Below are 72089 nucleotides of genomic sequence, written 5' to 3' on the forward strand. Positions count from 1 at the left end.
GGAGAAGGTAGATGGAAAGACACTACATCTTTTCTTTTTTGCTAACCCCTAATTGAAATTCAGCATTTTCTTCAATTATAAGGATAGGCAACAAATACAAACCACAATAATATTAACAGTACCAATGACTTTGTCACTGATGGAAATCACAAATATTTTTGTATCACATTACAGTGGTTTCAGGTATCTCAAAATATCACGTATAGTCATTACTACTTAGAAATGTCAGCAGTTTGTAGTCCTACTGCTAGATCATGCATTAATGCGTTAGTAAAGAAGCACATATATATTACCTATTTGTCATTTCCGTATTTTGATAGCTATATTTTACTACTACTAGTTTTCCTTTATAACCCTATTTCTTTTATTTTATGCATTTAGAAATATTATTCTGAGTTCATAAGCTTCGCTGGCATGCCAAAGGAATCTGTGGCACACAAAAGGTTAAGAGGCCTTGCTGTAATACCTGTGGGCATGGTGACCACAACTCCCCAGTTGTGACACACAGTCTGAAAAAAATGAGACGATATTAAGGGGATGATGGGAAGGAATTTGTTATCAGGACATTCCTAAAAAATTCAGAGTCTATGTTCATAATAGGCATTTGGGTGAGGAGAGGAGAAAGGCACTGAGATTCCTTCTGAGGGACAAGGAGGGTATCTGAGGTTTCTTAGAGAAAGTTTGGTTTGAGCAAGGCCTTGACAGACTAATGGGTTTGTGAGCTTTGAGGATGGAGAATGTGGCAGGGTCAGAAGAACCCTTACTCCTTCCAGTCAGAAAAGATGGCACAAAATTCCTGAGGCCAGAGAGCACTTCTACCTCCGGTACCTGAGGGATGGCAACTCGTGGATGTTGGGTGGGGTTCAGGAGCAGGTATTGAAGAAAGTTTAAAAAAGTGGTGGAATTGCAATGAACTGTGAGCATGAACTTGAGAAACTACACTCTGAGACTGTTTTCCTTTGGTAACCCACTCAGAATCTAGGCCAACATCATATATCACAATAGGTCAACTGACTTGCTTACTGATATGTTTCCCTAATTTCAAATTCAAAGCACCTTTTTTTTTTAGAGAGAGAGAGACATATAGAGATAGGGTCTTGTTTTGTCATCCAGGCTGGAGTGCAGTGGTGTCGTCATAGCTCAGTGTAACCTCAAACTCCTGGGTTTAAGCAACCCTCACATCTTAACCTCCTTAGTAGTTAAGACTACAGGCATTCACCACCATGCCTGGCTAATTTTTTATTTTTGTAGCCGTGGTGTCTCGCTATGTTGCCCAGGCTGGTCTCAAACTCTGGCCTTCAAAGTACTTTTTCGTTCACTGGTTTCCTGCAGAGACTGAGCTCTCTACTATCCAACAACTTTCACATTAGACACCATTTCTAGCCACCTAGTGGTACTGGAAGGACCCTGCCAGCACTCTGCCTAAGGGGTATCTTATCTAGACTTACACCTTGCTCTTCTTGAGCCAGGTGTGAGGGACATTTTGGAGCCATTGAGGAGGTGAGGAAGAAGAGGTGAAGTCTTGAGTTCTTTCTCCTCACTCATAGGGTGGCTGGTCTGAAAAAGCTGAGAACCTCTGGCCCAAGTGAGAAGGTGCTGCTTCTGCTGCTGCTGACCTTGTTGGAGCAGATGATGCCCTCTAGCCTGCAGACTTGGGACTGCACCACTCCTAGGTGAGAAGGGCCCCGGTTAGGAAGCCACCCAGAGCCCTGGCCAGCCGAGGAGTTGAGTGGAGACATTAATCTTCAGGCTTCAGGATGTGAAGTTAAGGACCATAGGACAATAATCAGGGGTGAAAGAGAAATGAAAGGCAAGAAGGACAGACAGAAAATTGACTCCTTTGCCATGGAGCTAGAAACAAAGGACGTGGAACAGAGGTAGAGGATCCAAGTGGAGGATAAAAGGAAGGCTGAGAGGTTCTAAAACCAACGACAAAGTCACAGGCTTCCTTTAAGTGGGCTCCACCTTTGCTTCATGAATGCATTCATTCATTCAATGAACATTTATATACTGAGTGCAGCCATTTACAAAGTAGCTGTGCCCTCAGAAGCTCAGAATCTGGAGATAGGAAATGGATACTGAGATATCTCTGACTTGTCAAGAACTGGAAAACCATTCCGGGTCCCAAGGAACACAACTAGGAGTGGAGGTAGAGAGGAAGGAGCAAGAGGAAGATTGCTTTCTGCCCTGGGGGAAGGGCTGCAGTTCTTGGGAAGTTAAGCCTGTGATGGGGGTAGAGTTAAGATGCACTAGAAGGTGACCACAGGCTCTTTTGTTGTTTGTTTGTAGCACTTACTGTGTGCCAGGCACTATGTACTTCATGAAATACTAGTTCCTTTAATTCTCATGCAACCCCATGAAGTATATGTGCTTATTCTCTTCATTTTCCAAATAAGGAAATTGAGGCACAGAGTGCTGTTAGAACGTCTAGGGAAGTGATCAGCAGAGGCGTCCAGACCAGAGTGTGCTGAGTCATACTTATCTCCTGATATGAAAGCTAGATTCTGAACCCACTCTCACTCCCTAGTGCTGGATCCAGCCTCATTTACAGCACTTGAATCTTCACTGAAGGTGGTTCTGTGGCAGAGCTCTGAAACTGAACTAATTGAATATCTTTCAGTAACAGAATGTGAAGTATATAGACGTCTGTAGAATGCTCTAGAGCAGGGGTCCCCAACTCCCAGGCCATGGACCAGTACTGGTTGGTGGTCTGTTAGGAATGATGCCATAGTAGAAGGTGAGCTGCAGGCCAGCGAGCATTACCACCTGAGCTATGCCTCCTGTCACATCAGTGATGGCATTAGATTCTGATAGGAATGTGAACCCCAGTGAACTGTGCATGTGAGGGATCTAGGTTGCACTCCTTATGAGAGTCTAACTAATGCCTGATGATCTGAGGTGGAACAGTTTCATCCCAAAACCATCCGCCCTCCCCACCCTTGACCTGGTGGAAAAATTGTCTTCCACAAAACCAGTCGCTGGTGCCAAAAAGATTGGAGACTGCTGCTCTAGAGAATGCTCTATCTCGGCCCGAGTGCTGTGGCTCACACCTGTAATCCCAGCACTCTGAGGGGCCAAGGCAGGGAGATCACCTGAGGTCAGGAGTTCAAGACCAGCCTGGCCAACATGGTGAAACCCCGTCTCTACTAAAAATATACAAAAATTAGCCAGGTATGGTGGCACACACCTGTAATCCCAGCTACTCGGGAGGCTAAGGCAGGAGAATCACTTGAACCTGGGAGGTGGAGCTTGCAGTGAGCCAAGATCACACCACTGCACTCCAGGCTGGTAGAGAGAGTGAGAATCCATTCCAAAAAAAAAAACAAAACAAAAAGAACGCTCTATCTCTGGAATGCCTTGTCTCGCTACTTAAGAAACAAAAACAAAAAAACCCATGCAACTTGAGCTCATAGCAACTTTTAAAGAATTTATCCTCTCCCAATGGCCTTGGCCAAATGTGATATGCTGACCCCTACTGTGGACCTACATCCAGGAATAATTGCTTTGCCCTGCTACCCACAGTCAGGCATTGCTCATGGCTGCATGGGAGGTATTGAGTGCATCTTATGTGCCAAGGGTTATTCTAGGCATGATAATCAGTGCTGAACAAAGCAGGGATCCGTATAGAGTCAAGGGAAGAGTCCTACACTGATGAGTACTGTGACAGAGGAAGAACAGAGCACTGGGTCAGCCTGCAGAAGGGGTACCTGAGTAGCAGGGAGAACCAGGAAGGCTACCTGGAGCCTGGCTGGCCATGCAGAAACTGCAAGAGCCATTGCCAGGATGCGGCAGAGAGCCATCTGGAGATGCAGACCTCGAGGAAAGTACAGCTGCCCTGGGCCAGAGTCTCTTGCCTTCATACTTGCTAGTTATAAATAAATAAATAAGTAAATAAATGTACAAGTAAAACTCTCCTAAAACAACATTATTATGTGGGAAATAAAATCGTAAAGTTGGGAATCATTAAACACGAAAATCATCTTTTATTAAAATGTTTTTTGTGAGTACACAGCAGGTGTATATATTTATGGGGCACATGAGATGCCGTGATACAGGCATACAATGTGTGACACCCATATCATAAAAAATGGGGCATCCATCCCCTCAAGCACTTATCTCCCATGTTACAAACAGTCTAGTTATACTCTTCTAGTTATTCTAAAATGCACAGACAAATTACTATTAACTATAGTCACCTTGTTGTGCCATCAAACACCAGGTCCCACTCATTCCATTTTTTTTGTTGTTTTTACCAATTAACCATCCACCCCTCCCCCTAGACCCCCTACTACTCTTCTCAGCCTCCGGTAACCATGCTCCTACTCTCTATCTCCATGGGTTCAATTGTTTTGATTTTTTAGTCACACAAATAAGTGACAACATGTGATATTTGTCTTTCTGTGTCTGACTTATTTCACTTAACATAATAACCTCCAGTTGCATTCAGGTTGTTGTAAATGACTGAACCTCATTCTTTTTTATGGCTGAATAGTACTCCACTGTGTATATGTACCACATTTTCTTTATCCATTCATCTGTTCACAGACACTTAGGTTATTTTCCAAATCTTGGCTATTGTGAACAGAGCTACAGCAAACATGGGAGTGCAGATATCTCTTCAATATAATGTTTCCATTCTTTTGAGTACATACCCAGCAGTGGGATTGCTGAATTGTATGGCAGCTCTATTTTTAGTTTTGTGAGGAACCTCCAAACTGTTCTCCATAGTGGTTACTAATTTACATTCCCACCAACAATGTACGAGGGTTCACTTTTCTCCATATCGTTGCCAGCATTTATTATTGCCTGTCTTTTGGACATAAGGCATTTTCACTGGGTGACATGATATCTCATTGTAGTTTTGATTTGCATTTCTCTGATGATCAGTGATGTTCAGCACCTTTTCATATGCTTGTTTGTCATTTGTATGCCTTCTTTAGAGAAATGTCTATTCAAATTTTTTGCCCATGTTTTGATTGGGTTATTAGATGTTTTCCTAGAGAGTTATTTGAGTTCCTTATATATTCTGGTTATTAATCCCTTGTCATATGGGTAGTTTTAAAATATTTTCTCTCATTCTGTGAATTGCCTTTTCATATTGTTGATTGTATTCTTTGCTGTGCACAAAAACTTGATGTGATCCCATTTGTTCATGTTTGCTTTGGTTACCTGGGCTTCTGAAATATTGCTCAAGAAATTTTTGCCCAGGCCAATGTCCTGGAGAGTTTCCCTAATGTTTCCTTGTAGTAGTTTCACGGTTTGGGGTCTTAGATTTAAGTCTTTAATCCATTTTTATTTGAACTTTGTATATGGTGAGAGATAGGGGTCTCATTTCATTCTTCTGCATATGGATATCCAGTTTTCCAAGCACCACTTATTGAAGAGACTGTCTTTTTCCCAGTGTATGTTCTTGGCACCTTTGGCAAAAATGAGTTCACTGTAAGTGTGTGGATTTGTTTATGGGGTCTCTATTCTGTTCCATTGGTCTAGATGTCTGTTTTTATGCCAGTATCATGCTGTTTTGGTTACTACAGCTCTGAAATATAATTTAAAGTCAGATAATATGATTTCTCCAGTTTTGTTCTTTTTGCTTAGGATAGCTTTGACTATTCAGGGTCTTTTGTGGTTCCATATAAATTTTAGAATCGTTTTTCTGTTTCTATGAAGAATGTTTATATTTTAATAGGGATTCCATTGGATCTGTAGATTGCTTTGGGTAGGAAGGACATTTTAACAATATTGGTTCTTCCAATCCATGAACATGGAATATCTTTCCATTTTTTGGTGTCCTCATCAATTTCTTTTAGCAGTGTTTTATCATCATCATTATAGAGAACTTTCACCTCTTTTGTTAATCCCTAGGTATTTAATTTTATTTGTGGCTAGTGTAAATGAGATTACTTTCTTGATGTCTTTTTCAGATTGTTCACTATTGGCACAGAGAAATGCTACTGATTTCTGTATGCTGATTTTGTATCCTGCCACTTTACTGAATGTGTTTATCAGTTCTAATAATTTTTGGTTGAGCCTTTAGGTTTTTACAAGTATAAGATTATGTCATCTGTAAACAAGAATAATTTGACTTTTTATTTTCTAATTTGGATATTCTTTATTTCTTTCTCTTGCCTGATTGCTCTAGCTAGGACTTCAAGTACTACATTTAATGACAGTGGTGAAAGTGGACATCCTCATGGTGTTCCAGATCTTAGGGGAAACGCTTTCAGTTTTTCCTCATTCAGTATGATACTCGCTGTGAGTATGTCCTATATGGCTTTTATTATGCTGAAGTGTTTTCCTTGTATACCCAGTTTTTTGGGGATTTTTATGAAGGGATGTTAAATTTTACCAAATGCTTTTTCAGCATCAATTGAAATAATCATATGGTTTTTATCCTTCATTCTGTTGATATGATGTATCACATGGATTCATTTGCATATGTTGAAACATCCTTGCCTGCCAGGCATAAACCCCACTTGGTCATGATGAATGATCTTAATGTATTATGAAATTCGGTTGCCAGTATTTTGTTGAGGATTTTTTCATCAATAGTTATCAGAGGTATTGGCCTGTAGTTTTCCTTTTTTGAGGGGTCTTTGTCTGGTTTTGTCTTTAGCGGTCCATAGTAGCCACTAACTGATCCTTTGAATTTCTGTGTTTCAGGAGTGTATTGTTTAATTTCCATGTGTCTATATAATTTCCAAAATTCCTCTTGCTATTAGTTTCTAGTTTTATTCCATTGTGGTCAGAGAAGATGCTTGATATTTTCTTTCTTTCTTTTTTTTTTTAATGTTTTGACTGGTTTTGTGACCTAACATTATGGTCTATCCTTGAGAATGAGCCAAGGATAATACTGGCCTCATAGAATGAGTTTGGAAATATTACCTCCTCCTCTATTTTTCAGAATAGTTTGAGTAGGGTTGGTACTAGTTCTTCTTTAAATGCTTGTAGAATTCAGCAGTGAAGCCATTGGGTCCTGGGCTTTTTTTTTTCCACTGGAGACTTTTTATTACAGCTTTAATCATGTTACTCGTTATTGGTCTGTTCAGGTTTTAGATTTCTTCAAAAGCTTGATAGTTAGTATGTGTCTAGAAATCTTTTCATTTTTTCATTTCTTCTAGATTTTCCAATTTGTTGGCGTATAATTGCTCATAGTAACTCACTAATGATCCTTTGAATTTCTGTGGTATCAGTTGTAATGTCTCCTTTTTCATCTCCAATTTTATTTATTTGAATCTTTTTTCCTAGTTAGTCTGGCTAAAGGTTTGTCCATTTTGTTTAACTTTTCAAAAAACCGACTTTTTGTTTCATTGATCTTTTGTATTGTTTTCTTCATTTCAATTTCATGTATTCCTGCTCTGATTTTATTATTTCTTTTCTTCTACTAATTTTGGATTCGGTTTGCTCTTACTTCTCAAGTTCTTTAAAATGCATTGTTCGGTTATTTAGTTGACATTTCTCTTCTTTTTTCATGTAGGCATTTATAGCTATAAACTTACCTCTTAGTACTGTTTTTGCTGTATCCCATAGGTTTTGGCATCTTGTGTTTCTGTGATCATTTGCTTCAAGAAATTTTTCAATTTCCTTCTTCATTTACCCGCTGGTTATTAAGGAGCATATTGTTTAATTTCCATGTATTTGTATAATTTCCAAAATTCCTCTTGCTATTAGTTTCTAGTTTTATTCCATTGTGGTCAGAGAAGATGCTTGGTATCTCAATTTTTTTAAATGTTTTGACTTGTTTTGTGACCTAACATATGGTCTATCCTTGAGAATGAGCCATGTGCTGGGAAAAGAATGTGTGTTCTGCAGCAGTTGGATGAAATATTCTGTAAATATCTATTAGATTCTTTTGGTCTATAGTGCAGATTAAGTTTTTTTGTGGATTTTCTGTCTGGAAGATCTTTTCAATGCCGAAAATGGGATGTTGAAGTCTCCAGCTTTTATTGTATCAGGGTCTATCTCTCTTTTGTTCTAATATTTGCTTTTTATATCTGGGTGCTCCAGTATCAAGTGCATACGTATTTAAAATTGTTATATCCTGTTGCTGAATTGACCCATTTTCATTATGTAGTGACTTTCTTTGTCTCTTCTTATAGTTTTTGTCTTGAAATCTATTTTGTCTGATTTAAGTGTAGGTTTCCATTTGTGTGGAATATGTTTTTCCATCCCTTTATTTTCACTCTGTGTGTCTTAATAAACGAAGTACATTTCTTGTAAGCAGTAGATCATTGGGTCTTTTTTAAAAAATCCATTCAGCCTCTCTATGTATTTTGATGGGATCATTTAGTCCATTTACATTCAATGTTATTATTGATAAGTAAGGACTTACTTCTGCCATTTTGTGATTTGTTTTCTGGCTGGTTTGTGATCTTCCCTTTCTTCTTTCTTTCCTTCCTGTCTACCTTTTAGTGAAAGTGATTTTCTCTGGTGATATAATTTAGTTTCTTGTTTTTTATTTTTGTGTATGTTTGTGTATCCATTGTATGTTTTTTGGTTTGAGGTTACCATGAGGATTGCAAATATGATTTTATAATCCATTGATTTAACTTGATAACAACTTAACACTGCTTGCATAAACAAGAAAACAAAAATCAAGCAAGAAAAAAAAAAAAAACTAATGAAGATTCTAAGCCTTAACTTTGTCCCCAAACTTTTTAACTTTTTGTTGTTACTCTTTATATCGTATTACACTGTCTGTGTCTCTAACACTTGCTGTCTTGAAAACTTGTTCCACTCCTCAAGTGGAAGTTATTATTTTTCATAATTTTTCATTTTAAGATAAAAGTAGTTTATACACCACAGTTACAGTGTTATAATATTCTATATTTTTCTATGCACTTACTGTTATCAGTGAGTTTTGTACTTTCAAATGATTCCTTACTGCTCATTAATATCCTTTTCTTTCTGATTAAAGCACTCCCTTGAACATTACTTACAGGACAGGTCTGGTGGTGATGACCTGAAGGACAGGTCAGCTTTTGATCGTCTTGGAAAGTCTTTCTTTCTTTTTCATGTTTGAAGGCTATTTTCACTGGATATGATATTCTAGAGTAAAAGTTTTTTCCTTCAGCACTTTAAATAGGTCATGATGCCACTCTCTCTTGGCCTACAAGGTTTCCACTGAAACGTCTGCTGCCAGATGTATTGAAGCTATGGTGTACGTTATTTGCTTCTTTTTTCTTCCCGCTTTTAGGATCCTTTCTTTATCTTTGACCTTTGGGAGTTTGATTATTAAATGCTTTGAGGTAGTCTTCTTTGAGTTAAATTTGCTTGGTATTCTATAAACTTCTTGCACTTCAATATTAGTATCTTTCTCTGGACTTGAGAAGTTCTCTGTTATTATTCCTTTCAATAAACTTTCTACCCCTATCCCTCTACTTCCTCTTTAAGGCCAATAACTCTTAGATTTGCCCTTTTGAAGCTATTTTCTAGATCCTGTAGGCATGCTTCATTGTTTTTTATTACTTTTTCTTTTGTCTCCTCTTACTGTATATTTTCAAATAGCCTCACTTCTGCTTGATCAATTCTGCTGTTAAAAAACTCTGACGTGGCCGGGCGCAGTGGCTCACGCCTGTAATCCCAGCACTTTGGGAGGACGAGGCAGGCAGATCACAAGGTCAGAAGATCGAGACCATCCTGGCTAACACGGTGAAGCCCCATCTCTACAAAAATTACAAAAACAAAGTTAGCTGGGCATGGTCGTGGGTGCCTGTAGTCACAGCTACTCTGGAGGCTGAGGCAGGAGAATGGTGTGAACCCAGGAGGCAGAGCTTGGAGAGAGCTGAGATCGCGCCACTGCACTCCAGCCTGGGCGACAGAGCAAGACTCCATCTCAAAAAAAAAAAAAAAAAAACTCTGATGTATTCTTCAGTGTGCCAAGTGTATTTTTCAGCTCCAGAATTTCTGCTTTATTTTTCTCATTATTTCAATCTCTTTGTTAAATTTATCTGAGAGAATTCTGAATTCCTTCTCTGTGTGATCTTGAATTTCTTTGGGTTTTCTCAACACAGCTATTTTGAATTCTCTTTCTGAAAGGTCACATATCTCTGTTGCTCCAGGATTGGTTGGTCCCTGGTGCCTTGTTTAGTTCACTAGGTGAGGTAATATTTTCCTAGATTATCTTGATACTTGTAGATGTTTGTCTGTGTCTAGGCATTTAGCTATTAATTGTAAGAGTTAGGTATTGTAATCTTCACAGTCTGGGCTTGTTTGTACCTGTCCTTCTTAGAAAGGCTTTCTACATGTTCAAAAGGACTTGAGCGTTGTGATCTAAGCTCTATCTGCTTTAGGGGGCACCTCAAGCCCAGTAACAGTGTGATTCTTGCAGACTTGTAGAGGTACCACCTTGACAGTCTTGGACAAGATCCAGAAGAATTCTCTGGATTACCAGGCAAAGATTCCTCTTTTCTTCCCTTACTTTCTCCCAAACAGTCTCTTCTCTCTGTTTTGAGACACGTGGAGTTCCGGGTGGAGTGACACAAGCACCCCTGTGGCCACCAAGGACTGTGCTGGGTCAGATCTGATGCCAGTACAGCACTGGGTCTCACCCTTTCTGTAACCATTCCCTAGCTACCGCCTATGTTTGCTTAAGGCCCTGGGGCTCTACAATCAGCAGGTAACAAAGCAAGCCAGGCCTCCGTCATTCTTATCAGGGTGACAAGTTCCCCCAGGTACCCAGAGGTGCTATCTGGGAGTCAGAGACTAGAGTCAAAAATCTCAGGAGTCTATCCTGTGTTCTGTGTTCTATTGTACTGCACCTGAGCTGGCACTCAAATCACAAGATGTAGACTTTCCCACTCTTTCCTCCCCTTTCCAAAGGCAGGAGAGCCTCATCGGATGGCTACCACCACCCCAAGCCCACAGAGAGTACTGCCACACTACTGCCAATGTTCCCAAGGGCTCTTCAGCCAACTTACAGTGAATGCTTCTAGGCCTGGGACTCACCCTTCAGGGCCATGGCCTCCATTGTGCCCCAGGGCAGGTTTAGAAATGTCATCCAAGAGCCAAGTCCTAGAATCAGGGACCCCAGGAGCCCAGTTGGTGCTGTACCCCATTGTGTCCAAGCTGGTACCTAAGATGAAAAACAAAGTCCCCTTTACGTTTCCCTCCACTTTTCTCAAGCAGAAGAAGCCTCACCCCATAGCTACCATAGTCGGGAATGTGCTGAGTCTCATCTGAAGCCACCAAGTCTCACAGTCTCACCCAAGGGCCTTGACATAGTACCTGGATATCATTGCTGGTTATTCAGGCCCAAGGGCTGTTCAGTTAGCCAGTGATGAATCCTGCCAAAACTGGGTTCTTCCCTTCAAGGCAACCGGTTCCCTTCTGACCCACAGGGTGCCTAGAAATGTCAATTGAGAGCTGGGACCCGGAAAGGGGGCCTCATGACTTACCATTGCCCTATCCTGATGTGGCTGAGCTGGTATCCAAGATATAAGTCAAAGTCCTCCCTACTCTTTTGTCTCCACTCCTCAAGTGGATGGAAGGAGTCTCATTATTTTGAACCATCAGTTGTGCAGCGTGGGGTTAGAGGAGGGGTAATGCTGGCACCACTTTAGCTGCCTTGGTTGGTGACTCAGTATATTGTGTGCCCTCACACCCTAGTCTGCTGGCTCTGGGCCCAGTTCAACACTAGTACTTGCCTAGGAGTTGCAGTCCTTGTGGCCTAGACTGAATATCAAGTTTATTGAGAACCCCAGAGCACTTCAGCCCACAGTGGTAAGTCTTGCAGAAACTCGAGTTCTGACTGTTGGGGTCAGTGACTCCCCTCTGGGTAGGGCTGGTTTAAATCTCCCTCCATGGGTGGGCATCAGGTGAATGTGTTCCAGTTTTGCTTTCTTCTATAACAAGGACAGTGCTGATTTCAATGCCTCACAATTGCTGCGCTCTCCCTTTCCCCAGCACACAAAACTGCTCTCTGTACCACACTGCCACCGCTGGGGGATTGGGGACAGGGTGACATCAGTGATTCAAGACTGTTTTTCCTACCTCTTCAGTGCCTCTTTCAGCAGTATGAAGTTTCAGTAGTATGAACATGTGTGGCTGTTAACAATTTGCTCTGGAAGATGGAAGGAGGATAGAGCATTTCCCAGGAGGAGTCCAGGCCTCAGCTGGGCCGGGAACATCGCGTGACATACTCAGAAGTTGGCCTCTGCTCCTTTGCTCTGTGTTGGTCCATAAATTCGTGGGTAACTTCAGAAATTTGTGGCTAGGTAGTCCAAGCCCCTTTTGGTGCATCTGGGTTTAGTTATCTGCATTCCTGGCATTCAGCATAGTAACCTGGGTCCTAGGTTATACAGTCTTGTCCAGGATGAAATGAACTCCCCTAGCAGCAAGAGGAGAAGGCACCAAAGCCAGGAAGATGGGGCCTGGATTCATTTTCTGGATCTGCCATCCCAAAGCTATGTGGACTTGGGCAAGCTCCCCCACCTCCCTGAGCCTAAGATGCCTTCACTGACCATGTGAGGATAAGAACTCCAACCCCCTTGGCTTCCTCTGAGGCTTGAATGAGGTCCTATGTGTAAAGTGCCTGTCATGGCCCTGGTGCGTGACATGGGTTCCCTTCCCTTGCACCTTAGTAGTGGAAATGAGCTCCACATTTTTCAAGGGTACCTACTAGGGACTGACAGAGGACTCAGCATGGTTTGGGAGATAATATTACTCTTGGTTTCCTAGCATGTATTTCTTAAGCACCAGCTCTGTGAAGAAACACACACACACCACTATGCCAGAACTACTGTGAACTCAAAAAGCATTGGGACATATTCTTCAAGTCTGAAAAAAGAGAAAGGAAAGGTAGATAAGGAAAGCAAGCAAACAAGAGATGTAGGAGAGTTTCGAGCAAGATACCAGCCATTTCAGAGAGCACGAGTGAGCTCTTCTTCAGTTATCTTCCTCCTGCTCCTCCTCCTCTTCTACTAGTACTTCTATCACCATTGATAATAACAATATTTCCTGCAGGTGCAGGTCATTATTGCCAGTAAATCACCTTCTCTTGTGGGCTTCTTGCCACATGAGCAAGATGCACAAGCCACAACAAACCATCATGATGGAGGACTCAGCCTTTGGAGTAGGACACCCGGAGTTGGTGTATTGTCAAACTCCCTAATCTCCAGACTTTTTTGTTTTGTTTTGTTTTGTTTTTGAGATGGAGTCTGGCTCTGTCGCCCAGGCTGGAGTGCAGTGGAACAATCTCAGCTCACTGCAACACCTGCCTCCCGGGTTCAAGTGATTCTCCTGCCTCAGCCTCCCTAGTAGCTGGGATTACAGGCGCCTGCCACCACGCCCAGCTAGTTTTTCTATTTTCAGTAGAGACGGAGTTTCACCGTGTTGATCAGGCTGGTCTCAAGCTCCTGACCTAGTGATCTGCTCACCTCGGCCTCCCAAAGTGCAGACTTCTTCACCTTACAATTATAATCTTACCTTAGAGAACTATCATGAGGAGTAAAGGAGGAGCCATAAGTTAAGTTCTCACCTTGGTGCCTGGCAAATGATGAACCCACCATATGGACATTATTGTGTACATTATAGTTCATTCTGGAATGTGGCTGCCTGGATTGGAAGCTCAGCTCTTCTACTTATACAACGTGTGGCCTAGGGTAAGCTACTTAACCTCTCTGTGCCTAGTTTTCTTCTTAGGGTTTAATTATCTGTACTGCTAGCAATCAACGAGGTGGCTTTTTTCATTTTATTTCATTCTAAAAACCCTAAAATAGGATTGTTGTGAGAAGTAAATTTTATATATATATATCATATACACTTATATTACAAGAAGTATATTTCTTAGACTGTCAGCTTGCCTATAGGAAGCACTATATATGTGTTTGTGGTTATTCACATTTCTTGAATAAATAATCTGGGTGAATTGTGAATTTAACACCTACTAAGTGCCAGGCAGTGAACAAACTAAACCATCCCTACACTCATGAAGCTTACATTCATATGGAGAAAGAGCTAATAAACAAGATAGGATGCTAGATAAACAGAAAAGTGGTATGGGGTGTGCTGAAGGTGGAAATGGCGGGTTATCCTCCAACAGGAGACCTTTGGAGTGAAGGTCTGAAAGATGTGGAGGTGCAAGCCATACAGGTGTCTGGAGAAGCACATCCCAGGGCAGTGATAAAAGATCAAAAATGCTATAACTACCATCATCCTGCCATCACCCAGCCTGCTCAGGGTGGGTGCCCATCCAAGGTCACTTTGGAAAGTTTAGGTGCTCAGCAAACAACCCTGCTCCCTAATAGCCTATGAATCCCATTAACGCATAATGTGTGGAGGGTTTCTTTTATTTTTTAACCCTACCTCAGTTTATGACTGTGCATGTACACAAAGTGCAAAGGCTGTATGGTGAGAACATGCCTGGTGTGTTTGAGAAATACAGAGCCAAACACTATGGTTGGGTCAGAGTGAGCCCGGGGAAGCAGCAGGGGCACAGTCGGGGGAAATAGCCAGGAGGGGTGTGTGTGCAGATATTAGGGTTGTCAAAGCCCTCATAATGACTCCATCTTTTAAATGATTATATAGAGGCAGGTGTGGTGGCTCATGTCTGTAATGCCAGCACTTTGGGAGGCCGAGGAGGGAGGATTGATTGAGCTGGGAGTTTGAGACTACAGTGAGCTATGATCATGCCACTGTGCTCCAGCCTGGGTGACAGAGTGAGACCTGTCTCCATAAATAAATAATCATATGGAGCAGGTAGTACAGAAGGGTCAGTATCCACACTACCAAAAACTAAGGACCAAAGAAATGTACTGACCTGCCCTGGGAAATTCATGGCAGGAGACGCCTTAGAACCAGAAGGTGGCCCCTGAATCGGCAGTCTTTATACTGCACTGTGCTGTCTCCCACCCTGCTGAGGTCATGAGAGACCTTTTCCTCACTCGATGCTCACAGCAACACTACAGGACTGCTGTTAATATCTTCACTTTACAAGAGAGGACACTGAGTCTTAGAAACGTTCAGTGTTTTGTTCGAAGTCACATAGGATTGGAACCAGATCTGTTGGACTTCAGAGGTCTTGTTCTTTCCATTAAAGCATGTGATATGAAATCTGAAAGATAGGCATTTGTGCTCTGAATCATCTATGCGGTGTCCATCTAGATGTTGGTGCCCTTTTTGGCCCCTCTACCCAGTGGCCTCTCTACTTACTTGTGGCTGTGCTTGTTCAGCTTTGTCACCATGACAACCATTCCTCTGTCAGAAACGCCCTGTCCTCAGTCTTGACTGACTCTCCCTGAATGAAAAGATCCTTCAATTCATACGTAAAATACAGAATTTATTCAGAAAACCAGTCAGTACAATGTGTACTACAGGATATCACACTCGGCTCACATCACAGACATGGACTATATGACTTCACAATAAATTAGAGGGGAGGCAGCCCTTTACTCCCAGGAGGCCCTGCAGGCCCTTTCAGCAGATAGAGTTCAGTATCGATACCACAGTAGACTTTTTGACTATTTTCAAGTGGAATCAGACAGCCTGAGGCCAGCCAGTGGGACTGTCAGCTGCAAGGGACCTTCCCCCACTCCTTCCCCTTCAAGGTGGGCTGTCTCCCACAGTAAACCGCACAGGAGATGTTCATCACTGGATCACTATACAGGTTCCTTGTCATCAGGCTGAGGACATTACTTCATGATTCTTAGCAATCCAGGCTAGAAAGATGTCGAGCTCTCCCAGGGATTTGACAGCAGCAGAGTGGACCTCCAGCTGAAATCAGAGATCATTGTAAGAACCCACCTTTCTAGACTGTGTAACGGTTTTCAAGTCACTTTCTTCACATGCTGGTCCCCACAAGGTTTTGTTTTTTGTCGCGAAATATATTTGCATAACATACAGACTCAGTATTATTTTCCTCGCAGGCAACCAGTTTTTTTCCCCACAAACAAGCAATCAAATCATGTCAGCTCCTTATAAACAAAACTTTAAAATTCTTCATTCTTTTCCCTCAGGTTTTTTTTTTTCCTCTGTTTTTTACAGGAAAAAAATCTGCCTTACTGGCCAGTTCTGCTGATTTTCTTCTCCACATCAGCTTGCTTTAGTGCTTCTGTTATCCCAGAACATCTTCGTCCCTGTGGTGCTGGACAGCGGGTAGGGAGAGCATGTTGTCCCCATTTGACGTATTAGAGCACTAAAGCCCCTAAGAGCAAGCGTCCTACCCAATGTCACACAGCCAGTTAGTAACAGAGTTGGATCTGAAGCCCAAGTCTCCTGCCTTATTCCACCTCCTTCCCCAGCAGACTGAGTTCATGCTTTTAGCATGTCCTGCAGAGCCAGCAAGCGTGGGATTGAATCCTACCTCTGCCATGCAATTGCAGTGTGAACTTAGTTTAGTTACTGCACCTGCTCAAGCCTCAGTTTCTTAATGTATCCAATGCAAATAATGCCTCATAGCATTGTTCCGAAAGACAAATGTGTAATACTTGTTGTGTGCCTAGAACAATACCTGGCTTATAGTAAGAACCATGTAATCCTTAGCTATTTCTATAACATTATCTTACAGAGCCTCTCCACAAAGAAGCAGAGCCCGTAATAGGCTCCCCAACTCCTTGCTATTCAAAGCATTGGCATCTTTTGACAGTATGATCTAAATGCAGAAACTCAAGCTCACCCCAGCCCTGCTGAGCCAGAATCTGCATTTTAACAAGATCTTCTGCTGATGCTCATGAAAAGCACTGCTTCTCCCTCTACAACCACGTGAGATGTGCATTTTACACCAACATTAACATGAGAAGTGCCGTGTCTTCATCACTACACACAATATGGGGGGGCGGCGCAGGTAGTGATCGCAGTGAAAGCATGCAGGTAACACGTTTTATGCATAATAGCTCACATTTCATGGGGGATCTTTGCTCCTTCTGTGTCATCCCATCTTAAGCAGTGGGCGCTTTCCCCAAGTCATACAGGTCAGGCTTGATATACAAGGGTATGAGAAAATGCTGGAGGAATGATGGAGATGGGGAGCCCAGGAGGTTACCAAATGAGGTAAGATCAAAACTCTCTTTACAGACACAGAGAATTGAGGCCTGCCCACAATGACTGCTTATAGAGTGAATGCATGAATTTAAGTGGAGTGGAGGCTGAAGGGCTGGCACCCTCCTGATCTACCTCTCATCTTCCATCTTCCCCATCTTCTTCCCAGATCTTACCTGATCATAGTTGTCGTGGATGACTCTGGTGACATTGGTAGCTTCCTGCCTGCAGTGACACTGCCTCTGTTCCTGCTGTGATAAAGTGGAGGAAGCTCCTATCAGAGGACATTTCCACTTGGGCCCTCTCTTATTCCTACCTGCCCGCATGAGAAGTGACATTTCTCCTCCCTCCCACAGTGAGAGGCAGATGAGTAAACTCAGGTGGGAACAGCCATGGAAGAACAGAGCTTGTTTGTAGAATCACCTGCATCTGCCCACGCCTTTTGTTTTTTCTGCGTTTAGAGCCCATCGGACTGTCAGCACTAGGAAAGCAGGCGCCATATCTGTCTTATCACCACTCTGAGTGCTGCCTCCCACAGGGTAGGCACTCAATGAACATTTGTTAAATATTAATTAGATAATTAATATTTAACCAATTATTAATTAAATAACTGGTCAGGTGAATTCGTTTGAGTCCATTATCATATTAATGCAAGTAGGGCAGGGACCGTCACCCCTTCTAACAATTTCAGAATCTGAGGCACAGAGAGGTGAAGTCACTTGACACAAAGTCTCACAGGAAATCATTAGCAGGAATGGGGCTAGAGCCCAGATTCTCTCCTGGTCTAAGTTTTTGTTGCTTTGTGTTGGTTTTGTCTCTGATGTTGAATTTGAATAGATTGCAATGAATTTCTAGGTGACCTTTAGGGATAGGCCATACCAAGGATCTACCCAGAAGTTTATTGATGTAAAGACACCAAAGGGCCAGAAATAAAGAAACCAGGGGTATGCTTATAGTAGAACTGGTGTCCCTGCCATGCCTCTTACTAAGGAATATGTTGACATAAGTCGGTCATCCCAGGAGGTTTATCTAGGAGGAGACCGTCTGAGGAGTTGTCAGCAGGCAGGGAGCCCTGGGGAAGCAATGGCCACTGGGAGAGGTTCTCAACAGTTCTCCACGTGGACGTGGACGGAGAATTTCCTTTGACTCCAAGCACCATATCAGGAGGTCGATGGGGGCCAGCACATCCTGGCCTCTCCTGGGGCAGAAGGGGAGCAGATGCTGGAATCCTGACCCAGTGACTCACACATTGCCGCAGAGTTTTCTGCATGTAGAGGAAAGAGTTGGCAATGCTGCTGATTTTTCTCAAGATTTTGGGGTTTGGCTCCTGATGATCCTTGAACACCCTGTCCACATAGAACGCCAGGAGGTTCTTGGTCACGCAGCACACATCTAAGGGCTACAAACACAAATTAGAGAAACTCTGGAGGCCTATTCTCTCATTATGTTAGAGACCAGAGCAGTCCATTTGAGTGGGGACAGCAACACATGAGAGAACTAAAAGTCATTTTGGAAAAATTCGTAATGGTCTCAGAGTGTTCATCCTCTCTTATTCCCAGCAAAACTACTTATGACAAAAACGTATGGCCAAGAAATACATTTACCAAGGATGGGGCCCAGAATCCATCATAGACTAATTCTCTCTACAGTATCCCTAGCGTGTCATCACTAACTTCCACTTAAATCTTTCCAGGAACCAGTTGCCTCCTTTTTAAAAGGACTGATGGCTGAGCAGCTTTTTTGAAAAGGACTTCCTTACATTACAGGGGCTGAAGTCGGCCTCTCTGTTACATCTCCTGTCTGGCAACACACAAGGGCTATTGCATGCCAGTCATCCTGCTAGGTATGCATTTCTCCAACTGTAATCACACTGCATTCATTCTGGCCACCTTACTCTGGGCCACGCTGCTTAGCTCTCCTCTAGTCTGTCCTTTTACAACCAGAAGGAGCACTGGAATGAGGCTGAGATTTGCAAGAAGGGAGACCGACAGCTGCAGAAATGGGCATATTTGGGTAGGTCTGCAGCCTGCAGAGTGCAGATGTCCCAAAAAGATAGTCTCTAAATTCCCAGGCACAGCCCAGAGAAGTTGGCTAGACAGTTTCCTTCTAGAAGTTTGCCTGCCATCTGCCCTGAGAGCCAGTTACTCTGCAGAAGATAAACTATTCAGTCTAAGCAGGGAGTGTTTAACGGTGGGACAGCACATCTGTCTTCATTCAAGAAGCAAAGCCTCCTTGGCCCCAGTGGCAGCTTTTCCTAGATGGCAACACAAAAACCCTTCTCCTCCTTCACTTTTGCTGATTCCCTTAACCAGAAGGGCAAAATGTTACACTCCTCTGCACTATCAAAGACTGTGGTACTAGAAAAAGGAACACTGCAGAAAAAAGGAAGGTGGGGCTGAGAGAGGAAGGGAGGGAGAGAGGAAGGGAAGGAAAGGGCAGGGCAGGGCAGGGCAGGGCAGGGAAGGGAAGGGAAGGGAAGGGAAGGGAAGGGAAGGGAAGGGAAGGGAAGGGAAGGGAAGGGAAGGATAAAGACCTGAATCCTTATTGACTCTTTTTCTTATTCCACATGAGCTACTTCCCAACCTTGAGAGGAGAAAGAATCTGAAGATGGGGGCATACACTTGGGGGTCTATTCCTAGCTCTGCCACTAACTCATCATGCTCCCTCCCAAAGTCTCACTGTCCTCATTTGAAAATGATGGTTTTGGAATAGATGATCTTTTGCTTTCCTTCCAGCTGTAATATCTTATGTGTCTATAATACAGTTGGCTAGAATTTTATTTAGCAAGTGGCTACATCTCTTCACTACAAATAAATCACTGCTTAGAAGAATTATGAAGGGGTGTGTGTGTGTCTCTCTCACGTATGCAGAGAAACCTGAGAAAAAAGTAACTCAATACAAATATACCTCACACTCTGTCATATAAAATCCCCCCTAAAACTGGATCTGTCTAGAATACTTCCCAGGACTAGAGAAACTCACTTTTAGAGGCATCTCTCATGGGTCTTTTTGTAAAATGAATGATCACCTGATAAGCCAGCTATTTTGTAACATACTCTTGTCACCTCCTGTCTAGATGGTTGGACCAATCTTCTCACTGGCTTTCCTGCCTCACGTTGTCCATTGTAAGAACAGCACCAGATTGTCTTCCTAAAACAATTTATGATCATATAACTTTGGGCTCAAAAATTTCAGTGACTCTTTACTGCTGCTATTATTTTCTTTTATTCTTTTATGCCTCCATGGTGCCTTCCAAAATTACCCCTAAGCCACAGAAATCCTAATCCCCTCTGAGCCCTGGGCACCCCCAATCACTCTCTAGGAAGTGGCACTTCTTTGGGTCCTCCCAGGGGTTCCAAGTCTTTGGGACACTAGTGTGCCCTAACACACATTCTTTTATTCTTTTTGGGCATCTCAATCTGGTGCCCAGGCTGGAGTGCAGTGACACAATCATGGCTCACTGCAGCCTTCACCTCCCAGGCTCAAGCAATTTTCCCATCTCAGCCCCCCAAGTAGCTGGGACTATAGTTGCATGCCACTATGACCTGCTAATTGTTTTGTTTTGTTTTGTTTTGTTTTGGAGACGAGGTCTTGCTATGTTGCCCAGGCTGGTCTCAAGCTCCTGACCTCAAGCAATCCTACCCTCCTCAGCCTCCCAAAATGTTGAAATTGTAGGCATAAACCACTGCACCCAGACTATTGCCTGTATTATAAGCCAGAGGCCCAGCCTGGCTCCAGGGACCTTTATAAAATGACTCCAAGGTATTTTTTTGCCTCATCTCCCACCACTCACTTACATGTCCTTCGAGTCACAAACCTGGTCACCTCTCTGTCCAACCTTCACTGATCTTACAGCCATTATCTTACCTTGCCCAAATACCTTCCTCCTTCTTATCCTCTGATCTATAACCTCCTCAGGTTTTAAGTCACTGTTTTCTTAGCTACCTCCATGGGACCTTCCAAAATTAGCCCTAAGCCAGAAAAATCCTGTCCCCTCTGAGCACTGGGCACCCCCAATCACTCTTTAGGAAGTGGCACTTCTTTCGTTCCTCCCAGGGGTTGCATGTCCCTGGGACACTAGCGTGCCCTAACACATCATCTGACAAAGAAGAAGCCTGGTGCATTTAGAGTACATTGGAGATTAGGAAATAGAAGGTGACAATGTAGGGATTTCCTTCTCAGCCCAGAGCCATTTAGACATGAAGATAAAAATATTAGAAAAAGCAGACATAGGCCAATACCTTAATGATCTGCAGAGTCTCCAATGTGGACAGGATAGTGACATTTGGGAAGGTGTCCTTAGCTTGCTATGGAGGGAAACATAAGAACAGACATAAGCAATCAGTATCCTATGTTCTTCTGAGATGCAAAAGGCAATGAGAAAGAACTCATTTTCAAGCTAAGATGTAAGGGGAGGTATACCCCATCACCCACACCTTTACACCAACCCATACTCACGATGGCTCTTTTGATTTCTTGGAAACTCTCTTCTATATGGTCCATGTCTGTGGAAATCAGACATCTCCTGAGACCATGGTTGTCTACTGAGCACAACATCAGTATTGTACCCAGGAGCCAAAGGGAAACACACTGTAACTTCATGCCTGCACAAAGGAGAGGAAGTCAGCTGTCCAGCCAAGAGTGGAGGGCAATGAAAGAGAAGATCCCTGATTGACGCCCCCTTCCAGCCCCAAAGGCAGGCCAGGTGGAATACAAGAAAACAAGACTAAATACTTCAGCCTTGAGGAGTTTCAGGGGTATGTGTCTCCTCTGGTTTTCTTGAGTCAACTGGATATGAGTTCTTCCCCACCCTTACCCCATGCCCCCACCTCCACCCCAGAAAGTATGATACACCACTGTCTTAAGTCCCAGGAAGCATACTTGTGTGCATATCACTCTCCTATGACTCAACACAGCCTACTTTGTCAACAGGGGTGAAAAGCATTGTTTTTAATAAATTAAGTAGGAAAAGCAGGGTTGGTAAAATGCCCTAGGAATTGGGCAACAGATGTGAAAAACCATAAAAACACACTTGGTTTTTGATGTTTACCCCCAAAATAAGTAACACCCTTTTATTATAAACCTCAAGAGTGTATCTGCTTAAAATTATTTGTTTGAAGCCAGTTATGGAGATTTCATCTTCTGGAGAGGATGGGAAAGGGAGACACAAGGCATCTTCAAGAACTAATTAGCCACAACGAGGAGCTAGGGGAAGATGCCAGTGGTAGAGGGCAACTTGGCAACTTCCCGTCCGTCACCCGCTGAGCCATAGGGTATGAGCAGCATGTTTGCAGCTAGCTGCTTCATAGCTAGGGCCAGACCCTGAGAGGTTTGCCGCCTCTTCTCATTCTCTTACCCTTCTTGCCTCTGTCTTTCTTGCTGCCTCTTCATTTAACCACTTTCTATTGTGCCATATAATGCACACAGAGAAAAGTGCATAAAATATAATGATACAGCTTATGGGGTTATCTCTGCTTTCACCCACATTTCCCAAGCTTACAAATAGAGCTTAGCCTTAACGCACGTCTTATGACAACACATGTGACGAGAGCAGCCCTCTGCTATGCACTTTGCATGATGCCCACTGAGATCTCCCATTTACAGCTGTGTGTGCCAAGGTAAGTGTATCATGTGTGGCCATGGAGGAGAGGAGGGCATCAGACCCAGGGAGCCAGCTGCGGGGACGGCAGAGCTATAGTTAGAGCTGCTGTAACTCATACATGTGAGTGTGAACCCCAGCTGCCCCCACTCCCTATGCCTTCCTCAGGATTCCCAGCTCCTTCTCTGGAAAGTCAGGAAACAGGAAATCCTGTTTAGAAACCGTTTTTGCCTTGTCTCTCCGTAACTGGGCATCATTCCCAGGAAATAGACAGGTGTATGCTGAGACCTTACCACGTGGCAGGCATTAGGCCAAAGAGCTCCCTTCCTCTTTTATCAACCTTTCTTTCTGGCTAAACAAAGATGGGCCCCATTGCCAGGGAAGTTTGTAGAGAGTCCCCCAGAGCTCTGTCCCCTCGGAAGGCTACTGGGGTGCTTCTAGAAAGCCAAGAAAGAGAGTGCGGTTTTTCTTCTGACAAGACAACTCTCAGAAGCAGTGGGATACTGCCTGCTCATCCCATGCCAGGAGACTTGCACATTTTGTAGAGGAGAAAGATGCCTCCCTTAGCTTGGTGAGGCAATGCCAGACATCTTGGCTATTTCAGATATTAGTAGTAGGTAACATTTATCCTACGTGCCATGTGCATTGGGCACTGTCCCAAGAATTTTACGTAATTTTCTCATTTATGCTCACAACCACCCTGTGAGGTAGGCTCTGTTTCTGTTCCCATTTTACCAAGAAAATGAAGTAACTTGCCCAGGCCAGGGTTTGAGGGAAGGCAGGCCAGTCCCTGAGCTGGCTCTCTTTACTGCTGCTCCACCCCACTAACAACACTGCTTCCCTCTGGCATCACAGCCTGGAATCCCAGTAGCTCCCCTGACACCAGACAGACAGGAACCCATTTATGAACCAGTGGTGCTCCTTACATTTAAAAAGACATTTAACATTGCAAAGGGTTAAACAATGATAACACATTACAAAGTGCCCAACACAGTTCTTGGAACAAAAAACAATAGTAAAGACATTAGATTCCTTACCTTTCCTTCCTTCCCTCCTTCTTTCCCACCCTCTATCTCTTCTCATTGAAACTAAGATACTAGAAAATTCACCTCTTCTATAGAGTATCTCTTGCCATTCTATCAAATGCCCAGCATCTGGAACATCATAGCCACACACAATGGTAACAGGTCACCTCCCTGCGGCCATAAAGGAGGAAGGCTAGGATGGCGGTGCATATGAGCTCCTGACGATGGACAGCATGAGCCTCACCTCTCACTTGGTGCTTGTGGGCTGCTCCTTGTGTCTCCTCTCAGTGCTCTCTGCCATTTGGAAAGGGCTGGTCATTTTTATTCAGGTGGATAAGAGGAAATGCTGTCAAGGTTTGCTGGGTGGATCCACCTTGGGGAGATTGTTTTTTCCCTTGTTTTCTTAGTATCATATTTCCTTAATTGTTTTCTTTCTTCTTTAAGATATAGCTGATTAATCATTATTATAAAATGCCTCTTTCTTCTGGGTCTTGACATGCAGCTTCTAGGAAAAATAAACTCCCCATTTCCATGCAAATGAGAATTTTTTGCAATTCTGTGTCCATCAGAAAAATCCAAGTTAGGTCACTTTCCTGAGAGCTGTGGCACGTTACCAACTGTACCCTGCAGGCCAACTCATGAAAGCACTCTCAGTCAGCCACACCCTGCAGCAGCGAACCCGTGAGGCTCTGCAGGTGCCTCTGGCTCCAGCATGATCCAGCTCTCCAATGTCTCCGGCAGCTATGAGTGTCTGCCATGTGCCAGGTGCTAGCTAACTGCTTTACCTGCATTATTTTGTTGAACTTCAGGAGAAACAGTCTTTCCCCTCATAAAGCAAGGATTTCTTTGCACATCATCTCTTTCACCTTCATCTTGTCCCCTGGAGAGTCCTCTGATTCTTGATTAATGCAGAGAGAGAGAAAATGAGACTGGAAAGAAGAGAGGTTTAGGAGAAGCCAGTGGCAGAGCCAGGACCTGAAATCCTTATTCTTAGGCTAGAAGACTCTCTATCTAAATTACCTTTTTACATAAACTCTTTACCACGAAGTTCTCTAGGGATCAGGGTTTGGGGCAATGAAAAGACAGGGTGTAAACAATTTCTTCCCATTAAATAAAATTTCCAGGAGGTGATTGGTTTGGACTGAGTTACTGCACAAGGCCAATAGGCCAAACCGAAATGGAATCACTCATGCTGAATGAAGTTCCACACCACCAAGCTGAAAGTAAATTGTTTATCTAACCTTCTGAGAAATCAGGAGAGAGAAAGATAATAGCCAAATCCTCAAGTGAGCCAGTTTTAACCAGCATATAAGGAAGTCTCCTCTGCTCTAACCTTTACAAGGAAAGTAGCTTTAAATGACCAATCTGCTTTTTGTTCTCTGTTTCTGCTTCCTGCAGCCCTTGTCTGCCTATAAAACCACTCTCCTCTGTCAGCTCATGGGGCCACTCATTCTATGTCTATAAAATGGGATGTTGCCTGATTCTAGGATTGCAAATAAAAGCCAGTTAAGATCCTTAAACTCAATGTGCTGTAATTTTGTCTTTTGACATTCCCAAATACAGACTCCCAGAATAAATGGAGCTTTATTCAAATGAAGTGAATAAGTCAAATGAAGTGACCTCGGGATGAGATGCAATTATGAGACCCCATTGGGCTGGTACAAACCCTGCCCCTGCAGCCAGATTCAGGAGACAGAGAGGGCGACAGGGCACCGGCAAAGAAGGAAAAAGGACAGGAAGGATTGGGGTCTTTTATGGGACAGGTGCAAGGGAAAGAAACCCCAGAGACTTGATGTCTTGTGGTCCAGCATCTTGGACATAATAAAATTATAAGTGTTGAGGGAAGGGTAGACTGTAGCGGTTCACAATGTAGTTCTGAATTTAAACCCTGGCTCTCTCCTTTCTCTTCTCCCTTGTCTCCCTTCTCTTCTTGGTAGCATGCCACAGCTCTCAAGAAAGTGACTTAACTTGGATTTTTCTGTATGAACAAAGAATTGCAAAAAATTCTCATTTGCATGGAGATGGGGAGTTTATCATTTTTCCTAGAAGCTACATGTCAAGACTCAGAAGAAAGAGGCATTTCATAATAATGATTAATCAGCTATATCTTAAAGAAGAAAGAAAATGATTAAGGAAATAAGATGAGGGTATGGCCAGGTAGGTACCCTCTCTGCCTGGCTCAGAGAGGGCACCATGCCTGTTGCCTTCTGTGGGAATGAGGCTTCTTGGAGTTGAGCAATATGTGGCCCTATTGCAGAGTCTGGATGAAATGCATTAGGTGTATAGACACTGGACAAGCTACTTAAAGCCTTTCTGAATCTCCATAAAATAGGTAAAATAAACTGTGAGGATTTCAATGAGCTAATGCACCTGTATCATAGTAAGTACTCCTTAATAAATATTATGTTTTTCTAAGCTGTGTGCCAGGCATCTGGAAAAGGAGAAGACATCTTTGTTAGGAGCTAATGGACACCTTTCTGCTCCTTTGGAGAGGGGGCAAAGAGCCACTCTTGACATCGGGAATCTCCCCTATCCCCACCCTTGTTTCCCCCAGAGGGGTCATATGGAGGGAGGTCGGTGCTGTTTTCCCAGCAGGGCCTGAGCTGCCTGGCTCAGAGTCCCTCTGCACATGTGAAAAGAGCAGTTCAGAGCCCAGCCGCACATGTGAAAAGAGCAGTTCAGGGCCCAGCCACACATGTGAGAGGATTTGCAACACTGTCCTTGCTGAGTCTCACCCCACATTCACCCCTTGTGCTCAGACTATATGTTCTGACCCAGCTTTCATTTCAGGGCAAATATGTCATACCAGGAAGCTTGCAGGGGAAGGGAATAAGTGATGTGTTTATAACTCCGCTTCCAGCATGCAGTGTACCATAATCGCCGGTACTGGAAGCTGGGTTGACTGGCTCTACTTTCTATGGCTGTCAGACTGAAGGCAAGCCACTTAATCTCAGTGCCTGTTTACTCATCTGTCAAATGGTACACATCATGTCTACTGCACATTCACCATGTAGGCACAGCATGAAGATAAAGTGATTACACGTAAGTCCTCAGCGCAGTGCCTGGCACATAATGAGCAATTTGAAAATGATGACATTTATTATCAATTTTACAATTCCCTTTAGAGTTCCTAAATCAGGAAGAAGGAATGATAAGAAATAAGTTCTCTTCATATTAAACCTTGCTACCTGACCCCTAATATCAAAAATAAAATATAGATTGAGATAGAATGGCATCTTTCCCAGGATTGCAATTAAATTATGAATCTGGTCTCCAGACATATGGTTGCATCTCGCCTTAGAATTGGGACTTCTGGGACCAATGGACCCACCATTGAGATATCAGAGCTCAATTTTCCACTTGTTAAGTAGGAAAGCAGAAAGAATGTGAAGCAAGATTGGCGAGCCAGAATGGAGAATGCTCTGAGTTTGATATGTTCTGGACACAACTCTCTCATATCTTCCAATTCCTTATCCCCACCTAACATGCACTCCAACCTCATGAATTTTTCATAGTGATGCCAAGGCAATTTCCTTCCCTTAAAAGAGTTGATTCTGGCCATTCCTAAGTACTTAGTCCTGGAGAGCATACAAAAATTGCATAATTCCAGAGGGTACCATGCCTATTGCCTTCTATGGGAATGAGGCTCCATGGAGTTGAGCAATGTGTGGCCCTATTGCAGGATTTGGATGAAATGCATTAGATCTATATGAGTAATTTTGGTTAGACTTGAGAAAGAACCTGTCATTATGAGGACTATAAAACACTAAGAAGTATGACTGAGAACGAATTTGTAAAAGAAAGAAATATAGGCTGGGCACAGTGACTCACGTCTGTAATCCCAGCACTTTGGGAGGCCGAGGCGGGCAGATCACAATGTCAGGAGATCAAGACCATCCTAGCCAACATGGTAAAACCCCGTCTCTACTAAAAATACAAAAAATTAGCTGGGCGTGGTGGCAGGAGCCTGTAATCCCAGCAACTCGGGAGGCTGAGGTGGGAGAATGGTGTGAACCCGGGAAGCAGAGCTTGCAGTGAGCCAAGACCGCACCACTGCACTCCAGCCTGGGTGACAGAGCAAGACTCCGTCTCAAAAATATATATATATATATACACACTATATATGTATATATAATATATGCATATATTATATATATTACTGATAGTGATGGATGGGTATTTTATTTGGGAAACTAATAGGGATTTTAAAACAGAATATATAAATGTTTAGGTGTCTTGGTAAATATATCTAGATCATAATGATATGTGTGAACTTGAGTATAGCTTTGAAAATTAAACAAAAAAAAAGATGAGAAAAAGAACTGGGAAATTTAAACCTAAATAAGTTTCTCCTTTGTTTTGTTTTTGTTTTTTTATCTTTTGTCTCCCTTTTATTCTTCATTTTCAGTGGGGTTGGCTCTCCTTTGTTGTGATATTTGGAAATGAGAGTCAGAAAATATAACAGAGAGTACTCAGTTCAATGTTCACATTACAGGGATGAAGAAATCGAGAAGTGAACCAGTCCTCCATCGCACAGCAAGGAAGTGGCACGACTGCTCTCAAAATTCTCTCTCCTTACCTCTGGCTCAGCGCCCTTTCTAACCCCATGCTGCCCTTTCACTCTGGGATTAGGTGGAGTGGAAAGGAACCTAGACTTGTGAGGGACCTCAAGCCCGTTCAGCAGGGGAGGTGATGTAACTCTCCCAAGCCACGCTGTTCTGACTTGTCATTACCCAGGAAGCTGATGACCTAAGGAAATCCAAACTGGCCACACCTGTGCTCCTGGGGAGGGAAGCACAAATCCACATTGGGCACCTATACCACTTCAGCCTGGACTTCCTTCTCCTCCTCCTTTTTTGCCCACAGGGCTCTCAGTCAAAGCCTGTTCAAAGCCTCGGGCCCCAGGTGACATATCTTATGTCAATGGGCTCTGTAGCTCAAATGTTGTGAAAGAGCCCCAGTGGAGATGGGATGGAGGAATAGGAATGGAAAGAGCCCAACTGATGCCTCCCCATTCCTCTCCTGAACAATCCACTCTTCCCTAGGCAGGTGGACTTTCTAAAATGCAAGCCCAGTCTTGGAACTCTCCAGTCTAAAACTCCCAGCGTAACGCCCTGGGGCCTCCCAGTAGCAGAAAATCTGCTCCCCGCAACATCCAGATCCATCGCAGCCTGGACCTTGCCTATATTTTCCACCTCGTCTCTCTTGCAGGTCTCCCACACCTCACAGGCTCATCTCACCTAGAAAGACCTCCCTGGCTCTTCTACCTTGCAAACACCAACCTAACGTCAAGACCTAGCTCCGGTGTGACTTCCTTTGTTAAACTTCTCCCCTTTTCCTTTCCTCTCCCCATCCCCCTCCTCCTCCCCACTTCAACCCTGGTTGAGTTGACCACTACTTTCCTTTTTTATATTCCCACTGGATACAAGATGCACATTTAACTTTGAATTTCAGATGAAAACATCTCAGTGTTTATCTACCTGAAATTCCAAGTTAACTAGGGGTCTTGTATTTGTATTTTCTAAATCTGGCAACTGCTACAGCTCATACAATTGGGTGGGGAGGGTCCTTTTAAGAAATTGAATTCAGGCTCGGCACAGTGGCTCACACCTGTAATCTCTGCACTTTGGGAAGCCGAGGTGGGAGGATCCCTTGAGACCAAGAGTTTGAGACCAGTATGGGCAACAAAGTGAGACCACATCTCTTAAAAAAAAAAAAAAAAAAAAAGCTGTGTGTGTTGGCACATGCCTGCCTGTAGTCCTCGTGCACACCTGTAGTCAGGAAGTCGGAGCAGGACAATTGCTTGAGGTCAGGAGTTGAAGACTGCAGTCTGCTATAATTGCACCATTGCACTCCAGCCTGGGCAACAGAGTGAGACCCCATCTGGGGCAAAAAAATTGAATTCAAAAAATAGAAGTACAAAAGTAGAGACAAAAGGAAATGTTTATTTAGAAAGAGAAATTACAACAAATTACAAATTCGTAAAAGTTAACAAATATCACAAACACCATAAAATCCAGAAAAAAAACATTTTTATTCATTAACTTCTGACAACGTTTTGTTTCCTTCTTCTATGTGAATACTTTTTTTATTGTTATTTTCTATAGAGAGAATAAAAAGATATTCAGTCTGTCCTTTGCTATGGTTGTTTCCATCAGCTTACCCCAATGGAAGGTTAAGATTTAATTCTTTCATAACACTCCATATACAAACCTGTTATTTCTTTCCCCCATCCCACCAACATAAACATATCACAACAGCACCTCTTTCTAGGCAATGTGTCACCCACATTGGCCCAGGGAGGTATCAGCTTTGGGAGAAGGCAGAGTCCTACTCTCCTGTAGCCTTGTGTCTCTGGGAGAACCAGAGAATGGTATTGGGTCCACATGTTTATGTACCTTTCACTCCAATTTCTAACATTTCTCATGGTCACATACTCAAGATGTTGCCAGAAAAGAGAATCCCAATCTAGATCCCAAGAGTAGGTTCTTAGATCTCACACAGGAAAGAATTGGAGCACAGAAAAATAAGCAAATTTATTGGAAACTACTCCATTAGAGAGTAGGGCATGCCCAGAAAGCAGGAGGAGGAACCCCGTCCTTTAGGAACATCTCTGCTTATAAGAAACTATAAGGAGCTATGATTAAACTTGGAATGTGCAGATGTGCTCACTAAAGGTATGGGTTGTTGGTGCTCTAGTGACCATTAATCCTTCAACCTAAGTCTGCTCATTGATGTTATCTCTGAGTAAAGTGGGCTGTACTTGGGACATCTGGACATTCTGCAGGCTTAGTGGGAGATGTCCTATATGGCCATCAGTCTTCTGTAATTATAAGTGGTGGTCAGCTTAGAATGTGGCTATTTTCAGACCACAAAGCATTAACCCTCTAGGTGCCTTGTGAGTGCCTAGCCTACTCACTTCAGGATGGAGTCACTCCAGTCATGTTTTATTAAACCAAAGGCCTGGTAAGCAGGAGTTCCTCTAACAAGATTCATAGACTGAAAGAGTAGATTTACACTAATAGCTAACAAGTACTGAGCACATTTGCTGCCCCAGGGTCTATGTGAAGCATCTATATGCATGATGGTCTCTTTTCATATTCACACCTATTCCATGAGGTCAACACTATTTCTGTGTCCATCATTTTGGATGAGGAATATGAGACTTGGAACTACTAAGTACCTCACCCAAAGACACCCAGGTGGGGTGTGGTAGAACTGGGTGCAGTCATAGGCAGCCCACTCCAGCGCTTCATTACACCAGACATGAAACAGCATCTGGCCCAGCCTTCTCATTTACAGATGAGGAAACAGCTGAGGCCCAGAGAGAAGCCTTTTGAATTTGAAAATTGAATTCAAAAATAGAAGGACAAAATTAGAGACAAAAGTAAATATTTATTTAGAAAGAGAAATTACAACAAATTACAAATTTGTAAAAGCTAACAAATACCACAAACACCATAAAATCCAGGAAAAAAAAACATTTCTATTCATTAACTCCTGACAACTTTTTGTTTTCTTCTTCTATGTCAATACTTTTTTTTACTGTTATTTTCTATAGAGAAAATTTTAAAAATTCAGTCTGTCCTTTGCTACGGTTGTTTCATCAGCTTACCCCAACGGAAGGTTAAGATTTAATTCTTTCATAACACTCCGTACAAACCAGTTATTTCTTTCCCACATCCCACCAACATAAACGTATCACAAAGGCACTTCTTTCTAGGCAACGTGTCACCCACATTGGCCCAGGGAAGTATCACAGATTTTTGTTTCTTTCTTCAGACAACTGAGTAGTGGTGGAGCTGGGACCGGAGGCCACATCCCTGAACTCTCAGTGCAGTACTCTTTCCATTCACAGAATCTTTGTCCCCTCTTCTCACTTCCAACTTCCTCCCTATAGAAATAGGCATCTCTTCCCTCCAAGCGAAGGAACAGCAGAACGACAAATGGCATAGAGGATGGCTTGAGAGTGTCCATCCCAGCTGGCAAGTCCCAGGCGTGTCAGGAGGAACTCTTATTCTGTGGAAATCGGATGTGGTTTCTGTCCCTTATTGTTAAAATAAATCATGTCAGTTGAAAAGAGCTTCTCCCATCGGTACTGGGAGCCAGGGAGTTCCTGGAGAGGGCTTCACCCCAGAGCCTTGGGAGGAGGAGAGGGTGGACTGGAGGCTGCTGGCCTGCTGCAGAGTTACAGAAAGCAGGTGGCAGAATGAGAGCTGACTCATCTGAAATACTAAAGCGGTAAGGGCAGGCCGGAGACAAGGACTGCATCTTGCATCCACATTGTTTCCTGGAAGAAACCCCACCCAGCTGCCCTCTCCCCTACTACCTTCCCAGCTCCTCAGATCCTGTCCATTCAGAAAGCTAGTGGTGTAGTTCAGACTTGTTTCCTAGAGGATTTTCCGCCCTGGGTTGTCTAAATCTCCATCATGTCCCGGGGCCAAAGTCATTCAATATGGCAGGTCAAATAGAAGCCAACTGTCAGTATCTACTTAGAATTTAGCTAGGATTTGCAGCTTAGGGCTAAAATTCAAAGCAAGGTGCAATTCCTCTAGGAATTCTTCTCTCACTGCCCTCACTGCATTATCCTCTCCTTGGTCTCCCTTCAGCACTTGAGGACTTATTTTGAGCTCTGTTCACTTCCACTTTAGATTGTTTGGGCCGCTCTGAAATCTCTCTCCTATCAGACTTGAAGGTTGAGGAGGGCTGAGACTGTGTCTCCCAAGCGGAGGGTGCATAACAGTTAGTGGCCAGATGGCCCCTTTGTTAAGTTGGTCTCTCAGCGTGAAGGTCAAGCTCTGGTTTGAATATAGACTCCACAAGGGCAGGGGTCTTGTCTGTGTTGTTCATCACTTTATCCTCAAAATGTAGCACAAACTGGGCGCTCCAAGTTTGTTGATTGAATGAAGGAATGACAGGGAATGAGACCTTCCAAAGGCAGGGACAATCGTGCAGTTCTTTGGTGTTTCCTCACACCTACCTGCACGGGGTTTTGGCGAGTTCCATGTGAACAACATGCCTGCTAAGCTGGGTTCCTGGTGGGAAGGAGCCCCTGAATCCATGCTGTAGAAACATTATTCTTCTGTGCCTCTTTGGTGAAGCTCTTCCAGAGAAAAATCAGAAAGGTCAGGCCCAAAGAGTCTACCTGCTTCTCTCCCAGTATCCAACATAACTAGATTCAGAAGCGGGTGGAGACAGGCAATCCCGGCTGTTAAACAATTGATTTAGTTTTTTTTCTTCCAGGGTATGCACCTAGGTTGAAGATTAAACAAAATGTGGTATCAGAAGAAAGAGTGTTGATCTTGACATCTTACAGATACTGAAGAGCTATTAAGCGGGAGAAAGAAAAATTAAAGTTGGCCAGCTGCATCAAAGGCAAATCAATCATTTTGACTAACAGCCTTGAAGCGCAGTAACAATTAAGTACATTTTAAGTGCCCAAGTAACTTGCTATCACTGAAGCTTTTCTTGTAGTATATCAATGTTTAAATACAGAAAGAGTTACTTATGCACCAACTACAGGTCCAAGATTTCGGATTCATTTATTTGAGAAGTTGATTCAATATTTGGAATCCCTCTCTCCCCAAAAATGTACACGTATGCAAACCTTCCTTCTGATGTCTTTCTGAGAACCCCTCAGGAGTCCATGAACTCTAAATTAGTAACATTAAAAGACTTGGATTCAGGGGGCCTGGCGCAGTGGCTCATGCTTATAATCCCAGCACTTTGGGAGGCCAAGGTGAACAGAACGCCTGAGGTCAGGAGTTCAAGAACGGCCTGGCCAACATGGTGAAACCCTGTCTCTACCAAAAACACAGAAAACTAGCAGGGTGTGGTGACAGGCACCTGTAATCCCAGGAAGCTGAGGCAGGATAATCACTTGAACCCAGGAGGCAGAGATTGCAGTGAGCCGAGATCGTGCCACTGCACTCCAGCTTGGGCAACAAGAACAAAACTCCATCTCAAAAAAAAATAAAGACTTGGGGCTCAGGTTTAACTTTGACACTTGCTGGCTCTATAACTTCAGACAAATCAATTAATCTCTCTGTGCCTCAGTTTCCTCATCCGGAGAAACAGGGGTGATAATTCCTCCCCTACTCTTACTAGCTCTGTGATCTTGGTAAAACCAGGTCAGTGTATCTTTCATTAGCCCCAGTTTTCTCATATATAACATGTGGCAAATGAGGACCAGACAGTATAACATACAGGAAGCTCCTAGAAGAAGGAGGAAATGCCATACATGTTTTTGACTCGGCAGATGCAAGAAACATAAACTTAACCACTGAAAAGAGTCCATGTTTTCCTCTATTCCACCAAATACTTTTCTCATTCACAAATAGCGCCTGTCCGTCACTTTATGTTCTCCAGGGCATTTTCACATATAGTATTACTTCACACTCAGAATTCCATGTCAACAGGGAAGATGTTCCATATCACTAGGGAAGATGTCCTCCTTTCTTCAGATGGGAAGGCTAAGGCTCAGTGATTGAAGGATCATGCAGCCAGCTAGAGCTAGAACTCAGCCTACCTGGGCATCTTAACTCGGTCTGGGCCTCCTCTCTGCCTTCCCCCTGGGGCAGCAGCTAGGGTTGCCCTCCATCCGGGGGCCCCAGACCTCTATAGAGAAATAATCCACTGATATCAAGTAACAGTGCTGGGGTGAGCAGCAGGAGCAGCAGTTTTGCCCCTCAAATGATACACTCAGTACCATTTCTTGGCACAAGATTCATGGTTGAGAACATTCTTTCTCTCTGAAGACACGGTGATCCTGTTAAAACTGAAACTTGCCCCAGTCACATCCTTCTTAAGATGGAGGGAAACAGGGCCTCCACCCTCATGGCTTTGAGCTTTGAGAATTCCCTTGGCAGGAACAGCTTGTGAAACCTCCAACAGGCCTTGGAAGGCTGAGAAGCCTTCCCATCACATACCATTTATTCCCTGCATTTCTTACCCATTCATATCTTTCGGTGATGGCTCCTCCCCTCCTGACAATGGAGAGTGTTATGTTTGTTTAATAACTTTTTTTTTCTCAGCCATTAGAAAAGTAATCCTTGCTTTGGTATGGAAAAATTATAGAGAATACAAAAATAAAATAGATAATGGAATAAAAACTAGGAAAGAAAAATGGTCATCCACACTTATTCTACCCAGGAATAATCTTGGTGTCTTTTTTTTTTTTTTTTTTTTCTCACTCTGTCGTCCAGGCTGGAGTGCAGTGGCGCGATCTCAGCTCACTGCAACCTCCACCTCCCGGGTTCAAGCAATTCTCCTGCCTCAGCCTCCTGAGTAGCTGGGACTACAGGCGCATGCCACCACGCCCAGCTAAATTTTTTTTTGTATTTTTAGTAGAGACGGGGTTTCACCATGTTGGCCAGGATAGTCTCAATCCTTGAGCCACCACACCCAGCCATCTTGGTGTCTTTTCTAACTTGGATCACCTAGAAAAAGAAAATGTTTAAGCCAGATGCGGTGGCACACACCTCCCAGCACTTTGGGGGGCCAAGGCTAGTGGATCACTTGAAGTCAGGGGTTTGAGACAAGCCTGACCAACATGGAGAAACCCTGTCACTACTAAAAATACAAAAATTAGCCAGGTGTGGTGGCATGTGACTGTCGTGCCAGCTACTCAGGTAGCTGAGACAGGAAAATCACTGGAACCTGGGAAGCGGAGGTTGCAGTGAGCCAAGATCATACCACTACACTCCAGCTCAGGTGACACAGTGAGACTTCATTTCAAAAAAAAAAAAAAAGAAAAAAGAAAGAAAAAGAAAGGATCCATGCAGTGAAATATAACCCTAGAGCCTAACCCCCACAAGCGCTGCAACCACTTGAGCCCACCCTGGTCACTTACACATTCATTCAACTGGACCCCTACAAGCCAGGCCCTGCACTAGGTTTGGGGGACACCCAAGTGGACAGCACAGTCCCGGCCCCACAGACCTCACAGTAGCAGGAGACACTGGCCTGTAAACAGTTGTCACGATCGCTCTCACCAGTCAAGACCTGGGCTCTGTGCTAAGTATTTTCAATATATTAATTTATTTAATCCTTACAACCTTGTGAGAAGGTACTATCTTTAGCCATGTTACACAGATTGATAAAACTGAAATTAAAAGAGTTTTAACACTTGGACAAAGTTGTCAAGCCTGTAAGTGAGGAGCTGAGATCCAGACCCACGGAGACAGACTCCAGAAGAGAATGAGGGTTATGAGGATCAGGAAAGGTCTCTCTAAGGGAGTGAGGTTTAACCTGAGACATGGCAGAGGAGCACAAGTAGAACATTTCAACCCCATTCTTTCCCCTATATCACCCACCAGCCTCCAACTTTCTCCTCCAGGATTCTTGCACCAACTTCGCCCATAGCTGTGGCCCTTCATGGGCCCTGCAGCTGCCATTCCCACTTGTCATGCTTCTCAGCCCTTCTATGCAGGGGTGTTTCCCCCATCGTCCCTCTCCATTTCCCCCTTTATGCAAGCCTCTTACCCAGGACCCAGACCTGCTCATTCTCTCAAGGGCATTTTGGAAATTCCCCTTTCCCCCTTGCCCAGAATAATTTCAGGCTTAGCCCAGAACCCCCAGTTTTCCCAGCACCAAATATTAATCACAGTTCAGGCTAAAACTGCGGTGCTCAACTTCCTCCAGATTCCAGGCAGGGTGGTGCACGGACATGATGAGAGAACTCTGGGACTTTTCAGCTTCCGGCTACCCCAGAAATGCAGGGCAAGAACAAGGCCTGTGGGAACTTGAAGAACCTGAACACCTCCTCCAAATTAAGGTGCAGACCAAACCCTCTCCCAAAGTGTAAGGAGCTTTCATTTCAGTGGGCGGCTTTCCTTCCAGCCTTCCCACAAAGGACATCCTAGGGGACTGTAACTGTTGATCCCAGGGTGGTGGCACACCACAGCACTCTGTCCCTGAACTCACTTCTCCCTTTCCTTAACCCTGCTGTGCCTGGGGAAGCTTAGAAGCACCTGGCAGGTGGTGATCCCTGCATCCACCTGTTGCAGTGGAAGCCAATGGGAGTAAAGCTGATGGCACTAGAGCAGGGACTGAGCCTTTGCCAAGAGAAAAACACATGCAGATTCTGTCAGTCTTGAACACACTTTCTCTTCCAGAGGATTCCTCACAGGGAACTCCCAGAGGAGGAGGAAGTGCCAAGGTCGTCCAAGGTCTCTGTTAAAGAAAATCCCTAATGGGAGAGCAAAAAGAACCTTTGGCAAAGACAGCTCTATACCTGAAAGCCGCAGGCATCGTAACAATGATAATAGCAACAACGAATTCTTATATGGCGCTTACTGTGTGTGAGACACTGCTCCAAATGCTTTATGGACTTGAACTCATTTAATCTTACATCCAGTAGAACCTGCTTCACTGCAGCTCTTTACAGGTGCCAGGTCCTGTTGCTAATCTGGTATTTCGATAACATCATTTTAACTTCCAGAACCTGTCATCATCATATCACTCATTGATTCAACAGATTGAGCACCTACTATATCTTACACACTATGCTATCGTCTGGGAATGCAAAATGACAACAATTTCGTCCCCTGAAGAGCTGTTAATCTCGTGGGAAAGACAGGCAAACAAAGAGGATAATCCATTACAGTGGGATACGTGCTTTGAAAGGGGGAAATAAAGTGTGCTATGGAACACAGTAAAGAGACAGTAATGCAAACCAAGTTGTGTGGGGGCAGGGGATATCAGGGAAGGCTTCTAGGTAGAGGTGACACCTTGGCTGAGTCTTTGAGGATACATGGAAAAGGACAAGCACACTGGCTGGAGCCCTAGAGATGGTCAATTATGGCACATTGTGGGAAACACATGTTGGTCAATATGGGCAGAGTTTGAAAGCAGGGTAGGGAGGGGGCGGCATGAAGCCATGAGAAAAGCTGACAGGACTCTCAGAGTTGTGCTAGAGGAGACTCACTGTGCCAGTCCCCAGCTGTTCTTTAAGCTCAGCCGATGCCACACAAAAGCAGATGCCCACTGTTCTCACCCAGCCATGCCCACATTTCAAATTCATCAGTGAATAAATGATTGCTATTGTTTGAAGCCACTGTTGTGGGATGGTTTGTTTTTCAGCAACAAATAATCAAACAACCACTTTAGAGGTGAGGGCAGTAAGAAGGAGGGCTAAGTGGAAATGACAAGCATCAACACTGGTGCCAATATCTTGATCCTTCTGGCCCTTACGTTTGGTTAGAAGCAAACATTGTTTGTCTAACATCTGGAAGTCAGTTACAACCAGTATATGATTCTAGATGGTGCTAGTAGGTCTTTAGGCTCCAAATACAAAACATATCCCCCAGAATCTGGAGATAAGAACAGAAATGGGTTGGTATGCTGGTATCTTGAAGGTTACAGACTGGTAAACTGATATCAACCTCAAGTGGGAGGGTTTCTAATAGCTGACCACAGGCCTTCATCCTTTCCCTTGTCTTAGCAATGATTTTTATCGATCACTCAGATGAAGTTTAGGGGGGCCATATTTATCAAAGTCACTAAATACATGAATCTTGGAAGGCGAGAGAGCATATGGAATGACAGGATGAGGATCCTAAAATATTTTGACAATCTGGAGCAATAAGCTTAATCCAACAAGATAAAATTTAGGAGGGATAAATGTAAGACTCCATGGTTGAATATGAAAAGAATCCTCCACAAGTATAGAAGGAAAGGGGTGTGGCCTCGTCACAGGAGATATGAGACGCACTTAAGAATTCAGGCTTTGGGGTTAGATAGACATAGGTTTACATGTTAGGTATACCAGTTAGTAACTGTGACCCTTTGAAAATTATTCAAGCTTCTCTTAGTCTTTCCTGGCAAGAATTAGAGATAATTCATATAAAGGACCTGGCAGTTTCTGGCAAAAGTAAGTGCTCAACAAGTGACCTGTGAAAGATCTAAGTTGCTTGTAATAGTGCTGAGTCTCTACATAGCCCAGGAAAAAGCTATCCAAAAGAACTTTCTCTAATGGCAGAAATGTTCTATAATCTGAATTCTCCAGTATGGTGGCCACTAGCCACAAAAGGCTATTGAGTTCTTGGAATGTGCCTATTGCAACTAAGGACTGAGTTTTACTTTTTTTTTTTTGAGACGGATTCTTGCTTTGTCACCCAGGGTAGAGTTAGTGTCACATCTTGGCTCACTGCAATCTCTGCCTCCCAGGTTCAAGCGATTCTCATGCCTCAGCCTACCGAGTAGCTGGGACTACAGGCACACACCACCATGACCGGCTAATTTCTGTACTTTTAGTAGAGATGGGGTTTCACCATATTGGCCAGGCTGGTCTTGAACTCCTGACCTCATGATCTGCCCGCCTCAGCCTCCCAAAGTGCTGGGATTACAGGTGTGAGCTACTGCACCCAGCCCAGTTTTACATTTTAATTGTAATTAATTTAAATTTGGATGGCCACTTGTGGCTAGTAGGTTATTATATTGAACAGTATGGGTTAAGATGATGTTAAGAAATGCTAAACTCTGAGACAGGAGGATTGCTTGAGCCCAGGAGCTTGAGGCCAGCCCAAGCAACACAGCAAGACTCATCTCTTAAAAGAAAAAAAAAGTCTGGGCGCGGTGGCTCACGCCTGTAATCCCAGAACTTTGGGAGGTCAAGGCAGGCAGATCACGAGGTCAGGAGTTTGAGACCAGCCTGGCCAACACAGTGAAACCCCGTCTCTACTAAAAATACAAAAATTAACTGGATGCAGTGGCGGGTACCTGTAATCCCAGCTACTTGGGAGGCTGAGGCAGGAGAATCGCTTGAACCTGGGAGGCTGAGGCTGCAGTGAGCCAAGATCATGCCACTGCATTCCAGCCTGGGCAACAGAAGTATACTCCATCTCGAAAGAAAGAAGGAAAGGAAGGAAGGAAGGAAGGAAGGAAGGAAGGAAGGAAGGAAGGAAAAGGAAAGAAAGAAAGAAGGAAGGAAGGAAAGAAAGAAAGAAAGAAAGAAAGAAAGAAAGAAAGAAAGAAAGAAAGAAAGAAAGAAAGAAAGAAAGAAAGAAAGAAAGAAAGAAAGAAAGGGAGAGAGAGAGAGAGAGGAAGGAAGGAAGGAAGGAAGGAAGGAAGGAAGGAAGGAAGGAAGGAAGGAAGGAAGGAAGGAAGGAAGGAAGGAAGGAAGGAGAGAGAAGAGAGAAGAGAGAAGGAGTGAGGGAGAGAAATACCAAACTCTAAACCTAACAATTTTCGCTTTTCTTTATAAACTTCTAAATGGGCTCTTTATTGTAATGAAAGTGTACAATTTGATAAGCTTTGGCATATCCAGACACCCATAAAACCATCACCTCAATTAAACTGTGAACATACTCAGTAGCCCCAGCAGTTTCTCCTGCTCCATTTTAATCCTTCTCTCCTGCCCTCTCACCCACATGCCCACTCCAACCCTGCTCAGGCAGCACTAATCTGCTTTCTGAAAATATAGACTAATCTGGGTTTTCTAGTGTATTATGTAAATAGAATCATACAGTATGTAGTCTTTTTTGTTTGGTTTCAACTAAACATAATTATCTTGAGATTTGTCCATGGTGTTGCACGTATGACCAGTTCATTTCTTTCTAATGCTTAGTAATAACCGTTATGTGGCTATGCCACAATTTGTTTGCCCATTCTCCTTTTGATGGACATTTGAGCTATTTCCAGTTTAGAGCTATTGCAAATAAAGCTGCTACAAACATTTCTGGAGAAGATTTTTTTTAATAGACATATGCTTTACTTTCTCTTGGGTAGATACCTTGGAGCGAAATTGCTGGATCATATAACAGATGTCTGTCTGACTTTTCTTTTCTTTTCTCTCTCTCTTTTTTTTTTTTTTTTTTTTTTTTTGAAATGAAGTTTTTCTCTTGTTGCCCAGGCTAGAATGCAATGGCACGATCTCGGCTCACTGCAACCTCTGCCTCCCAGGTTCAAGTGATTCTTTTGCCTCAGCCTCCCAAGTAGCTGGGATTACAGGTATATGCCATCAGGTCCAGCTAATGTTTTTGTATTTTTAGTAGAGACAGGATTTCACCATGTTGGTCAGGCTGGTCTTGAACTCCTGATCTCAGGTGATCCACCCACCTCAGCCTTCCAAAGTGTTGGGATTACAGGCGTGAGTCACTGCACCCGGCCTGTCTGATTTATTGTTATTATTTTTTAAATTCTCAATTAGGATATGAAAGTATTCAGCAATGACCGGGTCCCTCACTATAGGGTGCTGGGCCAAGGAAGTCATGGTCAGGAGTGCAGAGTACCCCTCCACACTGACCCCTCCTTAGTGCTACTTGCATGGCCACTCATGTTTGAGTCCCTTGTAAGAAAGGCAGTCACTGATAGGCACTAAGCTGCTGGCACCATAGAAACTCTCCAGTGATGCTTGTCTCTTCACAGTGACATACTAACCTCTTTGAAACACCTCAACAATGCCTTTAGGGGTGAAATTTTGCACCAATATCTAGCTTGGTGGCTTCCATAGTGAGATATCCATAAGTTCTTTCTCCTTCATGGTATGACTGACACCATCTGGGAGTCCTGGTGGCTGCTGTCTGATTTTTTTAAGAAACTGCCAAACTCTTTTCCAACATGGTTGTAACATTTTACTTTCCCACTGACAATGTTGTAAAAGCCCCTGTTCCTCTTATCCTCACCAACACTCAATGTGATCAATATTCTTAAATTTTAGACATTCTAATACATTTCAATGTCGGTGTATCTTGTAGCTTTAATTTGCATTTTTCCCTAATGACTCAGATCATTGAATAACTTTTCATATGTTTATTTGTCATCTGTATAACTTTTCTGATGAGGTGTCCAATCAAATGTCTTGCCCATTTTTAAGACTGAGTTGTTTATCTTCTTATTATGCAATTTAGAGAATATATTTTCTGGATACAAGTCTTTTATCAGATATATGCTTTGCAAATATTTTCTCCCAATCTGTGGCTTGTATTTTTTTTATTTTATTTTTTATTATACTTTATGTTCTAGGGTACATGTGCACAACATGCAGATTTGTTACATACGTATACATGTGCCATGTTGGTGTGCTGCACCCGTTAACTCGTCATTTACATTAGGTACATTTCCTAATGCTATCCCTCCCCCCTGTCCCCACCCCACAACAGGCCCCAATGTGTGATGTTCCCCTTCCTGTGTTCAAGTAATTTCATTGTTCAATTCCCACCTGTGAGTGAGAACATGCAGTGTTTGGTTTTCTGTTCTTGTGATAGTTTGCTGAGAATGATGGTTTCCAGCTGCATCCATGTCCCTACAAAGGACACAAACTCATCCTTTTTTATGGCTGCATAGTAATCCATAGTGTATATGTGCCATATTTTCTTAATCCAGTCTGTCATTGATGGACATTTGGGTTGGTTCCAAGTCTTTGCTGTTGTGAATAGTGTGTGGCTTGTATTTTAATTCTCTTAACAGTGCCTTTTGAAAAGCAAAAGTTTTAAATTTTGGCCAAGTCCTATTTATCAATTGGTTCTTTTATGGATTTCGCTGTTGATGTTATATTTAAGGACTTTTAGCCTAAGCCAAAGTCGCAAAGATTTTCTTCCATATTTTCTTCCAAAAGCTTTATAATTTTAGATTGTACATTTAAGTCTATGATCCAATTTTAGCTAATTTTTGTATATGGTGCAAGGTAAAGATCCAAGTTTTCTTTTTAATATAATATCCAATTGTTACAGCCCCATTTGCAGAAGAAGCTGTCCTTTCTCCATTGATTGCCTTTGTTGAAAATCAGTTGTCCATATGTGTATGGGCCTATTTCTGGCCTCTATTCTGTTTCATTGATCCATTTATCTGTCTTTATTTGCCTTGATTACTGCACCTTTGTAGTACATCTTGAAATCAGGAAGTGTTAGGCTCCAACTTTGTTATTCTTTTTTTTTCGAGACGGAGTCTCCCTCTTTCGCCCAGGCTGGAGTGCAGTGGCCAGATCTCAGCTCACTGCAAGCTCCGCCTCCCGGGTTTATGCCATTCTCCTGCCTCAGCCTCCCAAGTGGCTGGGACTACAGGCACCCGCCACTTCGCCCGGCTAGTTTTTTGTATTTTTTAGTAGAGTCGGGGTTTCACCGTGTTAGCCAGGATGGTCTCGATCTCCTGACCTCGTGATCCAGCCGTCTCGGCCTCCCAAAGTGCTGGGGTTACAGGCTTAAGCCACCGCGCCCGGCCAACTTTGTTATTCTTTTTAAAAATGGTTTTTAACTATTCTTAGTCCTTTGAATTTCTACATATTTTAGAATGAGCTTGTCAAATTCTACCCACACACAAAAAACTTTGGGATTTGTTTTTTAATCTGTAGATTCAACAAATAACAGTCAAAATATCAGCAGACTTTTTCTTTTCTTCTTTTTGAGGCAGGATCTCACTCTGTTGCCCAGGCTGGGCACCATGGCTCATCCCTGTAATCCCAGCACTTTGGGAAGCTGAGATGGGAGGAACACTTGAACCCAGGAGTTTGAGACGAGCCTGGGCAACATGGTAAAGCCCCATCTACCAAAAAAAAAAAAAAAAATTGGCCAGGCTTGGTGGGGTACTCCTGTAGTCCCAGCTACTCAGGAAACTGATTTGGGAGGATCACTTGAGCCCAGGATGTCTAGGCTGTAGTCACCACTGTACTCTGGACTGGGGAAGAGAGTGAGACCCTGTCTCAAAGAAAAAAAATAAAATAAAAAGTCTACTGGGATTTTGACTCGTATTTGTTGAATCTATAGATCAACAGAATTGCTATGTTAACTATTTGAGTCTTCTGACTCATGAACAAGGTGCATCTCCCTATTTATTTACATCTTCCTTAATTTCTCTCAGCAATGTTTTATAGTTTTCACAATACAGGCCTTTTATAGTTTTTGTGAAACTTATTAGGTATTTCAAATTTCTATGCTATTGTAAATAGTGTTTTTAATTTCAGTTTCTGATTGTCCATTGCTAGTATACACGACTTGATTATTTTTTTTTTCAGATGCAGTCTTGCTCTGTTGCCCAGGCTGGAGTACAGTGGTGTAATCTTGGGTCACTGCAACCTCCACCTCCTGGGTTCAAGTGATCCTCGTGCCTTAGCCTCCCAAGTAGCTGGGACTAAAGGTGTCTGCCACCATGCCTGGCTAATTTTTGTATTTTTAGTAGACATGTTGTTTTACCATGTTGGCCAGGCTGGTCTTGAACTCCTGACCTCAAGTGATCCACTTGCCTCGGCCTGCCAAAGTGCTGGGATTATAGGCATGAGCCACTGTCCCCGGCCTCAAACTTGATTTTTGTATATTTTAAAGCAATCATTTTTTATATATTAGTTTTTCATTCTGCAACCTCTCTTGACTCACTTAACAATTTCAGAATTTTTTTAAGATTCCATAGAATTTTCTGTATAGACTGAATAAAGATAGCTTTAATTCTTTCTTTCCAATCTGGATGGCTTTTTTGTTTCCTTGCCTTATTGTTGTGGTTAAAATCTCAAGTACAATGTTAAATAGAAATGGTGAGAGTGAACATCCTTGTATTGTTTGTGATGTTAGGAAGAAAGAGAAAGTTTTCAGTCTTTCTCCATTAAGTATTATGCTAGTTATAGACTTTTCATAAATGCCCTTTAACAGATTGAGAATTTTTTTCTAATATAGGCATTTGGTGTTATAAATATTCTCCTAAGTATTGCTTTAGCAGCATTCCACAAATTCTACATATGATATTTTCATTATCATTTGGTTCAAAATACTTTTTTTTTTTTTTTTTTTTTTGAGATGGAGTTTTGCTCTTGTTGACCAGGCTGGAGTGCAATGGCATGATCTTGGCTCACCGCAACCTCTGCCTCCTAGGTTCAAGCAATTCTCCTGCCTCAGCCTCCCAAATAGCTGGGATTACAGGCATGTGCCACAGCACCCGGTTAATTTTGTATTTTTAATAGAGATGGGGTTTCTCCATGTTGGTCAGACTGGTCTTGAACTCCCAACCTCAGGTGATCCACCCGCCTCAGCCTCCCAAAGTGCTGGGATTACAGGCTTGAGCCACCATGCCTGCTGTTTCAAAATACTTTCTAATATATCTTTTGATTTCTTCTTTGATCCAAGGGTTATTTAGAAGTATGTTATGTAGTTTCCAAATATTTTGGAATTTTCCAAATATCATTCTGCTATTGATTTCTAATTTAATTCCATTATGTTCAGAAAGCCTACTTTGTATGATATGACTTGAATCCTTTTAAATTTACTGAGATTCATTTTATGGCCTAGAATATGGTCTATCTTGGTAAAGATTCTGTTTGCACTAAAAAAAGATGAACATTCTAATATTGTTAGGTAGAGTGTTCTATATATGTTAATTAGGTCAACTTGGTTGACAGTGTTATTTAGGTCTACTACATCCTTGCTAATTCTGCCTACTTATTCTAAGGATTATTGAGAAAAGAGTATTGAAATCTTCTACCATAATTGGCCTAGCGTGGTGGCTCATGCCTGCAATCCCAGCACTTTTGGAGGCTGAGGCAGGCAGCAGATCACTTGAGGTCAGGAGTTTGAGACCAACCTGACCAACATGGTGAAACCCCATCTCTACTAAAAATACTAATATTAGTTGGTAGTGGTGGCACACACCTATAATCCCAGCTGCTCAGGAGGCTGAGGCAGAAGAATTGCTTGAACCTAGAAGGCAGAGGTTGCAGTGAGCCAAGATTGCACCACTGCACTCTAGCCTGGGCAACAGAGAAAGACTTTGTCTCGAATTTAAAAAAAAAAAAAAAGAAGAAAGAAATCTTCTACCATAATTATAAAATTTTCTATATCTCCTTGTAGTTCTATGAAGTTTTATCTACTTTAAAGCTCTGTTATTAGGTGCATAAACACTTAAGACTGTTATGTCCTCTTGATAAATTTACCTGTTTATCATTATGAAATGACCTTCTTTATCCCTGGTAATATGCCTCTCTGATATATGTGTGATATAGATATAGGTAAGATTTATACCTCTAGATAAATAGGTAGACATATATGATAGCCAGCTTTCTTTTGACCATTATTAGTGTTACTGCACAAAAGTGGCTTGCTGTTGGATGTGCTGGAAGCCAGTATTATGACATTGAGTTTTCGAGAAAAGAAAAGCTTTATATTGTGAGTTGACTCACAAGAAAATAAGAGTGTCAAGCTCAAATCTGTCTCGTTGTGCTGGCTTCAAGGCAATATTTTGATTAGGGAAAGTTCAGGGGGTGGATTCTGAGATGAGTAGGTGATTGGTGGAAGAAAAGGGGAGGTCTGGAAGGTCCTCAGGCATGCGCAGTTATCTCTTCGTGCTAACTCACAGGTCATATGTGCAAATTCGGGGGAGTTCGTATGAAACATAGGGTGGAAATTTAGGCTGTGATGTCAGCAAGCTCGTTCTGTGCAAACTCCAGTAGACCATCTCGGTTCCAACTGATTCAGTCAGTTTTTTTCTTGATATCACAAGCCAAGGGAGTTTCAGCGTTTTAGCAAGTTGCTTCTTATCTGATATCCTGCCAACTCAAGAATTTCTGTTACTGGTTTCTTACTCTTTGGTGCACAGTTTCAGTTTCAGCTTTTCAGCAAGTTGTTTCTTTTCTTACCTGCTATCCTATAAACCCAAGAATTTAGTCATTGGTTTCTCTAACTCATTGAGGGACAGTTTCATTAGCATAGTATATCTTTCTCCATTTTCTGCATTCTTTTACTGTTAACCTATTTGTGTTTTAAAGTATGTTTCTCATATAGTTTGTACCCACGTATTTTTTTTAAAAATTCAATCTGATTATGTCTGCTTTTTAATGGTCATATTTAGGCCATTTGTATTTAATGTGATTATTGATATGGCGAGGTTTGGGGCTATCCTCTGGCTATTTGTTTTCTATTTGTACCATCTATTTTTTTAATACATTTGCCCCCTTTTTCTGCCTTCTTTTGATTTCATTAAGTATTTTCATTATTCCATTATCTCCTTTGTTGACTTATTATATATAACTTTGTTTTATTATGTTAGTGGCTGCTTTAGGGTTTCATATATACCTTATACTTTTAACTCACCACAGTCTGCCTTCAAATCATACTATATATTTCACGTAAGGTATAAAAGCCTTATGATAGTGTACTTCCATTTCTTCACTCCTAGCTTTTATGCTATTATTTTCATACATTTACCTATACCTATTTTATAAATTCCAAAATACATTATTTTTAATAATTATATTTTAAAGAGTTTTTTAAAATCTTATACACTTACCCATGTAGTACCATTTCCAGTGCCCTTTATTTATTTGTGTATATTCAAAATTCCATCTGATATCATTTTCTTTCTGCCTAAAGGACATTAACATTTCTTGTAGCGCAGGTCTGCTGGCAATGCACTTTTTCAACTTTTATATGCCTGAAAAGTCTTTATTTCCTCTTTATTTTTCAGAGATAATTTCACTGGGTATAGAATTTTAGGCTGGCAGGTTTTTTTCTTTCAGTACAGTAATTCCTCACTTAAGTTCATTGGTAGGTTCTTGGAAACTGCAACTTGAAACAAAATGACCTACAATAAAAGCATTTTTTTCTCATCAACGTTATAATGAAACAATGTCAAAGGAAACAACGTTATTCGAAGGCCTGCTGTACATCATTTTGCTAAAAGTTGCCATTTTTCGAGAACCTATCTACAATGTTAAGTGGGGACTTACTGTACTTTAAAGATATTTCTTCAGTCTTCTTATTTGCATTGCTTCCAATGAGAAATTTGCTATCATTTTCATCTTTCTTACTTTCCCCATGGATGTCTCTCTTATATAGCTGCTTTTAAGATATGTCTGGTTATAACTTGCTTGGTGTTATTTTCTTACCAAGACTATGTTTCATATAGGATTATGCTACTCCTTTTTTGCTGACGTTAATCTCCAAAACCAAGGTGGATAACCATGGTGGATAACTAAAGCCACTCAATCCAAAGAGAACTACATACACTTTATTTAGCAGTTAACTTGGCCAGTTAGGAATTCTCAAGAGTAAAATTTTGGCTGCCTGTTCTAATATTTCCTCTGTGGCCATTTTAAAACTTGGTCCCAAAATTCTTTGACATTCTTCCCACTAAGACATGACGTCTATATCTCCTGCCCTGGAATCTGGGTTCTGTGACCACTTAACTGATAGAATGCAGCAGAACCAAGTTTTTTTGGTCCAGACATTAAGACTCTGTCAGTTTCTCATTTTCTCTCTCAGGCTGTTTGTTCTTAGAACTCAGCCATAAATGATCCCAAACATCCTGGAGATAGACTCACATGGGAAAGAGGTTCATAGCCCACTGCTCTGGCAGAGCTCCCAGAGAGCCAGCCTCAGTCATATGAATGAGATATCTTGAAAGTGGATCTGGCAGTCCTCGTTGAGCTGTTTCAGCTAACATTATATGGAACAGAAATGATCTATCTGTACTGAGCCCTGCCCAGATTGTATATTTGTGAGCAAAATAAATGATTGTTGTTGTTTTAGGTCTCTAAGGTCTCAGATGATTAGTGACACAGAACTGTCTCCAGTAACTTCTGCTGTGATCCAGGGTGGTTTCCTCTCTTCTAACTTCTAATCTTCTGTGTGACCCAAGGTGTTCCATTCTCTTTTTCTTCTGCATTGACATAGTCCTGTCCTAGTAGTACTCATACTGCTATTCATAGAAAGTAGTTGTGCTTCCACTCTGCATATGTTCAAAGTGAATTGTGTGTGTGTGTGTGTGTGTGTGTGTGTGAGACAGAGTCTCACTCTGTTGCCCAGGCTGGAGTGCAGTGGCACAGTCTCAGCTCGCTACAACCTCCGCCTCCCAGGTCCAAGTGATTCTCATGCCTCAGCCCCTCAAGTAGCTGGGATTACAGGTGCCTATCACTATGCCTGGTTAATTTTTTGCGTGTTTTTAGTAGAGATGAGGTTTTGCCATATTGGCTAGGCTGATCTCTAATGCCTGGCCTCATGTGATCTGCCCACCTTAGCCTCCCAGAGTGCTGGGATTACAGGTGTGAACCACCGCACCAGGCCCAAAGCGTTCTGATTCCCTCCATTATCCTCTGCAGAATGCTGCTTACCTGTTCTATGTGTTAACCATTGTCTCTTGCTGCTCTTCTAACCTACATACTTGGGTTTGCCATATTCTCTGCCTAAGCAATGTTCTATTAATATTTACTGGCTGCAATCTCTGCTCATAATTGCTGTTCAAACTTACACTTAGTATAGGAGTCTTTATTGAAAACTTCCAATTGTGCATTGCTTGACTCAGTTAGAGTTCAGTCAGGAGATGGAAACCACAACAGTTATTTAAATATATGTAAATAGGTACAAATATACTAACTAGATAACTATATCAGTCAGGGATCTCCAGAAAAACAGAACCAGCATTTCTTACTACATACAAACAGATTTATTTCAAGAAATTAACTGATACAACCATGGGGGCTAGCACGCCTGAAATCTGTAGGGCAGGTTGGCAGGCTGGAAACTCTCCGGCAAGAGCTAATTTGCAGTCTTGAGAATTTCTTCTTCCTCCAGGAAACCTCAGTTTTTGCTCTTCAGGTCTTTCAACTGATTGAATGAGGCCCACCCACACTATTGAGGGCCATCTCCTTTACTTGAAGTCAATTTAGTGTAGCTCTGCAAGATACCTTCGCAACAATACCTGATTAGCGCTTAATGAAATAACTAGGTACTACAGCCAAGCCAAACTGATATATAAAACTAACAACCACAGTAACTAAAAAAAGTTAAAAGAGAACTCTCAAATATCATAAAGGTTGCAACTGCTGAGAGCCAAGAGACAAAGAGAAAAAGTTGGAATTACTAAAAATTAGAAACTTCGTAGAGAAGCCCCAAGGAACTGAAACTCAGATCTGTAAGAGGCATTGCTTGGCCAGTGCTTGTTGTCTAAGTTCACAGGGAGGGATCCAGGGGATTAGGACCCAAATCTCTGCAGAAGGGACACTGACTGGCTACTGCTGGTGTCCCCAAGGGACACATGATGAAGCTGATTCTGCAAGTTAGAAAAACGGAAAACTACATTTGGCTGCTGCTATAAGGAAAAAAAATGTTATGATGAAAAAGCTTCTCTGGGGTAACACTCACAGGAACCACAAACGACAGGAAACCCTCAGGAAGCATATAGAAAGGAGAAAACCCCTTGTTCTGCCTCCATCTTTGAAGTCTCCATCTAGTGCCCCTAGTGGCAGAGTCAACTGGCAATGCAGAAATGTAGTTTTTAGGGTCTGGGCTCTAGGACAACAAAGCAGACTATAGAAGGGTGGGTTTCTCATCATCACTGGCCATCAGAGAAATGCAAATCAAAACCACAATGAGATACCATCTCACACCAGTTAGAATGGCAATCATTAAAAAGTCAGCAAACAACAGGTGCTGGAGAGGATGTGGAGAAATAGGAACACTTTTACACTGTTGGTGGGATTGTAAACTAGTTCAACCATTATGGAAAACAGTATGGCGATTCCTCAAGGATCTAGAACTAGAAGTACCATATGACCCAGCCATCCCATTACTGGGTATATACCCAAAGGATTATAAATCATGCTGCTATAAAGACACATACACACGTATGTTTATTGCGGCACTATTCACAACAGCAAAGACTTGGAATCAACCCAAATGTCCATCAGTGACAGACTGGATTAAGAAAATGTGGCACATATACACCATGGAATACTATGCAGCCATAAAAAAGGATGAGTTTGTGTCCTTTGTAGGGACATGGATGCAGCTGGAAACCATCATTCTCAGCAAACTATCGCAAGAACAGAAAACCAAACACTGCATGTTCTCACTCATAGGTAGGAACTGAACAATGAGATCACTTGGACTCAGGAAGGGGAACATCATACACCGGGACCTATCATGGGGAGAGAGGAAGGGGGAGGGATTGCATTTGGAGTTATACCTGATGTAAACGACGAGTTGATGGGTGCTGACGAGTTGATGGGTGCAGCACGCCATCATGGCACAAGTATACATATGTAACAAACCTGCACGTTATGCACATGTACCCTAGAACTTAAAGTATAATAATAAAAAAAAAAAAAGAAGAAGGGTGGGTTTAGAACTGAGAGACAATAACTGGTACAGTTCACCTTTGGCTATTTAGCATCCATTACACGATACAGTTCACCTTTGGCTATTTAGCATCCATGACACTGCTCCACAAAAATCTGAACTTTGATACAACCACAAAACAATTCATTTCCTCCCAACAAAATGCAACTACTCAGCATATAAAACAGGCAAGCATCACCTTCTGCCCAAATTCAGGATTATAAAGTCTCAAGTCATTGTATCCATCTCTGAGAAATGTTAATTCTCAAATTCAGTCACAGTCCCATCTGAATACGTTTTCTAAAAACCAAATTGCAAAGTTAACTTCCAACAAGACCTGTATGAAATGATACAAATACGAAGAAAAAATAAAATAATTAATATATACAAATACACACACACAGTAAACAAGTAGGTAGTCATGAGGCCATAATTGATATTTATAACTTCCTTCTACCACTGCCTATTTTATGTTTCCTTTGCCTTCATCCAGCACCTCACATGGTTGGGGTTTTTTACGTGGTGGGGTAATCCTTCTGGCCTGAAGGGTCTGAATCATCAGTGGTTATGCCTTTAGCCAGGGGCTGAGGAAGTTTTCATCTTCCGTTAACTTTTACTATTGGACATAAAAATCCTAAAAGGCACCCCAGAAAATCCCCCTGGGTTCCAGATATAGTCCTCTCTGGGCCCATGGAGTGGCAGCAATCCAATTTCACTTTGGTAATCAATCGCCCTAGTCATAGAGGAACCTTTTTAGCCTGTTGATTTGGCATCATGAGGATCCCCAAATGGCCAAATGGTAGTCTCATCTTCCAAACCAATGGGACATTGATGTATTTCCTGGTAGAGACATTTGTTCCTTAGGAGCCAAGACTCCAAACCAACAGAGTTCAAAGGCACAGGGATGAAAAGCAAAAATTCCATGAGTAGGCTATGAGATGTGAAAGTGTGAAGAGCTAGTCGCCCTTCCACCCCTGATTCCCAGACCTGTGTAGTCTGGCTATGGGAAATATGGAACCATATAGTTGTCTATGATTCCAAGTATAATCTACAGCCTTTGATGTAGAACCCCATCCTTTCAGACTGTAATCTCCCAACTGGTACCATAACTGAATCTTCAGTAGACCATCAAATCTTTCTATTACGCCATCTGCTTCTGGGGATTAGGATATGTGGTTGTACTAGTTAATTCCATGAGCATAAACCCATTGCTGCAGTTCTTTTGAAATTACTTTCTTGATCAGAAGAAATGTTGTATGCAGTACACCATATTTTGTAGTCACAACTACCAGAAGATTTTTGGACAGGAAAGCAAATCTGTACTGAGGATTCACATGTCCTGCAGTAAGGAAACATTTTTGCTTCCCTCCATGATGGAAGGGTTGCACTGTAATCAACCTGCCACTGGGGGCTGGCTGGGCCTTTTAGGGAGTTGTGCCATAACAGAGGCTTAGTTTAGTTGGCAAGCTAGGCATTTAGCAGTGCTGGTATTCAGAAAAGCCTTGACTAGGGTAAGTCCATGTTGTTGAATCCATGCTTAGTCCCCATCCCTGACATTATGGCCACTAGATGCTCAGGGCCATTGAACAAGCACGAGAATAGCTGGAGAAAGATACTAACTGAAATCCACAGGATGCGTCATTTGTTCACCTTCAGTCAAGAGATTCTAAGTCTGGAACTGGCCTAGGTCTGAAAATAGAGTGAAAGGCAGCTTGAGTTTTTGGTTACCAAACCTTTTTTTTTTGTTTTTTTTTTTTTTTTTGAGATGGAGTTTTGCTCTGTCACCCAGGCTGGAGTGCAGTGGCGTGACCTCGGCTCACTGCAAGCTCTGCCTCCCAGGTTCTTGCCATTCTCCTGCCTCAGCATCCTGAGTAGCTGGGGCTACAGGCATCCGCCACCATGCCCAGGTAATTTTTTTGTATTTTTAGTAGAGGTGGGGTTACCAAACTTTTTATATAGCTCAGATGACATTTTAGCAAACTGGCCATCTTTTTCATTCCTAGATGCACCATGATCAATTCGCTTCACTAAAAATCTCTAGGTTTCAAAACAGTTTGATTATCATTATGCCCTTTCTGTTTTTTATGGTATTTGTCTTAGTCTATTTTGCATTGCTATACAGGAACACCTGAGGCTGGATACTTTATAAAGAAAAGAGGTTTATTTTGGCTTGCAGTTCTGCACACTGTGCAAGAAGCATTGCACTGGCATCTCCTTCTGCTGAGGGCTCCAGGAAGCATCCAATCTGGTGGAAAGCAAAGGGGGCATGTTACATGGTGAGATAAGAAACAAGAGAGATGCCATGCTCTTTTAGACAACTAGCTTTTATGTGAACAAATAGAGTGAGAACTCACTCATTACTCTGAGGAGAGCACCAAGTCATTCATGAAAGATCCATCCCCATGAGTCAAACACTTCCCACTAGGCCCCACCTCCATCTCCAGCATTGGGGATCACATTTCAGCATGAGATTTGGAGGGGACAGACATCCAAATTATGTCAGTATTTGCAGTCCCCTTGTCTCTAATGGTTAAATTATAGCATTTGGCCTCTGCTGTATGGGAACCTCATCATTTCTATTAAAATCAGATCCAACTCAATGGAGGTGTCTCACCATCATCATTCCCGGCTTATAGAAGACAGCCACCACACAGTTTTTCAGAGATGCAAGTGCTACCTTTGTCAATATGTTTCTCAATGTCTTTATGAAGGGATTGTCCTCTAGGCATTCTGGGGGATGGATTTGAGTGGGGTAGATGTAGAGATTTCATGTAATAAAGTCACTCCATCATTCCTTCCTCCTTGAGTCTTGGATGCCTTCCTCTACATTGTGTCAGGGAAGTTCTGGCATTCCAGCCTTATTGAACAAATGCCACCATTGAGTCCAAGGTTTAGTCAGCCAACCAAGAAATTTTAGAGCCACTTTCAGTTGCAAGAGCTAGCACACTAAACCCAGAATGTCTCATAAATACACCCAATAAATTCAATCTAATCCAGTGCTATACTCTATCTTCCTTGGTCTAACACCCTTAGAATCTATTCTCACACATATTTCCCAAGATTCTGCCAGTATTTATTAGTAAAATCTTGCACTTCTTTTAGTGTATAAACTATTCTGAGTCAGACTTTGTCCATGCCCTCCAACCCCCAAAGAAAGGTGAGATCCGACCCTAATGGTGAGACTAGTGACAATAAAGAGAGGTTGGGATGGGTCTTGAGAGAAAGGAGAATTCATTCCCTTAAAGGAAATTGCCCCAAGCGAAGTTGTCATTAGGTTTTTCGCAAACGTGGATGAGAGGGTTGATTCTATACCTGGTGGTGATTGCTCAGCTACAACATGCAATCCACTGATGAATCTGGGGGAAGTTCCTGTCAAATTCATTATAAATGAAGGACAGTATCTTGCAAGTCATTTAATGGAAATTTGTCCTTATCATTATCCTGGCCCCAACTCCACCTCCCAGCTACTATATTTCTTGTTTGAAGCAGGTCTCATCTAATGCACCGAGGCTGCTATAGTGCCATCTAGTGCCAATTGCGCAACCTGCCTTATAGTTTACATGCTACTTACAGAGGACAAATAAACCTTTTCTGGTGATTTTCCTAAAACTAGATAGCTGCCCAGAGATTAGTATGGTACTTTTACAGTCTACAGTGGTGCAGTATAAAATCATCTTTTAAAGTCCCTACCAGAGCTGTGGGCTGGGCAGAGAAATATTCTACCCAGTTGGCCAACAGAGCCTTCCTTTGAAGCTGAGCTAAAGTGAAGACCTGCAGGAAAAGTCAGTGTAGGTCAGGCCCACAGACAGGATCTTCTGAAGCTCATGCCCACCCACCCCACACCAAATACAACTAACAGTACAGACTACAAAGCCTATCACATATGGAGATCTCACATAGGGATGTGGAAATCATGCATTATTATCCCTTCCTTTCAGATGAGAGCAGTCTTAAGATAATGAAACAGCTTGGATTTACACAGATAGTAAATAGCAGAGACAAGTATTCCAGCCCAGGTCTGCTGCCTAGGAATGCTTTATCTACCACTCTTCACTGCTCCTAGGTGCTCCTGTCTGCAGGCAGCAACGCCCACAGGGGCTGCTTTGAGGGACATCATGATAACATACACAAAGACTGTTTGCCAAGAATAGAGAGCAGCTTTGTTCTCTCCCCCTAAAACAAGACCTGCTTCTGAGTTCTTGGGGAGGAGTACAAGTTTGTTGCCAGAACCTTCTGCCTTCCTTCTCTGTCATACAGAATCCTCAGGCACCCTCTTCACTCATGATGCCCCACCCAGGCTGTCCTTTCCTGGCCAGCATCTCTAGCCCCTGCAGCCTCTTCACTACATCTGTCTCTCACCTTCTTTGTTGCACCACAAGGGGTCCTTATTGTCCACAGACCAAATGGGCTGGAAGCCTTTTCTCAGGACTCCTGCTAAGACGTGTCAACTGTAGGCACACATACATAGCAACAAGCCCCTCCAAGGTGGATGCTTTGTCCTCATGGCAACATTTTCTACATTACTCTCTGTGAATTTAACCTACCGCGAGTTCTCTTGTACCTGGAAGTCTTAGGTGCTTCTCACCCTCTCACCTCACTCCATTTACTCTGTACACGTGTACTCTGTTTACATGTACACGTGTGCACACACACACACAAAATTCCCTTCATACCTCTCCCTAATTTTCTGAATTCTATCCTTTCTTCAAGGCCGCAGTCACTCTACATGCACAGTTAATTTTACTCTCAGAGCTTCACATCACGTCAGTCAGTATCTTTTGTTTGGCATAGGTTTTTTTGCTGCTGTTTGTTTGTTTTTGTTTAGATGGAGTTTCGCTCTGTTTCTCAGGCTGGAATGCAATAGTGCAATCTTGGCTTACCACAACCTCCGCCTTCAGGGTTCAAGTGATTTTCGTGCCTCAGCCACTAGAGTAGCTGGGATTACAGGCATGTGTCACCACACCCGGCTAATTTTTGTATATTTAGTAGAGACAGGTTTCGCCATGTTGGCCAGGCTGGTCTCGAACTCCTGGCCTCAAGTGATCTGCCTGCCTCAGCCTCCCAAAGTGCTGGGATTACAGGCATGAGCCACCACACCTGGCCTATATCAATTTTAAGGCACCAAATTAGGAACCAAAAGCACTATATACTGAATGTGTTTATTCACTCTTTTAAATATGTTTTCTGCTCCATTTTTTTAACACCATAGTTCATCTCTTTAATAGAAAAAAATGTTTACCATCACCTTAGAAATTATAGTTAAATCAATTCCCATAACTCATTTCTATATATTTGTTTCTATATATAGTTACCCCATTTCAGTGTTTCTTCTTACCTTACTCCTACAAATATAAATTGCACACCATTTCTGTGTCAGACATGGTCCCTGCTTTTGTGGGGTTCATACTCTAAGAGAAGACAAATGTAACACAAGTAAACACATAAATATATAGCTACATTTTGTGATTAGTGGTCTGAGATAAAGATCCCAAAAAAAAAATTAAAGGAGGCTTATTTGCAGATTGTGAGACCAGAGAACATCTGAAGAGGTGATATAAGTAAGCTGAGATGTAATGAGAAAGAAGGAGCCAGGAAAAGAAAGGGTTGAGGGAAGAGAGTTCCAGGTCTAGGGAACAGCATGAGTGAAGGCCCTGAGAGAAGAAGGAGCTTAGCATGTGCACAGCAAGAACTGATCAGTGGCTATGTGACTATAGCATGGTGAGTGGAGGATAGTGTGGCTGAGCTGGGAATAACTGCAGAGGTAGAATCAGGCAAGGTCTTGAAGGTCATAGCAAGGAGCTTGAATTGACTCTACATGCCGTAGGATATGGTTTGGCTGTATCTCCACCCAAACCTCATCTTGAATTGTAGTTCCCATAATCCCCACATGTCATGGGAGGTACCTGGTGGGAGGTAATTGAATCATGGGAGCAGTTACCCCCATGCTGCTGTTCTAGTAATAGTGGGTGAGTTCTCATGAGATCTGCTGGTTTTATAAAGGGCTTTTCCCTCTTTGCTCAGCACTTCTTCCTGCTGCCATATGAAGAAGGACGTGTTTGCTTCCACTTCTGCCATGATTGTAAGTTTCCTGAGGCCTCCCCAGCCCTGCAGGACAGTGAGTCAATTAAACCTCTTTCCTTTATAAATTACCCAGTCTTGGGTATATTTTTATAACAGTGGGAGAACAAACCAATACCCATAAGAAACTGTAAATTTATTTTAAGCAAGAAAGTGACATGATCTGGTTTACTAGACCATTGGATGACATGTAGAGAATGACTTAGAAGGGCTAAGAGTAGAAGAGACAGGCAAGTTAATACGCTGTGGCAATAGTCCAGGTAAAATATGATATTGACTTGGACTAACAGGATACCAGGTTGACAGTGGAAAGGGGACCAATTTGTAGTGTATTTCAGAGGTAGAATGATAGGACTGTGTGATAATTTGTACCAACTCTAATTTATCCTTATTGTGATACTTTTTTTACTAGTTTGCTCAGGGAGAGTCCTGGGAATTGTATTTTCCGAGTGCATATGTTATGAGTGACAATTTACCTAGGCATAGAATTCTCAGGTCACACAACTTCTTTCCTTCACAGATTAAAATGCTTTGTTTCATTTTCTTCTCACATTTAGAGTCATGGAAAGTAAGTCTGAAGAATGCTTGACTTTTTTTCTCCCTGCCTACTTATTTATAGAGTTTTTGTAATATTTTAGATATAAAAGTTCTACCTGGATAGATTTGAGAGTAGTAGCTCTTTTCTATCTGCCCAATGTGATGTTATTTAGCCTACCTAACATTCATTCCCCTTTCTTCTGAAATTAGCAACCCCATTTTCCTCTGGCGATTTCTCCCTTATTTGCAGTCCATATGACAAAGCTGACCCATCCTCTCATCCCAGGAGTGGATGTGTGCTGCCGGTGTAATTAAGGCAACAACCCTTCTCAATTGCATAGATTGATTCAAGGGTGAGTACATGACCCAAGCCAAGCCAATCAAAATCAATGAGGATTAACCCAAGGTTAATGGCACATGTATTAGGACTCTCTTTTCCACTGGGATTGGTAAACTGGGAGAATGTAAGTCTGGAGATACTGAATGTCACCCTACAGGAACAACCCTCCCAAGAATGACGGCAACCCAGAGAAAAGCAAGAGCAGCAGGGATGGATTCCTAGTGAACCCTTGGACTTCATTAAGTGAGCCAGCAAAATTCCTTTTTGGTTTAAGCCAGTTTGAACTGACCCTGACACAACCCAGACTCCTGACGAATACAGTAAGCACATTCAGTTTTTAAAATCAGATTTTACTTAAAGCCATTATATTTTCTACATATGGCTTCTGCTCCAAAAGAGTCTGTTCATTATTTTTAGGAACTCCTGTTATATGTAGGTTAGCTCTTTGATATCTGTATTTCATGTTTACTCTATTCTTTCATTTTCATTTCTTTATCTTTTGCTTTTGTGTTCTAGGAAATTTATCTTTAGTTTGCCTTTTACTCATTATTTCAGTTTTCTGCAGTGTCCATTTGTAAGCTATGGCTTGCATTTTGGAGTTTAATTCAATAACTGTATTTTCCAGCCTGATAAAATATTTCTTCCATTTGGATTGTTTCCTTTTCATAATGGCTTGCTCTAGTCACACACATGTAAATTGTTTTAGCATCTAGCATATGGCATTCTTTGATAAACAGAAAAAAGTGAATGAGGTTATTATTCATTTTTCAGGTCAATGATTTTCCTGATTCTATCACTTAACTCCCCTTAGCCTGCTTTGTCTTTATAGCCTCTACCACCTGGTATATATTTGTATCAAGACCTAGAGCAGTGGCTGCACAAGTTGGCACTAAAATCTATTTATTGAACGTGTCAATGGATCAGTACAGATGTGTTTTCACTCTTAATTTGCTCAAAGTCCCATTGAGAAGGTAAAACTAGTACAAAAAAGTAAATAACCATCCCAGGCAGCTGAGAGCTATCAGAAATACATACATGATTAATAGCCAAATAAATTGTGCCGATACAGGTGTGTACTCTAGAATCAGCCAGGGATGCAGACAGCAGGAGATCATTTTGTGCTTGAATGATCAGAACAGCGTCCACAGAGGATCCAAGGACTGACGGTAACTTCGAAGAAGGGTATGATTTAGAAAGGAAGGAGTCTGGTGGATTCTTCTAAAGAGCATTTCTCTGGGATTCAGATAATTTCACCCATGCAGTTAGCACTCATTCTATCCCTGAAAGATACAGCTACTCTTCCTATAAGGTAAGAGAATTTCAGGCTCGAACAGAGAATTTTAGATTGAAAAATCCAAGCCCATTTTCTATTCCTCCAACCCCAAACAAAGGTGTGGAAAGCAGTTGAGGAAACAGGTTGAGATGAGTTTCACTGAAGTCTCGCTCTCCTGCATCTCTGTTTGATCCCTGGGTCATTCTCTCAGGCATCTCTGGTTGGAAACACTTTCAAACCCCAAATCTCATCCTTATTGGGTTTGCATTGTGCTTAGAAAGATGCTGACACCAATAAAAGCTTGTTGCTTAAAGATACAGCCTATGACTCACACAATGCACACTTTATACACCCTAATTGCTTCCATCTCTAGTAACTTTCAGCTTCTCATTACCTAAATTATTTCACTGCACTCAACCTGGGGGTTATCGTAATATAGGGAATCAAAGGAGGTGCCAGAAACAGATAAAAATCAAGAAAACAACCATTTGAAAAGGTTATCATTGGCATCAGGGAATGTCCGTGTTGGAAAGGATCTCCAGGTTCATTAGCCCCCGCTCCCAGCACAGGAACCCTCTTTGTTATGACTCGGACAGATGTTATCCAATTTTGCTTCACAACTTTCAAGGCCTGGGTGCCACATTCTGCAGCTGTCATCTGCAGACTTGACAGGCAGGTGAATGTGGCAAGCAACCCATATTTAAATATAGTTGAAGCCCTCCTGGAATTTACACAGCTACATCTTTCCCTGTACTGCCCTGCAAGAAGCATGAGAGAGGAAGCTTTTCTGAGCCTCATGCCATGTCATAGAGAGCAAGAAAGGGAAGGGAAGAGACAGGGCGAAGAGAGAAAGGATGACTTAATATTGTAGTGTTCAAGCTGGAATAATTTTCACTCCCACCTTGCTGGAGTGCTTTCGAACTGCTATTTCCTGGAGCAATGCCAGATTAGTTATTCCAGAATTCCCGGAGACTTTGCACAGAGTCCCAGACCCCATCCCTAAGAGATGAATTTGGTACATCTGGGATGAGGCCTGGGCATCTCTATTTGTTAAAGCTTTCGATTATTTTGAAGTGCAGTCAGGTTGAAAGTCACTTTATTAGAGGGCTCTGGACTAGGTCACCCCATTCCTGGTGGTTGAAAAACCTCATGCAAGCAGATCACTCCTATGTCCTCTGGCAGTTTTCTGTAAGCATGTGTTTGTGTTGCTGAAGGCAGCCCCATCAGCCCCTGGGGGAATAATCCTTTCCTGTTCTCTCCAGCCATGCCCTACAGGATCACCTGAGGCCTGTGTCTGGGCCTCTTTACTGCAGCACAGCATCCAGCTTGTACTCTTTGTTGTGGGCTGGCCAAGATGCTGACAGGAACAAAAATGACTTGTTTTTGAGAGTAAAGATACAAGCTTTGACTGAGATGACGCACACATGTTCATGGAGGGAGACTCTCACATCCGACCTACCTTCTTCCGTCCACAGAGAGTCACGTTGCTACTCTAACCACATCACTAATTCCGAAAGATGGGGACTCCTACACAGGGCCTGAGGTCAATGCCTCTGAATAGGGCAAGGAACTGGAAGGTGTCCAACCCCAGCTTCCTGGCACTCCAAGTTCTCTCAGCAGCAATAGAGAAAGCCCATGGATATAACTGCATTACCGAAGGCAAGGCCCTCAATGTGTAGACTCTCTGCGGTGCTGGTTTTAAAAAGGCAAACTCTCAAGCCCCACAAAAAGACGTTTTGAAGATCAGAGTGAGGACAGGAAATCCACCTTTTGAGCAAGCAGGACTAGGGAATTCTGAGTAAGGCTAGTAGTTGAACTTTACCCATTTGGGACTGAACCTCAAAGGAAAAAAGGGATCTGGAGAAGTAAATGACATCCCATCTGCCCTTCCAGGGCCACTGCTGCATCTGTTCTTGAGATATTGGCCAGGCCCCTTATTTTTCTGACATTCCCCTTGCTTTCCTGTCCCCTCATCTTCCTTAACAGGCCTTCTTATCTGCCAGAAGATTGGTCTTTCTTTAAGGCTAGCAGTTAGCCTTGCTTGGGGATCCAATTCTATACATGTGGGCATAGAGGACAGAGCAAGAAGACAGGGCAAGTGGGCAGAACTGTACAGGGAAGGGAGGGACAGTGTCGGAAGTGAAGCCCAGGCTTGGAACTTGCCCATGGCAAAAAAAAAAAAAAAAAAAAAGGAAAATTTATACCTCCAATATGTCACCAGGGATTGAAATTAAGTTATGACTCACAACTTACCCATGAAGCTCTTTCCCAATTAGTCTGGGTTGTGTCATCAAACTACCTGAATTTAAGTCATGGCTCCATCGCTTATTGGCTGCGTGATCTTGGGAAAATTATTGAACTCTCTGACATTTAGTTTCCTTATCTGTAAAACAAGGGTAATCGCTTGATAAAGGTGCTGTTCGTTTTGATGAGGTGATATATAAAAATGCTTAGTCCAGGTTTTGGCACACGGAAGGCAGGGAAAAAAAACCACCCTAGATATTATGAATAATATAATTCTGTCATGTACACCTTTCCACACTTAACCTCCTCTCACAACCTACTCACTTACTCTAGGCACCAGGCAACCTGAATTACTAAGTGTTCTCTAGGGCCCCAATAAGCCATGGGTTTTAGAGTCTAATGGAATGGTCTAATCCCATCTCCATCACCAACTCGTGAGCTGTGTGACCTTCCTGGGCCTCTGTTCCCTTCTCTATGGATCAGTGCCAATACATCAAGTTTCTGCAAAGGCCTGGTGCATTCACTGATGCACACAAGGAGCCCAGGACAGTGCTCAGAGCACCCTGTGCTGCAGCCTCCCCTTCCCCTCCTTCCTTGCAGGCTCCCATGTTTGTCCACGCCTTTCCACGGCAGTGCCTTTGTTCAAACTATTTCTTCCACCAGGAATATCCCTTCCCTTTTTCTGCTCATTGGAGTTCTTCCCAAAGCTGCCTTCATCCTACCTCAACCCCAACAGTCAAGATACCCAGATAATCACCCTTCATTGACAAATAGAGTATGTACTAAGAGTCTGTGATGTGTCAGGCACTGTTGCTCATGACCAGGGATACAGAGTTAATTAAGATCTAGTCCCCAAGAAATTCAATCTACTTAACATAAGAACATAAGAACAATATGAACATAAGAACAAATAACTGTCCTCCAAGGAAGTGGGGGTAATAATAGAAGTGAATCAAAAGTGCAGGGACAGCACAGAAGAGGGAGCTCTTGGGTCTGACTCAGGTGGGATGGAGAAGCCTTTATAGAGACACAGACTTTTGACTGGAAGGATGAGTGATGTTGGACAGGCAGAGAAGGAGGAGTAGTAGTTTGTCTAAGACTGACCCAGAGCAGTAGAGGTCTGAGATAGGCAGGTGGGCCAACAGTGCTGGAGGCTGACCAGGAATGGGGAGGGCACAGAGACAGAGCTGTAAAGAGAAGAGGACCAGGTGCCAATGGCCTTGAGCCTGGCCAGGGAAAGGTCCAGGAAGTTGCCTCCATTCCACCCCTGCCTAGGCACATAGGGACGGTGGAGAGTAGATCTGTCATCTGTGAGGAACATTCCAGAGCAGGGGCAGTCCATGGAAATCCTTCATTTCTAGTCCCCCTCATATCATTGGCTAGAAGGCCATGGGCTACAGGCTTGTAATTCAAAGGACACAGGGGTGTAGAGGCAGACTTCTGTTGCTTTTTTTTTTTTTTTTTTTTTTTTTTTTGCTACAAATGGACAACTTTCTTTGATTTCTTAAATTCAATTGCAAAATTTAGAAAATCCCACTCCACTAAGGAGAGAGTGAAAGTTAGAAGATCCAGTGCTTTCTGAGGAAGGTTGCAATATGGGAGTGACAAATTTCACCAGAATCTCACCATCCAGCCATCTCCCTCCATGAACTAGAGGTCAATGACCTCAGGCAGGAGTAATGTCTCATCCTAAGGCCTTCTGGAATATGTTTCTGGCCAGAGGTAGCTGGTCTCCAGGCTGTGCCTGGTCTTGATGCCCAGCCAACATCATTGCCTTCCAGACCCCAGGGCAACCGGCAGTGTCTACTTACCCACTGCCTCCCAGACTTAGCACACAAGGCCAGGAGGGGCTGGGGCCAATTTCCTCATTCTTTTTCCTATATTTTTTGTGTTCCAGATATACTAAATGTCTCACCTTCCTCCAGACACAGCAGCTCTTTCACAATGCCTAAAATCTTTTTCCAGATAAATGATTTGATCTGGAAGGGCTTGATCACCATCATTCTTATCTCCTTTCCCCATCCCGGTTCCCTAAACACACGTACACTCACATACTCAACTCCCACCCTTCCTGGCAAACTCCTGTTCACCCTTCAAGTTCAGTCACGTGTCACCGTTCTTAGCAAAACCTCCCTTGGCCACACCCTCCTCCTCCGGGTGGTAAATCACTCTCTCTTTGGGGTCTTGCAGCACTTCTTCCCCAACCCTTAACTAATAATACTGTCATATTGCACAGCAATATATCTGATCAGTCATCTGTGACTGTCCCCCAAATCCTACCACCACTACCCTGCCCCAGGGAGACAACTCCTCCAGGGCAGTGCTGGAGACTTACACATCTCTATCCTTGGCACCCAGCTGAAAGCCTAGTTTAGAGGAAACACTGTTGACTGATTGATGGTCTTCACCACTACACTGGAAGCTCAATGGGGTATGGACTTTGTCTTGTTCAGCGTTGTGTCCTCGGCAGTCTGGTATGTAGAAGGCACTCAATAAAAATTGGTTGAATTAATTGCATTTAATCAAGCCAGGACAATTCAGTGAAATGAAACACTTGCCCAAGTTGCTTAAGTTCCTGAAAATTGATTTATCTGAAAGTTATCAATGACTTTGGATAATTATTAAATATATCCTTTTTTGTACAAGCTGTGAAATATATGAAGATAAACAAACTTGCTTATAGATAGGTGGGAGAGGGGATGAGATGTTTATAAAAATAATAGTAACACAAAATAGAAAGCAATACATGCCAAGAAGAGAAAGTGCTGTGGGGATTCAGTAGAGAGGGCACTTCTTCCATAGGATTGATCAGGAGTCTTCACAGAGGACAAGCCATTTAACTTGGGACACCATTGATTATGTTTTCCACCCTGAACTCGGTCCACTGGCAGCCATGTGACCCTGGTCTCCTGGCTACAGCTGATTAGAAAGTGGACAACTGACCTAAGCTGAGCTGTTTGTCTCTGTCTCCCAGTAATTTGGTCTTGGGACTTTAGAGCACTGGTCAGTCTTGGCTGGTCCCTTGAATTAAAGACTGGTAGCCTCTAGAGCTGTGTAGTTGCAATCCTCTGCAAACTGCTAAGAGATGCAGAGAAAGCTGCCAAGGAAAACAGAAAGGAGTGACCATGTGGCCTCAGAGAGCGAGAAGCTGAGTCCTGGCTTTCTGATGACTTCTACTCCTGGTTTCAATCCCTCTGTGTCCTGCAGCAGCTTCCATCCCATGGATATTCCGAGACACCCCAGGCTCGTTACAGTAAATTCCCCCTTTTTACTACAGCTAGCTGGACTGTACCATTGCAGTTAGCAACCTTGGTGAAGACTCTTGTTGGTGTGAAGAAATGAGCCATGATCAGTATGGGAGCTGATAGGGAAGGGGTATGCAGATATGGTTTCTTTATCTTCATTTCCACCCTACACTCCCTCACTCACCCTCAGCATCTCCAGTCTGGTGACCCCTCTATCTCCCCTAAACCTGGCCAGCATTCTGTCAATAAGGAACCTTACGACAGACAAAGGCAGTCCTGTCAGTTCATAGGTGTCTGGAAGCCCAGTCTTCCAGATCCTTGAAATAAATTGGATATCTCTAGTCCCAAAGAATGGCTCCACATCCACGGTCCCTATAGCAGAAGTTACTCACCCCATGGAACAGAGCCCCAAAGCACTGGCACACACACGGATATATGTGTGCACACATGTGAGTGGTAAGGAAGATGCAGATCTGTGTGGAAACGCTCCCTTAGTGCACATTCTTGGACTCCTGTGAGTGTGTGCAAGCACTGCTCTGTGGAGAAAATCATAGAGAGTCATCATTACAAAAAGGTGCACTCAGCTCCCTACTTCTGGTGGCTTTGAGGTCGGCAAAAGTGCACACACGGCAACCTCTTTACAAAAATTCAACCCAGCTACTCTGAACTGAATCACACCCTCAATCAAGGCTTGTACTGTGTGGGAGAGCTCCAGGACAGTGATGTTTCTCAGGGCATTGTGTGACTCTGACATTTGGTAAATCGGATCGGGGAAGAGGGTGGCCAGATTTTATGAGGCCCAGAGGCATACATAATGGGAGGGAGAACTGTCTTTTAAGAAAAAAAATGTATATATAATTACTTTGGCTGTGGAAAGGACCAATGCAAGTAAGAGACCCTGAAGCTTTTATTAGTGTCACAGGAAATCAACTTGGGGGTGGGAAGGTGGGAGTTTAAAATTAAACCCCACTTTCCTTTGCTCTGTGCTTGTCATTTCTATACAAATTGAAGTCCGCACGGACTGCAGTTCCACAACAGCAACACTTCCCTTGCAGAGGGGATGCCTAGGCTGGAGTGTGGGCTTGACACGTCCCCTGCAGGCTAGCGAGGTCAAGATCGGATGGTACAGTGGGCCAGGTGAAGAATGTGAACTAGGCAGCTTGGAGAGAGAGAAATGAACCACTCCTCTGACACGGCAATTCCCAAACTTGATCTTGATCCTTTTATTTCTACATCTCACAGATCATCCCCACTCTCTGGATCCCCAAGTCACACAATCCCTTCCTTTGGTGGGGGTCGGGAGGTGGGGCAGGTGGAGGCAGGAGGAAGATGTACCATTATTCTGCAGTACCGCCTCTAGGTCTGGGAGGCAATGAAGCTAAGAATGGGAGCTTGGAACCAGGCTTCCTGGGTGTGGAGCCCAGCTCTGCCACTTAGCTGGATGACCTTGGGCAAGTTATTTCAGCGTTCTCTCTGACTTTCAGTTTTCCCTCTGTAAAACTAAAATAAGGTTAGGCCCTATCTCATAGGGTTATGTGAAAATAATTCGGGGAAAATGTCTAACACAGTAGGGCTCACGAGGTTGACCCTTATGGGTCATAATTCACCAGCCAGCAGCTGTTGGATTTTAATGCTCTGGCCTCCCACCCTCGTGAGGATCATGCCCTCTTGTTGGACAAATCTCTTTCCTCAACCCCCTCTCTGAGGAACTCAAATAATTTCTAAGATATACTGCCTTGGAGCAGAAGACAAGGAACTTGGGGCAATTCTCCCCATTTTACAGCCAGGCAAAATAAGGCCCAGAGCTGTTAGGGGCGGGGCCAGAGACTCAGAGAAAAGTAAAGGTGTGTCTACAAGTGGAGCTGAGGCCTCATGGCTCCTCGGTAGTATTCTCTGGACAGGGAAGGTGGTGGAATTGTCCCGTGGAACACCACCACTCTGCCTGGTACTCTGTTAATGAGGAGGGGTCGTTGGGCACAGTGGTTCACCCTGTAGTCCCAGTGACTCAGGAGGCTGAGGGGGGAGGATTGCTTGAGCCCAGGAGTTCGAGGCTGCAGTGCACTATCATTGCACCTGTGAATGAAGAGCCATTGCACTCCATCCCAGGTAATATAGTGAGACCCCATCTCAAAGATAATTCAAAGGGGAAGTAGACAGCAAGAGGTCTGGGGAAAGTCATCTGACCCCACGACCTACAGCAGGTGTGCCCTGCTTCCTCCTTCAACTCCACCTCAGCACAACCAAACACAGAAGGTGCTGAGCTCTCTGAGAAAGGACTGCCTGTCAGAAGGTCTGTGGCCTGTGAGTCACAGCTCTGCCACTAGCTAGCTCTGAAATCCACTTCTTCTGCCTGTAAAATCAGGGATTAGGCTGGATGACATCTAAGGTTTTTATCTTAAACCTCTTCAGAAATTGCTTCATCTCATAGCCACATGGAGAAAGAGCCAGAAGTCAATATCCCTGAATGTGGCACTTCCTGACAACCACAACACCTTCTCCGGACTCCCATCATGTCCCAGGGAGTCCTGATCCATGTGGGGACATAGCCTGAAATGGCCAGCTGCTGTCCTCCTTGGGCCATGGAACCTCTAGGGTTTGTGAGTGATAAGAGTAGGTCTGAAGGAGGCAGCAGGAAACATCCTTGAGGGAAAAAAAAAAATCATGAAAATGATTTTTCCATTTAAAGGGCAATGTTTCAAATAATTTTTTAAGACAAATGAACACAGACAACTGCCCATTCCCAATATACAAATTCCCAAACATTTTTCTTGTTTTCCAGGAAAAACAGTAAAGGGCTCAGGATAAGCTACAGTAGCAAAAATGGAGACATTTGCAAGAATACCTGAACTCTCAGAGGTGAGGAATGTGTAAATGGGTGACTGCAGGTCAATGTGGAAACCCTCTGGTGCCTCTGACGTCCATGTGTCTGCTTAGGAGGATGTATGACATGACCTCCACCTCACCCCACCCTCCGCCATGAATTCCCTTCCTGCCTGAGAATTCTAGAATTCTACACCAGTTGAGCAAGAAAGTACAAAGGAGGACTGACTTGGCAAAATCCCATGGGGCCCTGGTGAAACGAACAGGTTTGGCAATGATTGTGTCACTGTGACCCCGGACAAGTGACTTAACTTGACCATGCAAAAGTCAAGGATGTTCACATCCTGTCCCGCAGCAAAGTCTCTACACTGCAGGGAGTGAGCCCTGACCCTTAGAAACTGACCCCAGCGAAGGAGTCAGGGAAGGTTCTTTTTCCTCCAAGTCTTACTCCAGCCTCAGCATGAGGAGGCTTTGTGATCTGGTTATCAGGCAATACTTCCCATTTACTGGGCTGTGAACATCCCTGAGTCTGTAGCCCTGGACTGGACAAAGGGTGAAAATCCAGATAAAGATTGCAAGACAGCCATTACCGTTGGGGCCTCCTAGAATGATGGAGGAAGCTGCCAGACTAATGAAGGTGATATAGAACACATTAAAATTCAGTCATGTGTCACTCAACAGTGGGGATATGTTCTAACAGATGCCTTATTAGGTGATTTTGTCATTGTGCAAACATCATAGAGTGTATTTACACAAAACCAAGATAGTCCATACAGTATAGCCTATTGCTCCTAGGCTTCAAACCTGTACAGCGTGATGCTGTACTGAATACTGCAGGCAACTGTAACATGATGGTGGGTTATTTGTGTATGTAAACATATCTAAACATAGAAAAGGTATAGTAAAATACAGCATCATAATCTTATGGGACCACCATCATATATGTGGTCCATTATTGACTGAAACACCATTACATGGTGTATGCCTGTAATCCTACAGGAACTCATGGGGGAAAAACAATGGCAAGTGAAAATTAATACAGCACAAGCCACCAGCCTAGAAAAGAATGGAGGATTGTGATGGCTAATTTATGGTCAACCTGACTGAATCACAGGATGTCCAGATGTCTGGTTAAGCATGATTTCTGGGTGTGCCTGTGAGAATGTTTCTGGAAGAGATTAGCATTTGAAGTTGTGGACCGAGTGAAGCAGATTGCCCTTCCCAGTGTGAGTGGGCATGGTCTCATCTACGAAGGGTTCCAGTAGAACAAAAAAAAGTAGGGGAAAGGAGAATTCCCCCTCTCTGTCTGACTGCTTGGACTTGAACTGAAGCATCCATCTTCTCCTGCCTGGGAACTTCTTCTAGTTCTTAGGCCTTCAGAACTGAACTAGAATCTAGCCCATGGGACTCTCCAACTGGCCTTTGAACTATACCATCAGCTTTCCTGGGTCTCCAACTGCAGACAGGTGATCATGGGGCTTCTCAGCCTCCATAATCACATGATCCATACCTTATACCTTATAATAAATCACACACACACACACACACACACACACATTTCTATTGGTTCTGTTTCTCTGGAAAATCCTCACACAAAAATGACCTGAATTAATCAAAGAAGGCTTTTTCTTGGAGAGGGTGAGTTTTAAGGCTGTTAATAGAAGGAATAAAGAGAAGGGAGCCTTTGATTCAGACACAACTGACGGAACAAGAGTGGGCTATGGGGGATAACTTGAGGGCAGGCTCTGATCCAGGAGCAAGAAGGTACACTACATTCTATCCATGTGTAGAATGTAGAGGTTGTAAGAAGCTCATAGCAAATCACCCCCAAGGCTTGGGTCTGTCTGCCCATCCATAGAATGAGGAAGAAGGTAGACTAGCTAGTCTCTATAGCTCCTTCCAACTCCAGCATTCTACAGGTCACAACCCTAAAAGTGTGGGAAGGAGTCAAACGGTGAGTTGGCTTGGGTTGAGTAGAAAACAGGTGGTTAGTAGAAGGGGAGTACGTCAGGTTCTTGAGGCATCCAATCTGAGAGTAATTTAAACATATCTGCTTGGGCTGAGCAAACTCAAACCTCATCCCTGACTAAACACCATCCAGGACTAGTTCTTATAAAGCAGCCTTAGAGCCGAAGGCAACTTGTGCGTATGACAGAATATACCCAGCTGGATGCAAAAAGACTGAAATGTTCAAGAAGGTGGGCTAGGTCTAGAAAAGTGCTGCAGCTTCAAGGTGACATGTCCGTCCCCTTTCACAACAGACCACTGTCCGCAGACTGTTGTCAGGCTGAACTGTACCAGCCTTGATGGCCAGGCATTACTCTACTTCCCAATTCTCCAGCTGGCCCTTGTGTCTGGATCTAGACTAGCCTCTATGCCTAAGCTTTTTGTGGAGAATGAAAGGCCCTGAGAGACACCTGGGCCAGAGCATAATAGCCAAGTTTGCTTTAGCTGGCATGGGGAGATGGAGGAAGGGTTTTGGTGATCTGCTGGGCATGAAGCAGTTTTGGGACTTCACATCCTGCCCTGAAGGATGTACTCACTGACCCTTTTCCCTGAGATTCCAATATTTTCCATCCCACAGCACTTTTGCCAATTCACATGAGTGCCATGGGCAGAAATAGGTATGGAAAGTGGGGAGCATAGGAGGATTCCAGCTTAACAAAGCACCGGGCTTGGTACAGGTCATGAAACGTGGTCCAGGGAAATCCCCAAACAGAAGTGCCCCAGATGGTTTCCCCATTACTTTTGGTAACTTTCCATTGCCACACACCCACCCCTACCAACCTCCCAGGTCTCTTCTAAAGAACCTATTGCTCACCTTGTGACTTGGCAGGCATGAGAATCAAAAGAAGCAATGAGCCCAGTTCCTGAACTTGAGAAGCTAAAATCTATGTGAGAACATGAAACTTACACCCATTCTACAAGTAGGGAGGACCCAATAGGAGGAGCCGGGGCCACCTGTAGTATAAGAGCTCAGAGAGGGGGTGTCAGTGTGAGCTGGAACAGTGGGAAGAGGCTTCACAAAGGAGGGACATGGGGTCTTGGGAATCAGTGAATGTGTGGGAGGCAGGGCAGGAGTCATGGAACGGGTGACAGACATTGGAGTACAAGATGTGATGGACCATACACAGAAATAGAGTGAAATAAACCACCACCTACTGAGTGCCTACTGTGTACCATGCCAGGCACTTTCCATCTGTTATTTCATTGTATCCTCCCAATAACAGCAGCAGTATCTTTATTTCCAAGTTACAGGTGGGGAAACTGAAAGGTTCATACGAATTTAGAGTTGTTCTGGTGGCCGATGAGAAGTCTCTCCCAGTGACCAAACTGGGGAATAACTTGATGGTGATGGTGATGGAACGAGATTGGCCTGGCCATGGTGTCCAAAGTACTGGAGAACATTGCCCATCCACCACCTGAAGAGCCATGAACCAGGAGCCCCTAGATGTCTTTGGAACATTAAGTGGTGGTCTCTGACTTAGGGATCTGCCCTCTTGACTCAGGTGCACTAGTGCTAGCCTTAGCCCAGGCTTCCACCCACAATTCCCTGTCCCACTCTCCTTCCCCTGCTTCTCAGCCCCTGTTTCTTGTCAACAGGCACACTCCTCCCTAGCCCTTTGACCAGATGATGTCATTAATCCCTACCAACTGTTAAGGAAGCCACTGAGGTGTTATCATAACAAGCACCCGCACTATGACTATGACTAATCGAATGGTGTTAGAGATGCAGAAAGCATTAATAATTATTATAATTATTTTTTTCTGCGTTGTGTTTTTTCTGCTGTTTGAGGTTCCAGGCATGAGATGGAGGGTGAAAGGAAGGCCCAACCTTTCCGGAGTTGAGAGGATGTGCCATTTTGTTCAGCCTCCAAACCGGCCTTGCAGTGGGCAAGGGGATTGCCTGCTGCAGCCTCTTTGACTCTCCAAGCAGCACCTTGACAGAGGTCTGAGCGATGCAGGGTGAGTCAGGCCGGCTGGGGGAATCGGAGGCATTCGACCAGAGCGCGACTGTCAGGCCACACAGTCGGGGAATCCCTCAAGGGAACCAGGGACCCATGCTGACCAAATCCGGCCTGTAGGAAAGCCCTGTCTTGCTACATGACCCCTGATTCATGGCTTTCCCCTCCTGGGGCCCAGCTCACATGCTGCCCCTAAAGCAGCCATCACCAGCTGCCTTACATTATTTTTAAAACTGTTACCCCCAAAATCCTCAGAGAACCAACTCCCTGAGATGAAGAGACTGAAATGTCAGAAGCTATAAAAGTCATCAGCAGAAGGCCCCATTGGGATTTAGCTCCAGGTATAAACCTCTGAGGACAGGGCTGACCAACCCAGATGATTGTCAGCGGCTTGCGTGGGTGTCCCACAAGCGCATTCATGCACTCAGATGCAAATCCTTCTAACTCTAATGGATTCTGAAAACCCTTCATTCAAACGCAAACCATTCCTGGGGCAAGGGAACTAACAGTTATTGTGGTACCTTTGTGCCAGGTACCACGAAGTACTTCATTTCAGCTAATAATATGCCAATTAGTTCCCCATAGCTTTGTTAAGGGACAACAGAGTGTGGCCTCTGCAGCCACACTGCCCAGGGTTCAAATCCTGGTTTTGACACTTACCAGCTGTGTGGGCTTAGATTGGTCACATCACCTCTCTGAACTCAGTTTCCTCACCTGTAAGATGGGCTTAAGAGAGATGCATACGTCTAGCCAGGCATACTGGCTCACACCTGTAATCCCAGCACTTTAGGAGGCCGAGGTCAGGAAATCAAGACCATCCTGGCCAACATGGTGAAACCCGTCTCTACTAAAAATACAAAAATTAGCTGGGCGTGGTGGCATGCACCTCTAATCCCAGCTACTCTGGAGGCTAAGGCATGAGAATCACTTGAACCCAGGAAGCAGAGTTTGCAGTGAGCCGAG

General features: G+C 43.3%; 1 protein-coding gene across 3 annotated transcripts; it reads right to left on the minus strand.

The window, feature by feature from the left end:
- Positions 1 to 15253: 15253 nt before the first annotated feature.
- Positions 15254 to 29300, minus strand: IL19 (interleukin 19). Of its 3 annotated transcripts, XM_007988668.3 has the most exons (7): positions 29206 to 29300; positions 23840 to 24524; positions 21430 to 21575; positions 21213 to 21278; positions 18218 to 18370; positions 17148 to 17222; positions 15254 to 15708 (listed from the first exon to the last, which is right to left on the minus strand). In XM_007988668.3, exons 3-7 carry the CDS (start codon positions 21571 to 21573, stop codon positions 15613 to 15615), a joined length of 534 nt encoding a protein of 177 aa, XP_007986859.1. In that variant the 5' UTR covers positions 21574 to 21575; positions 23840 to 24524; positions 29206 to 29300; the 3' UTR covers positions 15254 to 15612. The 3 variants fall into 3 exon arrangements, with proteins under 3 accessions (XP_007986859.1, XP_072867655.1, XP_072867654.1); XM_073011554.1 differs by lacking the exons at positions 23840 to 24524; positions 29206 to 29300 and having other exon boundaries at positions 21430 to 21742; XM_073011553.1 differs by lacking the exons at positions 15254 to 15708; positions 17148 to 17222; positions 23840 to 24524; positions 29206 to 29300 and having other exon boundaries at positions 17658 to 18370; positions 21430 to 21742.
- Positions 29301 to 72089: the final 42789 nt, after the last annotated feature.

The sequence above is a fragment of the Chlorocebus sabaeus genome, chromosome 25 (genome assembly GCF_047675955.1).
Source record: "Chlorocebus sabaeus isolate Y175 chromosome 25, mChlSab1.0.hap1, whole genome shotgun sequence".
NCBI classification, from domain to species: Eukaryota; Metazoa; Chordata; class Mammalia; order Primates; family Cercopithecidae; genus Chlorocebus; species Chlorocebus sabaeus.

Coding starts and splice junctions, on each gene's coding strand:
- IL19 (XM_073011553.1), bottom strand. CDS start 21,573: ATGAAGTTACAGTGTGTTTCCCTTTGGCTCCTGGGTACAATACTGATG. Junction 21,279..21,429: donor AAGAAATCAAAAGAGCCATC/GTGAGTATGGGT, acceptor TTCCCTCCATAG/CAAGCTAAGGACACCTTCCC. Junction 18,371..21,212: donor AGACTCTGCAGATCATTAAG/GTATTGGCCTAT, acceptor TTGTGTTTGTAG/CCCTTAGATGTGTGCTGCGT.